Here is a 52,610-nt window from a genome sequence, read left to right as displayed (position 1 = left end):
GTAGGTTAGTATTGTGGTTGTAGTAGCTTTCCATAGGTAATTGTGGACTAGTATCGAGGCACGAGGCTAGCTAGCTAGCGGGTAGCTATTGGTAACGATTAGCAACGCTGGAGAGCTGGTTCCAACGTTTAATTATTATTATTATTATTATTATTATTTTTTTTTTGCTGCGTTGTGAAGGGAACTCGACACGGACTTGAATTGTCTGTTTGGTGTGCTGACACACTCTTGGCAGTTTGTTGTGGCCAGGTGTTGATGCTAAGTTGTGTGTTAATGGATGCTAGCTTGCAGGTTGGCTACGGCGTCATAGCTAGGCTTCGTGGGTTGTTGTGGGTAGTTACTGTGTCTTGGCAGTGTCCTCGGCCGTGCCAGCTGTAGCACGAAGCTAGCTAGCTAGCCGTTCTTCAAACAGAGTCGACACAGTGGCCATTGCTAGCTACCCAACATGACCATTTGGCTGTACTGTAGTAGCTAACCACAATTTACTTGTCCTAGCTAGCCAACGTCTAATCATTGCTGCGTCATATAAGGAACTTGACACAGACACGAATGATCTGTTTAGTGTGATATCACAATATTGGTGGTTTGTTGTGACCAAGTGTTGGCGCTAAACGGTGTGTTATTGTTATTGGATGCTAGTCTGCTAGTTGGCTATGGAGTCATAGTTGGCTAGCTGAACAAAGTGGGTTGAGTCTACTCCTTTAAACATTGAACCGCTGTGGTTCACAACAATTCTGATTTCCAAAGGCGGAAGTTGGGAGAGTTTTTGTTCGGGTGGTTCAGTGAAACAATTTTAGTTTCCGAGCTAGAAGATTTGGTGAGGGAGGCCCTGCTCTCTCCACTCCCAGATGCTTAGCCCATTTCATTCCGATCTCCTCTGCATTTTTGTAGCCATTTGCTACAGCCTGTCAACTATGCCTCTGCCTATCCCTGTTCTCTCCTCTCTGCACAGGCTACACAAACGCACCACACCGCGTGGCTGCTGCCTCTCCAATTTGGTGGTCCCTGCACGCACCACCCACGTGGAGTTCCAGGTCGCAGGCAGCCTCTGGAACTGCCGTTCTGCTGCCAACAAAGCTGACTTCATCCCAGCCTATGCCAACCTCCAGTCCCTCGACTTCCTGGCGCTGACGGAAACATGGATCACCACTGAAAACACCGCTACTCCTACTGCTCTCTCCTCGTCTGACCATGTGTTCTCGCATACCCCGAGAGCATCTGGTCAGAGGGGTGGTGGTACAGGAATCCTCATCTCTCCCAAGTGGACATTCTCAATTTTTCCCCTAACCCATCTGTCTATCTCCTCATTTGAATTCCATGCTGTCACAGTCACTAGCCCATTTAAGCTTAATATCCTTGTCATCTATCGCCCTCCAGGTTCCCTTGGAGAGTTCATCAATGAGCTTGACGCCTTGATAAGTTCCTTCCCTGAGGATGGCTCACCCCTCACAGTTTTGGGGGATTTCAACCTCCCTATGTCCACATTTGACTCATTTCTCTCTGCCTCCTTCTTTCCACTCCTCTCCTCTTTTGACCTCACCCTCTCACCGTCCCCCCCTACTCACAAGGCAGGCAATACGCTTGACCTCATCTTCACTAGATGCTGCTCCTCTACTAATCTCACTGCAACTCCCCTCCAAGTCTCCGACCACTACTTTGTTTCCTTTTCTCTCTCACTCTCCTCCCACACTACTCACTCTGCCCCTACACAGATGGTAATGCGCCGCCGCAACCTTCGCTCTCTCTCTCCCACTACTCTCTCCTCTTCCATCCTATCATCTCTTCCCTCTGCTCAATCCTTCTCCCTCCAATCTCCTGATTCTGCCTCCTCAACCCTCCTCTCCTCCCTTTCTGCATCCTTTGACTCTCTGTGTCCCCTATCCTCACGGCCGGCTCGGTCCTCCCCTCCAGCTCCGTGGCTTGATGACTCATTGCGAGCTCACAGAACAGAGCTCCGGGCAGCGGAGCGGAAATGGAAGAAAACTAAATTCCCTGCCGACCTGGCATCTTTTCACTCCCTCCTCTCTACATTTTCTTCATCTGTTTCTGCTGCTAAGGCCACCTTCTACCACTCTAAATTCCAAGCATCTGCCTCTAACCCTAGGAAGCTCTTTGCCACATTTTCCTCCCTCCTGAATCCTCCCCCCCCCCTCCCCCCCTCCTCTCTCTCTGTGGATGACTTCGTCAACCACTTTGAAAAGAAGGTTGACGACATCCGATCCTTGTTTGTTAAGCCTAATGACACTGCTGGTCCTGCTCACACTGCCCTACCCTATGCTTTGACTTCTTTCTCCCCTCTCTCTCCAGATAAGATCCTGCGACTTGTGACTGCAGGCCGCCCAACAACCTGCCCGCTTGACCCCATCCCCTCCTCCCTTCTCCAGACCATCTCCGGTGACCTTCTCCCCTACCTCACCTCGCTGATCAACTCATCCTTGACCGCTGGCCATGTCCCTTCCGTCTTCAAGAGAGCGAGAGTTACTCCCCTTCTCAAAAAACCAACACTCGACCCCACTGATGTCAACAACTACAGACCAGTATCCCTTCTTTCTTTTCTTTCCAAAACTATTGAGCGTGCCGTCTTTAGCCAACTCTCTTGCTATCTCTCTCAGAATGACCTTCTTGATCCAAACCAATCAGGTTTCAGGACTGGTCATTCAACTGAGACTGCTCTTCTCTGTGTCACAGAGACTCTCCGCACTGCTAAAGCTAACTCTCTCTCCTCTGCTCTTGTCCTTCTAGATCTGTCTGCTGCCTTTGATACTGTGAACCATCAGATCCTCCTCTCCACCCTCTCCGAAATGGGCATCTCCGGCGCGGCTCACTCCTGGATTGCGTCCTACCTGACCGGTCGCTCCTACCAAGTGGCGTGGCGGGAAGCTGTCTCCGCACCACGTGCTCTCACCACTGGTGTCCCCCAGGGATCGGTTTTGGGCCCTCTCCTTTTCTCCCTATACACCAAGTCACTTGGCTCTGTCATATCCTCACATGGCCTTTCCTATCATTGCTACGCTGACGATACACAACTAATCTTCTCCTTTCCCCCTTCTGATCACCAGGTGGCGAATCGCATCTCTGCATGTCTGGCAGACATATCAGTATGGATGACGGATCACCACCTCAAGCTGAACCCTGGCAAGACGGAGCTGCTCTTCCTCCCCGGGAAGGACTGCCCGTTCCATGATCTCGCCATCACGGTAGACAACTCCGCTGTGTCCTCCTCCCAGAGTGCGAAGAGCCTAGGCGTGACCCTGGACAACACCCTGTCGTTCTCCGCCAACATCAAGGCGGTGACCCGCTCCTGCAGGTTCATGCTCTACAACATTCGGAGAGTGCGACCCTGCCTTACACAGGAAGCGGCGCAGGTCCTGGTCCAGGCACTTGTCATCTCCCGTCTGGACTACTGCAACTCGCTGTTGGCTGGGCTCCCTGCCTGTGCCATTAAACCCCTACAACTCATCCAGAATGCCGCAGCCCGTCTGGTGTTCAACCTTCCCAAGTTCTCTCACGTCACCCCCCTCCTCCGCACACTCCACTGGCTTCCAATTGAAGCTCGCATCCGCTACAAGACCATGGTGCTTGCCTTTGGAGCAGTGAGGGGAACGGCACCCCTGTACCTTCAGGCTCTGATCAGTCCCTACACCCAAACGAGGACATTGCGTTCATCCACCTCTGGCCTGCTGGCTCCCCTTCCTCTGCGGAAGCACAGCTCCCCCTCAGCCCAGTCAAAACTGTTCGCTGCTCTGGCACCCCAATGGTGGAACAAGCTCCCTCACGACGCCAGGACAGCGGAGTCACTCACCACCTTCCGGAGACATTTGAAACCCCACCTCTTTAAGGAATACCTGGGATAGGCTAAAGTATTCCTTCTAACCCCCCCCCCCCCCCCCCCCCCCCCCAAATTGTAAAGTGGTTATCCCACTGGCTATAGGGTGAACGCACCAATTTGTGAGTCGCTCTGGCTAAGAGCGTCTGCTAAATGACGTTAATGTGCCCTTGAGCAAGGCACTTAACCCTAATTGCTCCTGTAAGTCGATCTGGTTAAGAGCGTCTGCTAAATGACTAAAATGTAAATGTAATGTTCAAGAACGGCCTTTTCCCCTTTATTCAGATTACAACCTCTCACTTTCAGTTATTTGAAAAGAAAAGAAATCTCCCAAATATCACTATTTCTAAAACAAGCCATAGAAAGTTGGTTGCAATTTCAATTTAATCCTCCAGAAATTACAGAACAAATAATGCAACAAATATTGTGGTTAAACTCAAATATACTAACTGATAAAAAACCTTTTTTTTAATGTTTAAAAAAGGTATAATCTTCGTAAATTATATCATAGGTAGAACTGGTGGAGTTATGTCGCACATGCAGCTAACAAAAACATATGGAAATGTCTGCTCTACCCAAAATTACAACCAAATAATTGCAGCATTACCGCAAAAATGGAAGAGGAAAGTGGAAGGGGGAAAAAGTAAGGAACTTGTCTGTCGGCCTTGCATTAAAGAACATAATTGGTTAAAGAAAATTGTGATAAATAAAAAATTATACCAGTTTCATTTAAGGACCAAAGGATTGACAGCCGTCCCATATAGATTGCAAAATAGTTGGGAAGAGATTTCTGACGTACCGATTCCATGGTATAGTGTTTATGAACTGATACGCAAAACGACACGGATTCAAAACTTAGAATTGTTCTATTTAAATTATTATACAAAATACTTGCTACCAATAGAATGTTATTTATGGGGGATACAGTCTTCCCAGCTCTGCAGATTTTGCTGCGAAGAGACAGAATTATTAGATAATTTGTTTTGGTACTGTCCATTTGTAGCTTGTTTTTTGTCACAGGTCCAGGAATGGCTGAAGGATTGCAATATTTACCTGGCGCTAACTCTGCAGATAGCACTACTGGGTGATCTGAAAAGTAATAGTCAGTCGATCAATAATACACTGCTCAAAAAAATAAAGGGAACACTAAAATAACACATCCTAGATCTGAATGAATGAAATAATCTTATTAAATACTTTTTTCTTTACATAGTTGAATGTGCTGACAACAAAATCACACAAAAATTATCAATGGAAATCAAAATTTTCAACCCATGGAGGTCTGGATTTGTAGTCACACTCAAAATTAAAGTGGAAAACCACACTACAGGCTGATCCAACTTTGATGTAAAAAATGAGGCTCAGTAGTGTGTGTGGCCTCCACGTGCCTGTATGACCTCCCTACAATGCCTGGGCATGCTCCTGATGAGGTGGCGGATGGTCTCCTGAGGGATCTCCTCCCAGACCTGGACTAAAGCATCCGCCAACTCCTGGACAGTCTGTGGTGCAACGTGGCGTTGGTGGATGGAGCGAGACATGATGTCCCAGATGTGCTCAATTGGATTCAGGTCTGGGGAACGGGCGGGCCAGTCCATAGCATCAATGCCTTCCTCTTGCAGGAACTGCTGACACACTCCAGCCACATGAGGTCTAGCATTGTCTTGCATTAGGAGGAACCCAGGGCTAACCGCACCAGCATATGGTCTCACAAGGGGTCTGAGGATCTGATCTCGGTACCTAATGGCAGTCAGGCTACCTCTGGCGAGCACATGGAGGGCTGTGCGCCCCCCCAAAGAAATGCCACCCCACACCATGACTGACCCACCGCCACACCGGTCATGCTGGAGGATGTTGCAGGCAGCAGAACGTTCTCCACGGCGTCTCCAGACATTGTCACGTTTGTCACATGTGCTCAGTGTGAACCTGCTTTCATCTGTGAAGAGCACAGGGCGCAAGTGGCGAATTTGCCAATCTTGGTGTTCTCTGGCAAATGTCAAACGTCCTGCACGGTGTTGGGCTGTAAGCACAACCCCCACCTGTGGACGTCGGGCCCTCATACCACCCTCATGGAGTCTGTTTCTGACCGTTTGAGCAGACACATGCACATTTGTGGCCTGCTGGAGGTCATTTTGCAGGGCTCTGTCAGTGCTCCTCCTGCTCCTCCTTGCACAAAGGCGGAGGTAGCGGTCCTGCTGCTGGGTTGTTGCCCTCCTATGGCCTCCTCCACGTCTCCTGATGTACTGGCCTGTCTCCTGGTAGCTCCTCCATGCTCTGGACACTAAGCTGACAGACACAGCAAACCTTCTTGCCACAGCTCGCATTGATGTGCCATCCTGGATGAGCTGCACTACCTGAGCCACTTGTGTGGGTTGTAGACTCCGTCTCATGCTACCACTAGAGTGAAAGCACCGCCAGCATTCAAAAGTGACCAAAACATCAGCCAGGAAGCATAGGAACTGAGAAGTGGTCTGTGGTCACCACCTGCAGAACCACTCCTTTATTGGGGGTGTCTTGCTAATTGCCTATAATTTCCACCTGTTGTCTATTCCATTTGCATTTATTGTCAATCAGTGTTGCTTCCTAAGTGGACAGTTTGATTTCACAGAAGTGTGATTGACTTGGAGTTACATTGTGTTGTTTAAGTGTTCGCAGTGTATAATAATACTTTCAGCAAACATGTTTATTTTCAATTTACAATCTGTAGAAACAATGATAATAGAAGGGTTCAGAACTTTTGTGAAACATCACAGTACAGTTGAAAAATATATGGCAAATAGAAATCCAATATGGATGGTGTTAAGAGATAGATGGGAGGTGTTGAATGGAGCTGAAGGATGGGACTAATAACAACTAATAACAACAAGATAACTAATGTAAAGCATACTGTGTCCATAATAAGTATATAGGTTATAGGTTGAGAGCTTTTGTGAAAGAGAACAGCTAGAAAGATATGGCATATAGAAGCAAACCGGATGGACATCATGAAAATGACCGGAGAGGTTGAGGGTAGAGGAAGTTCAGGAGTAAAAACAAACAAAATATAATTATTGTAAAATGTACTGTGTCCATAAAATGTATACAGTATGTATAAGCTGGAAGTAGAGGCCTAAGCGTTGTTGTTCACTAGTTTACTCCAATTAGGGAAGAGGTGGTTGGGTTGGAAAGTAATAAAGGGAAATATATATTTTTAAAGAATATGTATATATATGTATATGTATTTGTATGTATGTGTATATGTATGTGTATGTATATATATATATATATATATATATTTGTGAAATAAAAAACATATGGGGGATTGGAAGTGATGCAGACAATTACATTGATGAAGTTACAATCTATCTGCAATATTAAAGCTGATCTATCCCCCAAACGTAATATATATACACACAGTTGAAGTCGGAAGTTTACATACACCTTAGCCAAATACATTTAAACTCAGTTTTTCACAATTCCTGACATTTAATCCTAGTAAACATTCCCTGTTTTAGGTCAGTTAGGATCACCACTTTATTTTAAGAATGTGAAATGTCAGAATAATAGTAGAGAGAATGATTTATTTCTGCTTTTATTTCTTTCATCACATTCCCAGTGGGTCAGAAGTTTACATACACTCAATAAGTATTTGGTAGCATTGCCTTTAAATTGTTTAACTTGGGTCAAACGTTTCGGGTAGCCTTCCACAAACTTCCCACAATAAGTTGGGTGAATTTTGGCTCATTTCTCCTGACAGAGCTGGTGTAACTGAGTCACGTTTGTAGGCCTCCTTGCTCGCACACGCTTTTTCAGTTCTGCCCACAAATGTTCTATAGGATTGAGGTCAGGGCTTTGTGATGGCCACTCCAATACCTTGACTTTGTTGTCCTTAAGCCATTTTGCCACATCTTTGGAAGTATGCTTAGGGTCATTGTCCATTTGGAAGACCCATTTGCGACCAAGCTTTAACTTCCTGACTGATGTCTTGAGATGTTGCTTCAATATATCCACATAATTTTCCTTCCTCATGATGCCATGTATTTTGTGAAGTGCACCAGTCCCTCCTGCAGCAAAGCACCCCCACAGCATGCTGCTGCCACCCCCGTGCTTCTCGGTTGGGATGGTGTTCTTCAGCTTGCATGTTTCCCCCTTTTTCCTCCAAACATAATGATGGTCACTATGGTCAAACAATTCTATTTTTGTTTCATCAGACCAGAGGACATTTCTCCAAAAAGTACAATCTTTGTCCCCATGTGCAGTTGCAAACCATAGTCTGGCTTTTTTATGGCGGTTTTGGAGCAGTAGCTTCTTACTTGCTGAGCGGCCTTTCAGGTTATGTCGATATAGGACTCGTTTTACTGTGGATATAGGTACTTTTGTACCGGTTTCCTACAGCATCTTCACAAGGTCCTTTGCTGTTGTTCTGGGATTGATTTGCACTTTTCGCACCAAAGTACGTTCATCTCTAGGAGACAGAACACGTCTCCTTCCTTGGAAATTGCTCCCAAGGATGAACCAGACTTGTGGAGGTCTTGGCTGATTTATTTTGATTTTCCCATGATGTCAAGCAAAGAGGCACTGAGTTTGAAGGTAGGCCTTGAAATACATCCACAGGTACACCTCCAATTGACTCAAATTATGTCAATTAGCCTATCAGAAGCTTCTAAAGCCATGACATCATTTTCTGGAATTTTCCAAGCTGTTTAAAGGCACAGGCAACTTAGTGTATGTAAACTTCTGACCCACTGGAATTGTGATATAGTGAATTATAAGTGAAATAATCTGTCTGTAAACAATTGTTGGAAAAATTACTTGTGTCATGCACAAAGTAGATGTCCTAACCGACTTGCCAAAACTATAGTTTGTTAACAAGAAATTTGTGGAGTGGTTGAAAAACGAGTTTTAATGACTCCAACCTAAGTGTATGTAACCTTCCGACTTCCACTGTATATAATGTTTGTGTTACAGTGTGTCTGTGTGTTTGTGTGTCTGTCCCCTCACAGTCCCCGCTGTTCCATGAAATGTTGCTTGAGTAATTGGAGATGGAAGGGAGTTCCATGCGATCATGGCCCTGTATAATACTGTGGTTGCTGTGAATTCGTTTTGGACTTGGGGACTGTGAAGAGACCCCTGGTGGCATGTCTTGTGGGGTACGTCACGGTGTCTGAACTGAATGTTATTTGATTATGCAGACAACCTGGAATTTTCATTACAATCATTTCATAGAAACTAGAAGAGAAGCAGTTAATTTCTCATCAACCCTCAACCAGGAAAGAATGCCATGCATGTTATTTATGTTAGTTCTGTATGTGCAGTTAAGGGCAAGGCGTGCTGCTCTGTTTTGAGCCAGCCGCAGCTTTGCTAGGTCTTTCTTTGCAGTTGACCATATTACCGGTAGGATAATATTACCGTGCAGGATACAATGTGTGTTATGCACTGGGATTGGTTGAACTTCTTTTTATAATTGGAGCAATATCGTTGTACAATATTTACCACTTTCTCAAATTAGAAAACAATACAGAAATTCAACATATATGGGTTTGAGTGATCTTGACCCAGAGCAGTACAGTACATCCCAGAGACCCCCAGCTGGTCCTTACAAACAACTGATTTCATGATCAACCTTCCCAAGTTCTCCCATGTCACTCTGCTCCTCCGCACACTCCACTGGCTTCCAGTCGAAGAGCGCATCCACTAAAAGACCATGGTACTTGCCTACGGAGCAGCAAGGGGAACTGCCCCTCCCTACCTTCAGGCTATGCTCAAACCCAACAACCCAACCTGAGCACTCCGTTCTGCCACCTCTGGTCTCTTGGCCGTCCCACCCCTACGGGGGATCAGCTCCCACAAAGCTCTGCTCTGTCCTGGCACCCCAATAGTGGAGATAGCTTCCCCCTGAAGCTAGGACAGCAGAGTCCATGCCCATCTTCCAAAAACAACTGAAACCCTACCTCTTCAAAGAGTATCTTAAATAAGACATCTTAGTCTTATCCCCCCCCCCATAAAAGAATGATGCACTTGTCTTTTCCTAATAGCACTGACTTTGCTGATAACTTCTGTATTGAGGAAAAATGTACTTACTACGGTGGTTTTCTCACCTATCTTAAGATGAATACACTTACTGTAAGTTGCTTTGGATAAAAGCATCTGCTAAATTACACATTTTTTATGTAAATGAAAATGTTGAGTTCTGGGCCACAACACCTGACCCCCTGTTAAAACACTGAGGTTGAAGCCCCCAATGTCAGATAGTCCTAAATCACAACAGTGCAGCCCAGCTTGGTAAACTTATGTGGAAAATTAACGCTATGTAGGTCACCCTACATGCGTTGTCCTTTGCGTAAATCAAAGAGATTAAATGAAACCCTGGTTTTATGAGCAAAACAAGGGGCCGAAAATGGCGGAAAAAAGGGGCACTAGCCAGTAACCAATGTATATGGACGGATAAAATACAGTCATCATCTGCCAGGCTAACAACAGCAGGTTATAACCCACTAGGCCAAAACTCGTTAAACGTGTTAATTATGTCTCGTTAGCGGTTGGACAGTTTAATTAGGGTATTAAACATGAGAAGGAGAGGGGCTAGGTTGGAGGTGGTGAGAAGGATCGCTGCATAGCTCCAATACACTATTCCAAACGCGGCTCACTCCTGACATTTCACCTGATATGAGTCATTAATGGTGTGTGCTTGTAAAAGTATGCTGAATTATGTGTGTGTGAGAGTGAGAGAGGGGAGTGGGGGGTGCGAGAAAGATAAATGCATTTGAGGTATATTTAAAATGTATTTTCTCGTGGCCACAACATCAGATCCCATGCTATCTAAATTGAAACCGATCTGTCTTGTATTTTGGCTCAGAGTTTCATTAATAGATATGTATTAAATGTTGACATACAATTTTACAAGACACATAAGGTGCTAGTCTCTCATGGGCAAATTAATATTAGCATCCAGTAACTACAAGCCTGTTAATGGACCTTGCAAAAGACTAGTGCAGCCTGGCTCTTTGTGGCTGGTAAGACGCTTCATGAGGGTGGTCACGTGTGCTAGCAAGGCAGAAGTCCCAAGTTCGTGCCAGGTATGGGCCGAATAGGGAGGAAGTGGTACTCGCTAAGCAACGTGACATCCTTGACACTCTCAAATATCATTTTAAATAATAAAGGATGACATAACAAAGGTACTTTAAAAAAATGCTATGCAGTCACGTCCTCCTGAAAGATACTTTTATAATATGAGTTGGATTGAAGTGTTTCAAATATATTTTCAGAATTAATGGGGCTCTATGGTAATACTGAAAACACCTAAATCAAATACGTAAAGCGAAATACAGCACATTTATCCAAAAACTGTTTTGCAGAATCGACTACAACCTAGGTAAGTGGAATTGTGTTTTGAGAGCAACATCCTCTGCCACAACTAACCACTGCCACCGATCAATAATATTAACATTTTCTAATGTAGGTCAATGTATGTCCCCAGTTAGCATGCTTCAAATTTCATGTCCAAATAATCTCTGAAAGGAATTGTTTAGTTCAAATTAAGATACATTTGGATTATTTGTGCATGAAATGTAAAGCATGCTAACTGGGGGACATTGACTTACATTGGTTTTGGTTAGAAAATGCTAATATTAGCGGTTGGTGGCAGTGGCTAGTTGAACACAACCAAAGTGTGGATTGCAGTCTTTTCTTGTGCATACAGACAGCGGACTTAGTAAACAAATATGCTAATTTCCAATTTGGCTGAATTATCCCTTGGATGTGAAAAATGTAAGGATATTTGACACTGAGCTTGGTCCAGACCCTCTTGGTATTTTCAGAGTATGTCATCTTCAAAGTATTGACAGACTAATAGCATAGCAAGTCCCATTCCTCAGAACTATGAGTACATGTGCATGAGCCACGTGTTGCCAATTGATCAGTTGAACGATATCCAGGGACAGGTTGGGGAATGGAGAGAGATAGATGAGGCTCAGTGGACGACTGTACTTGTTCTCATTTTTCCATCTCTCTCATTACTCGTGTTATCCATCCATATCCCTCTATCGTTTTCTCTGTCAGCAATGCTAAAATCGACAAGCCATGGAGAGATTATGCGCACTACTCTCTCTCGTCTGCCTGGGTCATATCAAGGCAGCAGGTAGCCTAGCTGTTAAGAGCATTGGGCCAGTAACCAAAAGATCGCTGGTTTGACATATTTTTTCCCTGTCAAGGAATATAGAAATGTAAATGTACCACTTCAAATATTAATTTCCTAATTTTTGTAATGTCTTTTGTATTTTGGGAAGCCATGTTTTCTATCACCTTTGACATACACACCTTGAAGGCAAAACAATTTGTCTATATTTTAAATGAACAGCTGAAATAACAACAAAATACAAATCTAACTTTCAGACATCATATGTGCCCATGTTCCCCTGACCGTGTTGTGTCAACTTGGTATTTGTGACGAATGTGTCTGGTCTGTTAACTTCTCAACCTCTCGTGCTTCAGATAATGTCAGGTAGTTTTACGTGGGAATCGGCGTCTGCCTGTGTTTGCCTTCAAGTCACTGGTAGGGTATGTAGGTGTGAGTAGATGTATTGAGGCTGGAGTGGCAAGTCAAAAGCAGAGCATGTACAAAGCAGTTCAAAGTGGCTCCGTGCTGGTCAGCGTTGGGCTGTCCCCCTAGTGGTACATTTAATGTAAACGTTCATCTTCAAATATTAATATCCTCATTTTTGGAATGTCTTTTGTAACACCTTTGACATACATACATTGAAGTCAAAACACTGTCTACATTCTCATGAACATCTGAAATAATAACAAAATACAAAACGTCATATTTTGAGATTTAAAAAAAATGACAAACTAAAAACATAATTACTTTAGTTTTTTTTTTACCCTCTTAATTAAAGTCTAACCTTTTCTACCATGCATCATCCATAAGATGTACAAAGACACACGACTACCTTTTAAGGTTTTTATTGTCACTTTCACGTTATGATAAGTAATGACGACCAAGGCAATAAATCATAAGTATGCGTCTGGTGACATTACAGTAACTATGGAATGACAGAGCCATGTGAAACCATGTTCTGGGGAAGGTAAACAAACACTTTTGACATGAGGCAACTTAGTCATTCAATCCCAACAGCATTCATCAATATACAACAGTACATCCTCGACACCAATAGCTGCAGTTGTTACACATTCATATTATACTATGTTAGACAATCATCATTTCACAGCTTGGTTGCCAGATTGGTTTCTGCGTTGGCTATTGATAAAGGAGTAGGCAGACACAGATCTGGCATCCCAGGCTACATATTTAATACAAATGAAACATTGAAAAGCACTTTTGCACATATCATTAGTTTTACACCTATGTACTTTTAATTCCAAGTATAGATTTTTCACCCATTTTCATCCAATGTGCACTACATCAAAACTACCTACTTACAAATGGACTGTAGAGGGCTGTGTCAAGTCATCTGCAGCAAAGTGAACACAGATATATGCTCTTCACTCTTTAAAAAAGGCCAAGTGTGAGGCAGTCAGTACAATGGAAACCGATAAGTTCATCAATATGAGCCCTATTCCGGTTCTCCCCCTTCTCCCAAAATTAGCCTATTGTTTGCATGCAATCATAAGGAATATGGTAGATTCCCTCCAGCCAATGCATACACTAATCCAATGCTTTTAAATCATTGAGGGGGAGTGAACGATTGCCCACTGAGGAGAACAGAGGCGAAACAGAATTGAGCGAGTGTCTGAGCAATTCCTTTTCACTTAAGACGATTCATTACTACGAATGCTGTTCCCTATTATGATCAGAAGAAAACCCTACGGGAAAGGATGTCTTTCCCTATGGGTTCCCCTCTTTAAATCAAGCATGTCGTGATGTTTAGGTAAACATTAACAAGGGGCGCTGGGAAGAGATTTCTGACGTACCGATTCCATGGCATAGTGTTTATGAACTGATACGCAAAACGACGCCGGATTCAAAACTTAGAATTGTTCTATTTAAATTATTATACAAAATTAATGCTACCAATACAATGTTATTTATATGGGGGATACAATCTTCCCAGCTCTGCAGATTCTGCTGCGAAGAGAGACTCATTAGATCATTTGTTTTGGTACTGTCCATTTGTGGCTGGTTTTTGGTCACAGGTCCAGGAATGGCTGAAGGATTGCAATATTTACCTGGAGCTAACCCTGCAGATAACACTACTGGGTGGTCTGAAAAGTCATAGTAAATCGATCAATAATATAATAATACTTTTAGCAAACATGTTTATTTTCAATTTACAATCTGTAGAAACAATGAGAATAGAAGGGTTCAGAACTTTTGCGAAACATCACAGTACAGTTGAAAAATATATGGCAAATAGAAATCCAATATGGATGGTGTTAAGAGATAGATGGGAGGTGTTGAATGGAGCTGAAGGATGGGACTAATAACAACTAATAACAGCAAGATAACTAATGTAGGGCATGCTGTGTCCATAATAAGTATATAGGTTATAGGTTGAGAGCTTTTGTGAAGGAGCACAGTTGGAGAGATATGGCATATAGAAGCAAACCGGATGGACATCATGAAAATGATCAGAGAGGTTGAGGGTAGAGGAAGTTCAGGAGTAAAAACAAACAAAATAGAATTACTGTAAAATTGACTGTGTCCATTAAATGTATATAGTATGTATACGCTGGAAGTAGAAGCCTAAGCGTTGTTGTTCACTAGTTCACTCCAATTAGGGAAGGGGTGGTGGGGTTGGAAAGTAATAAAGGGAAATATATATTTTTAAAGGATATATATATATATATATATATATATATATATGTGTATATGTGTTTATAGGTATGTATGTAGATATATATATATATTTGCGAGAGAAAAAAACATGGGGGATTGGAAGTGATGCAGACAATTACATTGATGGAAGTTACAATCTATCTGCAATATTAAAGCTGATCTACCTTAAAATAAAACAAGAGGGCGCTGTTGCCGGGTAAAAAGCAGTACTGTAAAATTGCTGCTACTCTGGTGAGAACAGGAAATTGAAGATCCTATCATCATAGCCCTTAGGAGATATTGAAGACCTCCTACCATAATCCTCATATGACCAAATATTGAATATTTGCATTATTACCCCTAATATTACTTTTTGATTATTATTTTTTTACTTTGGGAGGAGACTATAGTGTACATCCATTCATAGATTTGATAAAGACTTTCTAGAAGTACATGGTGTTCTTTGTCTCTTGGAAAGTTTGCTTTGATTGTGTTGTAGCGACGGAGGGAGGCGGTGCGTTCAGTGATGGAGACAAATGAAAAAGGCGATGACGTGGACTCAAAACTGGCCCCAATTCGGCGTGTGCTCTTGTCGAGATGTTGGAGGGAGCGAACTGAAGATAAAGATACTATTTTACAGGCTGATTGACTCATAGCAATACTGGTGTTACAGTATATTAAGCATATATAATCAGTATGTCATAGCATAACAAGAAAAAGAGCTAAAATAAGCTCCGTCACAGACAGTTCTAACAAGTTACCTTGCAGGAGAGGAGAAGTCTCCCCAAAGATCACTGTTGGGGTTGGATGATTGGACCACAGTGTTGGAGTTACTATTGTCCAGATCTAGCAAACAGCCTAGAGAGAGAGAGAAACTTCTGAAACGTTTCTGTGTTTATGTTAACTGTTAATTTGTGATTGCCAAAGCAAGTGAAATAAACAATGTTAACATATGTTTCCCATTCCAATAAAGCCCCTTTGAATTGAATTGAATTGAATTGAATTGAGAGAGAGAGAGACGACAGAGAGAGAGAGTATGAACAATCAAAGCTACACTACATGGCCACTACATGCTCGTCGAACATCTTATTTCAAAATCATGGGCATTAATATGGAGTTGGTCTCCCCTTTGCTGCTATAACAGCCTCCACTCTTCTGGGATGGCTTTCCACTAGATGTTGGAACATTGCTGTGGGGACTTGCTCCCATTCAGCAACAAGAGCATTAATGAGGTCGGGCACTGATGTTGGGCGATTAGGCCTGGCTCGCAGTTGGCGTTCCAATTCATCCCAAAGGTGTTCAATGGAGTTGAGGTCAGGGCTCTATGCAGGCCAGTCAAGTTCTTCCACACCGATCTCGACAAACCATTTCTGTATGGATCTCGCTTTGTGCACGGGGGCATTGTCATGCTGAAACAGGAAAGGGCCTTCCCCAAAAACATTTGCCACAAAGTTGGAAGCACAGAATCGTCTAGAATGTCACTGTATATTGTAGCGTTAAGATTTTGCGTCACTGGAACTAAGGGGCCTAGCCCGAACCATGTAAAACAGCCCCAGACCATTCATCCTCCACCAAACTTTACAGTTGTCACTATGCATTGGGGCAGGTAGCGTTCTCCTGGCATCCGCCAAACCCAGATTAGTCCGTCGGACTGCCAGATGGTGAAGCGTAATTCATCACTCCAGAGAACGCGTTTCCATTGCTCCAGAGTCCAATGGCGGCAAGCTTTACACCACTCCAGCAGACACTTGGCATTGCGCATGGTGATCGTAGTCTTGTGTGCGGCTGCTCGGCCATGGAAACCCATTTCATGAAGCACCTGACGAACAGTTTTTGTGCTGACATTGCTTCCAGAGGCAGTTTGGAACTCGGTAGTGAGTGTTGCAACCGAGGACAGATGATTTTTATGCGCTATACCCTTCAGCACTCGGCGGTCCCGTTCTGTGAGCTTGTGTGGGCCTACCACTTCGCGGCTGAGCCGTTGTTGCTCCTCGATGTTTCCGCTTCACAATAACAGCACTTACAGTTGACCGGGGCAGCTATAGCAGGTCAGAAATTTGACAAACTGCCTTGTTGGTAAGGTGGCATCCTTTGAGAGTGCCACATTGAAAGTGACTGAGCTCTTCAGTACGGGCCATTCTACTGCCAATGTTTGTCTATGGAGATTTCATGGCTGTGTGCTCGATTTTATACACATGTCAGCAACGGGTGTGGCTTAAATAGCCGAATCCACTATTTTGAAGGAGTGTCCACATACTTTTGGCCATGTAGTTTACCAATCACAGCTTTATTTAACTATAGAGAAGTTTATCAAGGCTTTTTGTTTTAACTGCTGTACCGTTATCTGAGCCTCCTGTTTGAGGCACTGTGTTTTGATTGGAGAAAGCAGAGGAAGGAGGAGGAGCTATCTTTCCTTTCCGTGGTGGCGGTAGGAGACCGAGCCCACCTGACCCCTGTGGGCGTGGCTTATCCCTCTTTTTGCCTTGCTTGAAGAGAGAAAGGAAGAGAGAGAAAAAAATAAAGATTGAAATTGGGTGTTGAGTAAAAGTCAAATGGCCAATCCCAAACAGACCCCAGGAGCAAGGGCTAGTTATACAATTTCTATAAGAATGATCTAGTTCAATTGTGCCAGGTCTTTACCCCAATATTAAGGGTGATGGTTTGTCCGTCTTTAAATCCCAAGTCCAGCTTTGGTCCCAAAGCAGCCCCCTGAGGGTTTTTGCTGATCTCATTCTCTTGTTTCACCCACCTGTAACACACACACAATATCGACTTAATATGCACTGACACTGGAAAAAGTAATGTTACATCAGCTGTTTTGAAAACTGCAGCATCTGGAACAAGCAAACTCAATGACACGTTGTTTTGGCTGGCAACTTATGCTGCAAACAGACCACAGTAGGTGTGTTTGTTATTAGTGGGAGATGATGAAGCACCAGTGTTTGAGTGCCTTGACAGTCACACTGTCCCTGGAGTGACCCCTTCCATTACTTACTTAAAGTGGTCCTGCAAAGACACGTTGAAGTCAAAAGAGTCCCCTCTGTCCCCGAATCCAACACCAATAAACGCACTGCGGCCTGAGAGAGTAGGTTGACATAGCTGTATGAGTTCATTGACATTGAGCTGACATAAGTGAAGAGTGAATTGACATTTGAGGAGAGCTGACAAACTCTATGAATGCACTGTGATCCGAGAGAGGATGTTGACATAGCCTGCTAAAGGAGGCTGACATAACACTATATGACTTGTGTAAAAGGCTGACATAGCTATGAATGCACAGTGAGGGGCTTTCACTCAAATACACACCATTGTCATCCTGTATTCGCAGGACAAAGTAGCGACTGGAGTCGCTTACGGTTTCAACTGCGATGCCGGGATACTCTGTGACAGGGGCCTGGGCGAACAGCTCCCCTGCAGGATGGGATGAGAAAAACACAATCGTAATTATAAACCACACAGATATGCTGTATGAAGTTCATTTTACTGGCTACATTGAAAGGGTCCCTGACAAGCAATGTTGGGACAAAGGGGCACCTGTGCAACACACACACACACAATTTCATGACTCTCTCACCTGAGACTTTGTCTTCCAGTTTGATGTAGGCCACTTTCCCCTTGGCCGTGATCCGCATGCGCCCTGACCAATCGGGCACATCCAGCTTCCAGTCTGCTGCCCTACAGGAAAGACCCAGGTCAGAGGTAACCAATAACAGGGCAAAACAGGGAGTACGTCAGAAGGTCAGTAAACAGTGCCTATTCAAACTGTTCTCTGACCAGCTTTTGTAACAAATAGTACGGTACAATATGGAAAGAATTCTGAATTGACCCAATTATCTTGTTCTTATAATGCCTGAAGGCTGAAGCAAGACTATTATTAAGATCACAAACCCCAATTAATAGCATAAGATAATTTATGGTTTTAGAGAATGTCAATTAAAACCATTTAGCCTACAGTTAACTGGTCCACACACATATAGGCCAATAGGTCAGACTGAAAACAGTAGTCTGATGAAACTACTTTTATTTTTCCCTGGCAGCTAGCACTGTTGGTTTCAGATGCCTTTAATAGACAATGGTTTCATTATTTGAGCAATTCTGTAATCAATTTTACTATCACAATAGGACTGTTGTAGAATGATCGGGAACCTTGTATTATAGGCCCAAGTATATAGGGCTATTTATCACCTAATATACATTCATATAACATTTGCTGTCAATGCATTCTGCCAATACATTCTCTGGTTAAACTATGCTGATAAACAGCACACGCAAATACACATATCATGCCATTCACTGTCAATTCATCCGCACTGATAGTGCCAGCTTTGCGAGAGTAACATCAATATTGCCAATGGGGCAGAATAATTAGTGAGTCGTAGGCCTACGCAAAACAAATTAGACACACATCGACAGCTGTAAACATCCAGATAGATAGGCACACACACACAATGCACCCAGATAGAACCACCAGCACCGCGGTTTTTGTCCAACACCCCAAATATGGCCAACCCTTTGCATTTACCTGTATCCACGATTTGTAGCCCTCGGTGGTATGCGATAAACGTTGACGTCGGGTTTAACGCAAAGGATCGACTCATATTCGCCCTCGGTCGCCATCTTGATGTAAATTAAATTGACGTGTGGCTTATTTATCGGTCCTTTCGGTTTTTGCGAGTGTGCTATACACTCACAAGCCACGAGACGGCGATGACGTGAAGGGGATTCCAGAGCAGAGTTTGTGCTCCATCAATGGATGAATTGACCCTGCGCACATCCCCCAATGCTTTAAGGCAGCATTCCCCTTCCAATAATATGTATGATATGCATAGATGTTTACGCACCCATATATGGCATTGGTAATTATGACAAACAGCTGTTTATATATACTTTTGAGACCCAGAAAATGCTCTATAAACACATAAACAGGCAAGACTGCTCCCAATAATAATCAGTTAATTTGTGGAAAAACAAACAAGTATTTTGTTTCAGTCTCAATAGAGACAATGTTACATTGTTGCCACATTGTTTAATTTTATTGACAACAATGTAACATCCTCGTGATTATTATGTAGGGGAGTGGTCTTTTAGACAGGTCAGGTTCAGAGTGCAGATGAAAGCGGAAATTGTAGTTCTTTGCAGATCCCTGATAGTATCCCGAAGGTTCGTATTCCTTTTAAATAAATGCAAAATCATATGAAAAATGGATGCTCAATGGAAGCATGTTATCATAAAGTTGTCTGTTGTCCTTAGAAGTAGACCAAAGCTATATTTTCAAAGCTGTCGTTGTCATTAGACGGCTGTCATTGTTAGCTAACTGGTTAGCTTGCTTGCTACGCTGAAGCTTGGTTGAAAAGAACATTCGACAGCCATGAAGACGCACTGACGTTGGCTAGCTACGGTAGCTGTCCATGGTTCTGAATCGTTATGCAGACAGTAGCTCACATTTACATTTTAGTCATTTAGCAGACGCTCTTATCCACAGCGATTACAGTTAGTGTGTGCATACATTTTCATACTGGCCCCCCGTGGGAAACGAACCCACAACCCTGGCGTTGCAAGCGCCATGCTCTACCAACTGAGCTACATCGGACTACAGCTTGATTGATATATCGCAATTACTGTTCTTGACAAGAAGAATATTGCCAAATAGCATGCTAATTCGACAGTAGCCTACTCGGGTGCATAGCTAATCTGTAGCACTGTAGATCATGGATTTGTCGGCATAGCGTTGGCATTGCAGTATGCTTACTGGCCACTAAACTAGCTTAGCTTTTTGCTAACATGGAATGGCGTTGATTTAGTCACAATCATGAGGATTTGGCATTTTCTGTTTGGCATTTACATTTAAAAACACAAAGCTAGCCATTGCATAACTGGGTGATACAATGTGTTGCCCAATGGCATGCCAATGTGAAGTAGCTTCTTCAATAGCCTATAGCTATGTCATTGCTTTGGTCCATTTTAGGATTTTTTTTCCCAGATCTGTGCTGTGTGCTGTGACAATGTCGTCGTGGAGAGAGAGACTAACAGAATGAGCATCCAGTGAGACCAGATCGAAAGAGAGACTCACTTCTTTGACATCATCCACAATCAGTTTTATTTCAATAGGGAAGCTGAGGTATAAGCAGCATGATTTGGGCTAAGTGCCAAGCAACTTCTCCTGTGTTACAGACACCTACATGTCTGGTGTTGATACCTGCCATTATGCGAGGCAAGACAGAAGCGTCATGGTTGATATATGAGTGAAAGCTCTGTCTTCTTCCGTTGACTGTGTGTGTGTGTGTACATGCTCTTACTAGTCTTTATACTGACTAGGTCCTTGTGGTTTGAGACACCCAATCAGGCGCCATGACGTCCTCTATGCTACGCCGACAATTGAAGAACCTTGTTCAGAACTTCTCTGAGGCTGAGGTCAAGGTAAAGGAGATTATTTACTTTCCCCCTTTCCTTTCCCCTTCGCTCTCTCTTTTCTTGCTCTCTGTCCTTTGTTCTGAGACTTTTGTCTCATCTTCCTCTCACTCTCTGCAACTTTACATTGCTTTTTTACCTTCACTGGTCATCCCCAAAGCCAACACCTCCTTTGGCCGCAATTCCTTCCAGTTCTCTGCTGCCAATGACTGGAACAAATTGCAAAAATCTCTGAAGCTGGAGACACTTATCTCCCTCACTAACTTTAAGCATCAGTTGTCAGAGCACCTTACCGATCACTGCACCTGTACACAGCCCATCTGAAATTAGCCCGCCCAACTACCTCATCCCTATATTGTTATTTATTTTGCTCATTTGTACCCCAGTATCTCTATTTGCACATCATCTCTTGCACATCTATCATTCCAGTGTTAATACTAATTGTAATTATTTTGCACTATAGCCTATTTTATTGCCTTACCTCCATAACTTGCTAAATTTGCACACTGTATATTATATGTATTTCTGTTGTATTTTTGACTTTGTTTTGTTTTACCCCATATGTAACTCTGTGTTGTTGTTTTATCGCACTGCTTTGCTTTATCTTGGCCAGGTCGCAGTTGTAAATGAGAACTTGTTCTCAACTGGTTTACCTGGTTAAATAAAGGTGAAATAAAAAAAATAAAAAATAAAACATACTTCCCTTCATCTTCACTCTATCCCTCTCTTTCTCTCCTCTTAATGCTGTACCAACGGTGGGTAATTTTACCCTGCAAGGGCCGGTGTGGGTTCAGACTTTTGTGCCAGCCAATTAGTAGCATACCTGATTCAACTGATCACAGTCTTGGATCAAGGCTTTAATTTAATACAATCAAGCTAGTACGGCTTGGGTGGGGCAAAAGCCTGCATCCACACTGGCCCTTGCAGGGTAAGAATGGCCACCCCTGCTGTTCAGTTGACACTGTCAGCATTCTAAAGTACCTTTGCAGCATCGTTCTAAAATAAGACACACCCTCTGTAGCAGAGCATGGGTCAGTACTCCATCTGTTACCCCTATCTGTAACACCAGTGACTCTATCGCCAGTATTTTCCTAAAATGATATAGTACAAGTTTGGTGCCAGAAAGCCTGGATGCTTTGGGAGCCTTTGTTCTCCGTCTGGAAAATAATCTGTGTTAACACTGCTGTATTTCTGTCAGGTGAGGGAGGCGACCTCCAATGACCCCTGGGGCCCCTCCAGCTCGCAGATGGCCGACATCTCGGACCTCACCTACAATGTGGTGGCCTGCAATGAGATCATGACCATGCTGTGGAAACGCCTCAAAGACGACAAGAACTGGAGGCACATCTACAAGGTGAGGCCAAAAGGGGAATAATCACACATATATTTATAGTTCGAAAGATTTAGATTGTGTATACAATAATCTAATCTACAGATGTACATCTTCTCATCATAACATCAAAGTTGTTCATACTGTATGGCTCACTGGCTGTATGCATACTTTATTCTTTATTATGAAACTTTATTATGAATAATTGATGAGCGAGCACAAGTTGCTTGAAAAGCCTGCTGAACAGCTCAGTTCATCAAACAGTGCTGGATAGAACCACGCCTCTCTCTTTTTCCGTCACATCAAATTATTTATTAATCTTTGGTGGGGTGGATTGCTATAATGCATTGGGATTGAGTTACTGGTATCAATCACTTGAGTGTGGGTACCTTTCAGAGACGTCAATGTCGATATCAAGCCTTTGTGCTTTTTGGTGCTTTTTTATTTCTGTTCAGTCCATGCTTCCTGTAATATTATCTTCTCTTAATTGGGTTGGTTGGAGTTTTTTTTAGAGAGCTTTGTAAAACTGTAGCCAATATATTTAAAAAAAACATTATTCCTCATACTGTGAAAATATTGTCTTTATATTATTTTACACTTTCTTCTTCATTTTGTTTATTTTTCCACAAACCAGATGCAAATACATATACAGTGAGGGAAAAAAGTATTTGATCCCCTGCTGATTTTGTATGTTTGCCCACTGACAAAGACATGATGTCACGAATTCCGCCGAGGCTGCTCCTCCTCCTTGTTCGGGCAGGCTTCGGCGTTCGTCGTCCCCGGAGTACTAGCTGCCACCGTTTGATGTTATCTATGTTTGTTTGGTTTTGTCTGATTAGTGCACCTGTTCCATATCACGTCTTGATTATGTCACCTATAAGTTTCCTTTGGTTTTGTTTGTAGTTGTGTGTCGTTGTACGCCTGTCTGTTGGTGTAGGTTATTTTGTTTGCTTATAGTTAGTGCTGTTCGCACTTTACGCACTGTTTTGCTTATTCGCTCGCCTCCTGTTTATGAGGCCCGTTTGGATTGTATTTTGCTCCTGTGACTATTAAAGTCGGATCGACTAAGCTTCTGTGTCCTGCGCCTGACTCCAACACCACATCCACATCAGCCCTTGACACATGATCAGTCTATAATTTTAATGGTAGGTTTATTTGAACAGTGAGAGACAGAATAACAACAACAAAATCCAGAAAAAACGCATGTCAAAAATGTTATAAATTGATTTGCATTTTAATGAGGGAAATAAGTATTTGACCCCTCTGCAAAACATGACTTAGTACTTGGTGGCAAAACCCTTGTTGGCAATCACAGAGGTCAGACGTTTCTTGTAGTTGGCCACCAGGTTTGCACACATCTCAGGAGGGATTTTGTCCCACTCCTCTTTGCAGATCTTCTCCAAGTCATTAAGGTTTCGAGGCTGACGTTTGGCAAGTCGAACCTTCAGCTCCCTCCACAGATTTTCTATGGGATTAAGGTCTGGAGACTGGCTAGGCCACTCCAGGACCTTAATGTGCTTCTTCTTGAGCCACTCCTTTGTTGCCTTGGCCGTGTGTTTTGGGTCATTGTCATTCTGGAATACCCTTCCACGACCCATTTTCAATGCCCTGGCTGAGAGAAGGAGGTTCTCACCCAAGATTTGACGGTACATGGCCCCGTCCATCGTCCCTTTGATGCGGTGAAGTTGTCCTGTCCCCTTAGCAGAAAAACACCCCCAAAGCATAATGTTTCCACCTCCATGTTTGACGGTGGGGATGGTGTTATTGGGGTCATAGGCAGCATTCCTCCTCCTCCAAACACGGCGAGTTGAGTTGATGCCAAAGAGCTCGATTTTGGTCTCATCTGACCACAACACTTTCACCCAGTTCTCCTCTGAATCATTCAGATGTTCATTGGCAAACTTCAGACGGGCCTGTATTTGTGCTTTCTTGAGCAGGGGGACCTTGCGGGCGCTGCAGGATTTCAGTCCTTCACGGCGTAGTGTGTTACCAATTGTTTTCTTGGTGACTATAGTCCCAGCTGCCTTGAGATCATTGACAAGATCCTCCCGTGTAGTTCTGGGCTGATTCCTCACCGTTCTCATGATCATTGCAACTCCACGAGGTGAGATCTTGCATGGAGCCCCAGTCCGAGGGAGATTGACAGTTATTTTGTGTTTCTTCCATTTGCGAGTAATCGCACCAACTGTTGTCACCTTCTCACCAAGCTGCTTGGCGATGGTCTTGTAGCCCATTCCAGCCTTGTGTAGGTCTACAATCTTGTCCCTGACATCCTTGGAGAGCTCCTTGGTCTTGGCCATGGTGGAGAGTTTGGAATCTGATTGATTGCTTCTGTGGACAGGTGTCTTTTATACAGGTAACAAGCTGAGATTAGGAGCACTCCCTTTAAGAGTGTGCTCCTAATCTCAGCTCGTTACCTGTATAAAAGACACCTGGGAGCCAGAAATCTTTCTGATTGAGAGAGGGTAAAATACTTATTTCCCTCATTAAAATGCAAATCAATTTATAACATTTTTGACATGCATTTTTCTGGATTTTTTTGTTGTTATTCTGTCTCTCACTGTTCAAATAAACTGACCATAAAAATTATAGACTGATCATTTCTTTGTCAGTGGGCAAACGTACAAAATCAGCAGGGGATCAAATACTTTTTTCCCTCACTGTATGTATTGAAATCTTTCTCAACTTTTACAATCCGCTTGTAATTTCATAAAAACGCTCCTATCTTTGCCATATTTGTCTGGCATACCTTGGATTTCACTATGTTGTCATCTTAACTTTTTATAAATGATATTTTTTTTTTTCTGCTGATGATTGCTCCATGCAGTGATCAAGTTGCAGAGCATGTCTTTAAGGAGCAGGGGATACTCGTCTTGATTCCCTATTTTGTTTTTCACTCCCATCACCCAACTGCAGTCGTTGACCCTGTTGGAGAACCTATTAAAGACAGGCTCAGACCGCGTTCTGAATACAATGAAGGACAACATCTACATTGTGAAAGCACTAACAGAGTTCCGTTTCCAGGACAAGGATGGGAAAGATCAGGTACTAAAGCTTGCTAAATGCAAACCAACTCCTCTGATATGCAAGTTCCATTTCCAAGGTATTCTTTTTGAAGCCTCCCCACTTGAGAAATGAACTGTGAGCGAATTTACGTATTCATAATAATTAGCATAACTTTATGATTAGTATGTTCAGAAAATCTCCAGTGAAAGTGCTTTGTAGAACAGGAATAGGCTTAAACTGATCTGGGAAACCAGTCCAAAAGTGAGTGAGGCTTGAAGTATCTGCCTCTACTAACATCTAAGCTAACACAGTGCTTTGCCATGCATACACTGACTGATATTGAGCTTTCCTATACTAATTCTGCACAGTTACGCTTAGGGAGCCCCATGCTCCAGAAAGAGAGCTACCTAGTGGTACATACTAATGATGTCTGCTCATGCTATCCTTCACAGGGGGTGAACGTGAGGGAGAAGGCCAAGGTAGTACTGGTTCTTATGGAGGACGACGAGAAACTAAAGGAAGAGCGAGAGTTTGCGCTCAAGACCAGAGACAAGATCTCAAAGAACGCCACTGGTGCACATTAGAGAGCACACACTCTACATTTAAGAGACTTCATTTGACCATTTCCCTTAAAACATTCTTGGAAAACAATAAACAATTTCCTGAATTGAAAACTGAATTGACCCCCAACCCTGCTTGCCATAATGATGTATCTCATCATGCTATACTATATCTTATCGTGCTCTTCCCTCAGCCTCCTCAGACGACCCCAACGACCCCAAGGACCCCAACTACAAGCCAGTGTATGTCCCAGGAGCCACCGGGCTCCCCTCCCTGGCCAATATCCCGTCTGTGGCTGACCTCGCCGCCAGCTTTGAGGCCAAGAAGCAAGAAAAACTGAGACTAGAGGCCCAGAAAAAAGAGGAGGAAAGAAGGGTAAGTATTACATTTCAATAGTCTGATTTCTCCCTTTATTTGGACTTTCAAAGACACCTTCAGTAAAGGATTGTACACTTAGGACATTTTGGATCATCTACCAAATAAATGTGTGTTTGGCATCATGATTGTCCAATCACTTATGTAATTGCAGTCAAAGATGACCAAGGAAGAGCTTGAATGGGAGGATGCCGCCAAAGCAGGAAAGGTTGCTGACGCCTTTGGCGGGGCAGATGAACCATCAGAGGAGGATGCATGGGGTGCAGCAGCCAAAGCACCCGCTCCTGATCCTTGGGGGGGTGCGTCCAAAGCTCCATCCGAGGATGCATGGGGTGCAGCATCTAATGCTACAACAGAAGAAGCAGATCCTTTTGCGGTGCCAGCCAGTGCCCCAACAGATGGTTCAGATCCTTTTGCGGCTCCAAAAGATGGTTCCGATCCATTTTCTGCACCATCCAATGCACCATGTAAAGTTGAAGCTGATCCGTTTGGGGCACCAAAAGATGATCCCTTTTCAGCACCATCAAATACACCAAAAGGTGTTTCCGATCCGTTTGGGGCACCAAACGATGATCCCTTTTCAGCACCATCAAATACACCAAAAGGTGGTTCCGATCCGTTTGGGGCACCAAAAGATGATCGCTTTTCAGCACCATCCAATACACCAAAAGGTGGTTCCGATCCATTTGGGGCACCAAAAGATGATCCCTTTTCAGCACCATCCAGTACACCAAAAGATGGAGACGATCCATTTGGGGCACCAAAAGAGGATCCATTTTCGGCACCATCCAATATGCCAAAAGACGATTCCGATCCTTTTGGGGCCCAATTGAATACCCCAACAAAAGGTGCTGATCTTTTTAGGGCACCATCTAGTCCACCAACCGAGGCTTCAGATGCGTGGGGTGCTCCATCCAATCCACCGTCCGAAAAGAAGGCTGATCCCTGGGGAGATGAGAGGACCACAGCTGCCTCTCCCCCCACAGATCCATTTGGCGATGGCTCGAAGGCTGATGATGACGCATGGGGACCACCAGGTAAGGAGTAATGGTTATAACCTTGTGACATCATCACAAGTGCTCTTAATTAATATACAGTCATTTTTAAGATGTAGACCACAATTACCATATATACATTTTTGGTTGGAGTTCCCCTTTAGATCTGTTTAACCTCACCCCCTTTCCTCCAGCATCGACCCCGCCCACCGCCAGTGACCCTTGGGGTGCACCTGCAGCACCCACAGACACAGCATCGACAGGCGACCCCTGGGGAGATGGAGGGGCTTTCACCACTACAGACACCATGAACTCTGACCCATGGGGAGCTCCAAGTAATGGCACAGGTAATGTAGTAATGTATGCTTCCTCAAGGCTGTTGCCTCCAAGCTCTGAGTAAGGCGTCTGACACACCGAAATGTAAGCCTCTCTGTAGGTCCTGGCAATAAACCTTAAACATCCTTGCATGCAGATATCTGAGTACTCCTTTTTCTTTCAGTCAAGCATGTTTGGGTACGCTCACAGATTCCATTAATGTTTTTCTTTGTGTGTTAGCACTCCATCTGTCTTCCCTCTGTCTGTGTCTCCAACACTATACTGAACACATCCTTGTCTGGTGAAACCCATCCTTTCTCATGTTTATACTTCCCATAGGCAATTATTCCTCTAGGGTTTGGTGAAATCTTCAAGATGTATTATCGTATATCACGATATACGATAATATTGTAATATCGCAATGTACGATAATATCGTAATATTGCGCAGGCCTTATTTCCTCTTTCTCTACAGACAATGGAGCCGCCGCAGACGAAAACAACAAATCGCCAGCTGCGTTCCTTGGTGCCGGAGCATCGCTCGTGAACATTGACTCACTCCTCTCTTCCAAACCCAAACACCCCCCCCTCGACGTCCATGCCAAGCAACAAAGTAAGGACGGGTAAACGAAAGAGAGACCGGGGGAGAGAGAGAGGGAGAGAAACAGAGAGTGAATATATATTTATCCGTTCATTTAAAGCAGTGCTTGTGATTCAGTGTTTTGACTAGACCTTCCTCCCCCTTTAGTGGATAACTGTTGTGTTGGTCAGCATCAGTAGTTGTAGTCACGTACAGTACCAGTCAAAAGTTTGGACACACCTACTTATTCAAGGGTTTTTCTTTATTTTTACTATTTTCTACATTGTAGAATAATAGTGAAGACATCAAAAATGAATGTAGAATAATAGTGAAGACATCAAAAATTAAATAACACATATGGAATCATGTAGTAACCAAAAAAGTGTTAAACAAATCAAAATATATTTTAGATTTTAGATTCTTCAAAGTAGCCACCCTTTGCCTTGATGACAGCTTTGCCAACGCTTGGCATTCTCTCAACCAGCTTCATGAGGAATGCTTTACCAATAGTCTTGAAGGAGTTCCCACATTATGCTGAGCACTTGTTGGCTGCTTTTCCTTCACTCTGCCGTCCGACTCATCCCAAACCATCTCAATTCGGTTGAGGTCGGGTGATTGTGGAGTCCAGGTCATCTGATGCAGCACTCCATCACTCTCCTTCTTGGTCAAATAGCCCTTACACAGCCTGGAGGTGTGTTTTGGGTCATTGTCCTGTTGATGGTAGTCCCACTAAGAGCAAACCAGTTGGGATGGCGTATCGCTGCAGAATGCTGTGGTAGCCATGATGGTTAAGTGTGCCTTGAATTCTAAATAAATCACAGACAGTGTCACCAGCAAAGCACCCCCACACCATCACACCACCACCTCCTCCATGCTTCACGGTGGGAACCATACATGCGGAGATCATCCGTTCACCTACTCTGCGTCTCACAAAGACACGGCGGTTGGAACCAAAAATCTCAAATTTGGACTCCAGACCAAAGGACACATTACCACCAGTCTAATGTCCATTGCTCGTGTTTCTTGGCCCAAGCAAGTCTCTTCTTATTATTGGTGTCCTTTAGTAGTGGTTTCTTTGCAGCAATTCGACCATGAAAGCCTGTCACGCAGTCTCCTCTGAACAGTTGATGTTGAGATGTGTCTGTTACTTGAACTCTGTGAAGCATTTATTTGGGCTGCAATCTGAGGTGCAGTTAACTCTAATGAACTTATCCTCTGCAGCAGAGGTAACTCTGGGTCTTCCTTTCCTGTGGTGGTCCTCATGAGAGCCAGTTTCATCATAGCACCTGATGGTTTTTGCGACTGCACTTGAAGAAACGTTCAAAGTTTTTAAGAAGGCACACCTGTTAATTGAAATGCATTCCAGGTGAATACCTCATGAAGCTGGTTGAGAGAATGCCAAGAGTGTGCAAAGCTGTCATCGAGGCAAAGGGTGGCTACTTTGAAGAATCTCAAATATTAAATATATTTTGATTTGTTTAACACTTTTTTGGTTACTACATAATTCCATATGTGTTATTTCATAGTTTTGATGTCTTCACTATTATTCTACAATGTAGAAAATAGTAAAAAATAAAGAAAAACCCTAGAATGAGTAGGTGTCCAAACTTTTGACTGGTACTGTATATATTTTAGATATGTAACCTTTTCACTCCTCTCTCTGTTCTACACTCTCTCTTGGAATGTTCTGGACTGTGTATCCCTCCTCCTCCCTCTCTTGCCCCATTTCTTTAGCTTTTCCTAATTTCCCAGGCGTTTTACAAGGCCCAGGCCCTATGGGCAGACTCACGTCCATTGCTGGGGTTTCTCGTACTACAATCCCCCCAGACTCCAGCCTTTTTGGTTCCACCCCTATGTCCTACGGTGTTACCCGCCCCAGCTTTGGGTCCCCCAACCCCATGCTGGGGACTCCTTTATCCCAGCTATCATCCCATTCCCTGGGAATGCCTCATCCTGGCCTAGCTATTCCTGCAATGGGACCTCAGATGGCACCCCCCTGTTTTGGAGCTGTGATGATACAGCCCAATTGTCTGGGGGTTATTCCTCAGGCAGGACACTCTGCAATGGCCCACTTGGGAGCTTCCACTCCTCCAATGGGGGGGGGGGGGGTCCCTTTGCAGCCACACATGGTTTTGGACACCGGGATGGGACAGCCTCTTCAACGGAACAACAATCCTTTCCTTTTCTGAAAAGCTACAACCTGTCCAGCTCCCCTTCCTCAACCCCAATATCTACAATGGTTAATATAATGTACATGTCTAATTTAAGTGTATGCAACAATATGTAAGAAATGAAACAAGGGAAAATATAAGTATTTCAAAAAACATTTGATTTTTATTTAGGTTCTTTCAAGAGTGGGAAACTGAGAGGGGACCATAGGAGTTAGTTCCATTTAGTCCTTGTGTGATTTTGTTCTTGTGTTGTTCTTTTTTAGTTACACTGACCAGGTTATTATCAATGCTCTCCTTCTTTATGCTCGACTCATAAGGCTCTGAGAAAGGTGAATGGAGGGTTAAGAAGACGTGATAGCAATATGTGTACAATCATTACAAAAGCCTATAGTGGGACACGTACCTGTAAAGAACAGGATGGAAGTAGAGCCGCTTTCAGGAGGTGTGTGTGTGTGTGTGTGTGTGTGAGCATGTTTTGTGTGAAGATGAGGTGAGATCCTTCAGCAAAAGTAACCATAACAACAGTAACTTTTTAAAGTAATTTTTAAAAATGTCTATTTTATTTATTTATTCATTTATTATCCTATTTACTGTATTTATTAATTAAATGATTTGTTTGTTTCTTGAACACTTGGCCTCCAACAGATACTTTCGAAACAAACTAGAGCCATATTCAAATTAATTAATATCACATTACTGACAGCAAGCATCAAAGTTGTCATTGTACTGAGGGTTTCTTGAGTTGAACAGTGACTTTGGTTGGAAACGGTCATATCCAATTGGATAGAACCCTAATCATCCACATGATCATCCAATAACCAATAGTGGCTTTATTTCCATTTTATTATTTTATACACATTTATATGTCTACTTATTTACTTATGTTTGAGAACAAACATGTTGTATACAAATGAAAGCTGAATTTGTCATATCATTTTTTTCTGTCCTGCGCATGTTGTTGAAAACTGTATCTCAAATCAGTTGAAAGTCATTTTTGTCAAATATTTGTATTGAAAGACAACATTCCATGCAGACAGTACTGTTATGTTTATCTATTCAGTGAGTTTTCATCGTAAGGCCTATGAATCCTATTGGATGCTTGTCATTCTGTATTTTGCATTCCCTCTTTAGCCTCAAACAAAACAGTTGAAGTACAACAAGACAGTGCACAAAATGTGAAGCGAAATGAAAGTGGGACTGGAATTATCTGAATCGTAGTGCAAGTCTATTAGTATCGTTATGGTAAATGTTATCATAGCTAATATTATCATTACATTTTGTATGATAAATAAATATTTATTTATTTGGGTTGTCAAGGCTGTGCTGTAAACTGTGACAGTACACATTTGAGTGAAATAAAATGATTCAATACCAGAGAGCTCAGCTCTGACTACAAATTCTCTCTTTGTTGGCATTTCTTACGTTTTAAGGTATCTTCATCAATTTCTGTTATCTCTTTGAATGAGGGGTATGGTCTATGCTCAATCAACATTTGTCTCAATCAACATCATAGTGATGGTAGCTATTACAAATGGCCACAAGAAGGCTGGTGACACATCTGTCACTCCAGCCACTCCAGTTCAGTGAGCCTGTTTTATACACTGTATACATATTTTTAGTATGCACATACATGCATGTGCATCCCTGGACTAAAACCCAATTTCAATTATGTTTCATTCAGTCGCTCACTTCACTCTTTCAGCCCCTCTCTGAAATCAGGATGATTCAAACTAATTTGTGGACATAATTTGAGGAACAGCTGTTTGATGGCAGTTAGCTAAGCGGAGTGGAGATTGCTGGGTTGAAGGGAAATTGGGTGGATCACTTGAACTGACGGGATGAAAGCGAGGGACTGAGTGGTGAGCGGCTACTGTAAATTCTCTAATTCCACTCCTCATTCAGAGTATGGGCATGACCCTTGGAAATCTGGGCTGTTGACTCATCATCCAGGCCACGATGGGGATTCCCCGTAGGGGAACAGATTGTGTTAAATCGTATGTAATCAGAGGGGTCAGAGCAGTACAGCACATCGGTACAGTACAACAAATGACATAGTGAGTTCCCGTCCAATGCCATAACCTTAATCATTATGTAGTGAACTACAAAGTAGGATCATGGATTTGCCTCAAGTGGAGCGTAAGAAAGGGTAGGAGAGAGAGGGAGGGAGAGAGAATGTGAGGGATGGATGGATAGATATAGGGAGCAAAGAGAGAGAAAGTAACAGATGGGCTTGTGAGGATTAAGTGAAATCTGGGTGGGTTTGTGCTAGAAACTCACCCAAGAAAGACGAGCGTAAGGGAGAGGGAAAGTGAGGGAGGGAGAAAAGGTGAAGAAAGTGAATCTCGTAGAGAGGACGAAGGAGTGTAGAGGGTCGATGTCTCTGAAGGCCTTATATGGTACGTTTTTTTTTCTTCTTTAATTTTAATGTCATTTTTTAGCTTGATTCATTCACAAACATCTGTTCGGTAACTTTCATGCATGTATAGTACAACCGTAATGGGTGGACAAGGACTCAATGGAAAGCCCATCGATATGCAGCACATAGAGAAAATACAATGGGTATGGCAATTGAAAATCATATCTAGGCACAGGTATTACAGGAAATGAAACCTACCTACCCATGATAGCCTACAAGTAGCCCACAGGAAGTGTGGAAAGTAGCTTTTGTCTTGGGGAGCTAGTTTTCAACAGCTTCATATGTACTGTAGCAACATCTGAATTACATGGGAAGGAAAAGTGATACTGCGTGTGTGATTGTGTGGCTGTGTCATATTTAATCATATTGTTGGACAATGGGGATAGGAGATTTTCTTTGGTTTACCCGTTAAATTGATGCGGCCCCTAGACTGCCCCAAATCTTTTCCGGTTTCGAGTGAGGCAAAAAAAAAAGAGTGCCAGAGTATCTGGAGTTTATATGTGAGACTCTTAGGAAGGAGAGATTGATTGACAGTTTGAAACATTGTTCTGTTGAAATACTTACAGATTTAAATAATTGGAAAATTGAAGGGCTTGTAATTTGATCATTTGGGGGGAAATTTACTAAGTTTGAAGGATATTCCAAATGTTGGAATATTTTGGTATCATGATGGGATAAATGAAATACCTTACTTTTCTGGATGGGTGTCACTAGGGAGGGGAGTCTGACTAACTCCTGGTCTTACTGTCATGAGGAATCCTCTCTGTCATTATTTTGTGCTGCAATTGACAAACCAATCTGGCAACAACACAGCATTACACTCTTAGAAAAAAGGATTCCAAAAAGGTTATTCGGCTGTCCTCATAGGAGAACCCTTTTTGGTTACAATTTTGTAATTTAGCATACACTCTTATCCAGAGCAACTTACAGTAGTGAGTGCATACCTTTTCATACTTTTTTGTACTGGTCCCCTGTGGGAATCGAACCCACGACCCTGGCATTGCATGTGCCATGCTTTACCAACTGAGTCACCCAGGGAGAACCTTTTTGGTAACATGTAAAACCCTCTGTGGAAAGGGTCCTACATGGAACCAAAAAGGGTTATTCAAAGGGTTCTCCTATGGGGACAGCTGAATAACCATTCTAGGTTCTAGATAGCACCTTTTTTCTAAGAGTGTATAGTGGTAATGTATGCAGATGGACTGATGCAGATGTTGCCAGATTAAATTAAAATACAGAAACATCACATCTGTGATTCTGCTATCTTTGTCAGATTGCTATTCTACATAAAGACCATATCAACACAGATGGATTGATATGTCAATGACCATTCTCTAAGGTGACCAATAATGATTAATGGAAATGAGACAGACATCAGACCAGTACACTAAACCATCCGTATAGTATGATGATGATGATGATGATTGTGACAATGATAAAGATTGTGACGATGACATGATATGATGATGACAACAATGACGACGATAGGATGATGATTGTGTGGATGATTGTGATTGTGATGATGCAAAAGATTGTGATGATGAAGATGATGATAAAGAATGTTGTGATGATGATATGATGTTGACGATGATGATCGTCATCGATGATGATCATGGTCTGTTGACATAGTCCACATAGTCCAAAGTATGTATGTAATCTCAAACTTTGCTGACTATATGGATTACATCGTTGTCTAAGCCTATTGCCATGTAATATGAAATGTTTCTACATATGGGAGATTACAGTGAACAGTGATTTCTGACGGATTTTGCTGTATTTTGTTGCCCCTTAATTACTCCTCCCGATACTAATCCAAATTATTTGTCTTGCTCTATAGATGGTTGGACAGACGTTACGATCGTCAGATCAAGTGGGATTAACCAGATTCACCTAGTACAGGGAGATTAACACAGATTCATGAGGATTACGGGCCAACAGAGAGGTAGATTGAGAGATTGGACTAATCATTACATCAAATCACAATCTTCCTAAGAAAGCCGAGATGTGCGGGAAGAACAGAATATGTCCTGAGAAAAAGGAGACAGGAGAGAAGGATTAGGGGTTGTATAAAACGTGGTGAAATTGAAGTGTTTCTCTTCCAGGACACAACTGTATAACAGCGAACACATGCCAAATCCATGTCATGAAACTGGAAACATGGGATGTAGCATACAGACGAAAAATAAAAAATTTAAGAAAAATTCATTCATTCAATTTTTCTTCCCAAATCTAAAGCTGAAAAGCTCTTTGCCTGATTGCCCCAGTTCAATGACTGCTTTGATTTGCTAATTAATCATCACAAGTCGTTATTGAGGGACCACAGCTGGATCAGCGTGTAAAGGAGGAATATCGAGAGGACTAGTTGGAGTAGAGAATGACAGAGGCTAGAGGCTAGCTAGTCCTCATCTGCATCCAATCCATCTGTCTCACTCAACAGCGAGAAAATCCTCTAAATTCATTTTACTCCGCTCCATTGACCCCTGACCCCGTGTTTTATCTATTCCCTTCTTCTTCTTCTTCACTCCCTCCCTTTATCCCGCCCCTGCCTAATCTCCTCGTCTCATCTCATCCCTCCATCCCATAATTTTCTCACAGTTTCCTAATCCCACTCCCCATAACCATCCCTCTGTCAAACCCCCTCCCCACTCCCATTTCTCTACTCTATATCTCTCCATTCCATTCCCCTCATTCTGCCTTGTCATTGAGTTCCCCCACAGTTCTCTCCTCATCATTGTCAATGCCCTCACTCTAGCTGATCTCTCATCAGTCCTCTGTCATCCCTGTGTCCATCCTCTAACCAGCACCCTCACCGTGTTTCACCATCCTTCGTCTCAAGCTCCCCTTGAGACACCCCGTCTCTCCCTATCTCTCGCTTCTCTTCCCTGCCTGTCTCCCACCTCTGTCTCTCTATTGGAGGACCACTATTTATTCTAGCAGTAGCCCTCGCCCCACACCCATAAGCCACCATGCTGGAGAACATGTCACGATGCAACCGCTCCCTGCTCTCCTTGTCCCTGACTTCGCTGGCCCTGGCACTGTCCATTCTGGCCTTTTGCACCTCGTACTGGTGCGAGGGGACCCACAAGGTTGTCAAGCCCCTCTGCCTCTCCCCGGTCAAGTTGAAGAACTGCGGGCAGAACAACAGCCAGCCCTACACCACAGGTAGGGAACAAATTCACCTATCCACATGTGCAAGAACGAATGTGGAGCCCAGTACCTAAACAATTATTTGTTTCCCTCACTATGTACTTGTGGACTCACCCCTGTTGAACCAACCCCTGAACATGAATCCTTACACTGTGAATTCTTGCTTTTTAGATGTCAGGGGAACCCTTGGCAAAAAGTCAATCTTTCCCTTTTTCGCAATCCTCTGAGAAATCTACTGTATATCAACAGAAAGCACACAGAGGTCTGTTTACATAGTCCACATAGTCCAATGTATGTATGTAATCTCAAACTTTGTTGACTATCTGGATTACATCGTTGTCTAAGCCTATTGCTATGTAATATGCAATTCTTCTACATAAGGGAGATTACGTCAAGAACAGTGATTTCTGACCGATTTTGCTGTAGATTGTTGCCCCTTCATTCCATTGACACTAGGGAGCACTTTTGACCTCTGTCCCTGAAGAATATTAAATGATGGTCTTGTTATGCCTTTGACGAACATGGCTGGAAGATGTGTGTTTATGGAGTTTATTGTAGAAAAACATTACAGTAATACGGTATGTAGACTAGACACATATATCTCGCCTAAAACTGTCCAACCGTTCCTGTCCCAATTACCCCTTTACCCTCTCTTTTCCTCAGAGAGTCCCACTCTGGACCCTAAGACGCCGGCAAACAACGTCACCTTGTCGCCCATGGAAAAGGAAGAGCAGGCGAGGCTTCGGAAAAAGGCCCTCGCCAACGCAGTGCACTACATCTGGGAGACAGGCGAGGACAAGTACATGCTGCGCTACTTCCATACAGGTTTCTGGTTGTCCTGCGAGGCACACAACGAGGGTGAGTATTTATCCAGACCATTGTTTGAATATGCTTTACCCTTATAGAAAGAGGGGTTAAGTAGCCTTCATCCCAAGAACCTAATGATGCCTGGTCCTTGTACTGTAAGATCCAATCTCCTCAATGAATGTACTTGCTACGACTGTGATACAGTATGTGATATGTGGTTGTCTCACCTAGCTATAAGGAATTAATGTACTAATTGTAAGTCTCTCTGGATAAGAGCATCTGCTAAATGACTAAAATGTAAAATGTAAATGTAAATGAATCCCTAGCCTTAGCCAGTAATTGCTTGACACAGAGAACTTCATTGGAACAATGAATAAAGCAGGAGACAGCTCTTGTTATAGGCTGTTGATCTACAGAACCTTAATCGAGTCCAGTCTTACAATAAGGTCGGACCTAGGACTGAGCCTTGTGGAACCCCAATAATTACTGGACACTAATGATTAGAATGCACTATAACGTCGATATATCTATCAGCATTTGCCATCGTGTCTTTGAATATGGCTGTTTTGCTGTTCTACTGTCAATCTCTACTTATCCACTGATCTGGGATAGTCCCTAATCAGCTGAGGCTATGTAGAAGTAAATTATCACAAGCGGGTGCTCTGTTAATAATTTAATCATCTTTAATGTTGGTGATGTAAAGTCAAGAGTCAGTGAAGGCTAACTCAAAGGAATGTCTTCCCATATCATTTCAGTAGTAATTTGCAAAATCACTGTAGAGAGAAGAGTGTTAGAGCTTTTGTCTTGACCCTAGATAGAGAACATCTGGTGGATTTTTCTTTCTCCTCAATGTGGCTTATTTTACTTCAGAAAGTGTCCCCTTCCGATTGCCCATGCCAATTGGAACACTATTCTAAGATCTCACAATAGCCACTCAAGGGATCTCTTATTAAATCAGTATGTCAATCTTCTTGACAAGGCCCTAAAAGATACATGTGAATGTATTGACTTAAATTGTATTTGTTACTAATCACATTCTATTTGTCTTACAGAGGAGAAGTGCCGGAGCTTCATTGAATTGACTCCAGGGGAGACACAAGGTTTGTGCTCATTGAAAGTACATACAGGTGCTGCTAATAAGCCACCATTAAAGTCAAATAAGGACTTTATGCAAGCCTTTTCTCTCTCTACCTCTCTCCAATCTTAATTGTCCCTCTTTCTCTCTACTCTGTCTTTCTCTCTCTCTCTCTTCCTCACTCTTTTGCTCTCTCTCTCTTCCTCACTCTTTTGCTCTCTCTCTCTCTCTCTCTTCCTCACTATTTTGCTCTCTCTCACTCTTCCTCACTCTTTCGCTCTCTCTCTCTTCCTCACTCTTTTGCTCTCTCTCTCTTCTTCACTCTTTTGCTCTCTCTCTCTTCCTCACTCTTTCGCTCTCTCTCTCTTCCTCACTCTTTTGCTCTCTCTCTCTCTTCCTCACTCTTTTGCTCTCTCTCTCTTCCTCACTCTTTCACTCTCTCTCTCTCTTCCTCACTCTTTTGCTCTCTCTCTCTTCCTCACTCTTTTGCTCTCTCTCTCTCTTCCTCACTCTTTCGCTCTCTCTCTCTCTTCCTCACTCTTTCTCTCTCTCTCTCTTCCTCACTCTTTCGCTCTCTCTCTCTTCCTCACTCTTTTGCTCTCTCTCTCTCTCTTCAGCACTCTTTTGCTCTCTCTCTCTCTCTTCCTCACTCTTTTGCTCTCGCTCTCTTCCTCACTCTTTTCCTCTCTCTCTCTCTTCCTCACTCTTTCGCTCTCTCTCTCTCTTCCTCACTCTTTCGCTCTCTCTCTCTCTTCCTTTACTCTTTTGCTCTCTCTCTCTCTCTTCCTCACTCTTTCGCTCTCTCTCTCTCTTCCTCACTCTTTTGCTCTCTCTCTCTTCCTCACTCTTTCGCTCTCTCTCTCTTCCTCACTCTTTCGCTCTCTCTCTCTCTGACAGGGGTGCTATGGCTGTCAGTAGTATCAGAGTTTGCGTACATAGGCCTGTTGGCCATGGGCTTTCTCCTCATGTGGGTGGAGGTGCTGTGTCTCTGTGCCCGTAAGGAGATGTACGCTCTCAAGATCAACGCCTTTGCCGCTATATGCACTGTCCTTTCAGGTGAGACAGCCACCACTGGCAGAACTTTCTCTTATTACAAAAATTATATATACCAAGGCTTTTTAGTATTCTGTAAAAATATTCAAAAGGTAAAGCATTGATTATTCGATGTTGGTCAAATCAAATAGGAGATTGTCAGCAAATAAATCACCCTCTCTCTCTCAGGTCTGATGGGGATGGTGGCTCATATGATGTACACCACAGTGTTCCAGTTGACTGTGAGCATTGGGCCAAAAGATTGGAGACCACAAACCTGGGACTATGGCTGGTCATTTGCGTAAGTATCCCCTTAGGCATAGTTCACCCAAATTACAAAATTGCTTATTTGTTCCCTTACCCAGTCTTTGGACATGGAGCAAATCCATGGTTTGGTTTGTTTGTATAGGCACTGTCTCCAATCATTTTCTAACCACAAACCAATGGAAAACAGTGGGGTCCAGAATTATTGGATCCCTTGATAAAGATGAGCCAAAAAGCCTTTATAAAATAAATAATACTAATACTGAGCTATATTGTATGCAAAATGTTTTAAATATATAATTATATTGTTTTATACTACCACAATTTTGTTTAACAACTAGTAGAAATCTCAAAAAGATAGGGGTCAAAAGGATCCCCTTGCGAGGATAAGGACACTGAGCCTTTTTCTAAAATATTTTATGAGTTGGAGAATACATTGGGAGGGATTTTAGACCATTCCTCCATAAATAATCTTTCCAGATCCTTGATATCCTTTGTCTGCGCTTATGGACTTCCCTCTTCAATTCGAACCACAGGTTTTCAATGAGGTTCAAATCAGGAGACTGAGATGGCCATTGCTAAATGATGATTTTGTGGTCAATTAACCATTTATTTGTGGATTTTGATGTGTGCTGGTGTGCGTGGCCAAATACCTTTATTTTAGGGTAATTTGACCATAGCAATGGTTCCAATCCAAGTGCCAATGCCATTTAGCAAACTCCAGTAGGTGCTATGGTCAGATGACAAGAAAATAGAGCTCTTTGGCCATGTACTCCTGAGTGGCGCAGTGGTCTAAGGCACTGCATCGCAGTGCTAACTGTGCCACTAGAGATCCTAGTTCGAATCCAGGCTCTGTCGCAGCCGGCCGCGACCGGGAGACTCATGGGCGGTGCACAACAATCCCTCCCAATGTGTTCTCCAATCTCATAAAATATTTTAGAAAAAGGCTCAGTGTCATTATCCTCGCAAGGGGATGGTGCTGGAGTATTGAAAACAATATATATTTTGTAATACTTGTTAAACAAAATATGTTTCTCTGTTCAATTGTCTTAGTATAGAATGATTAAGAAAAAAAAAATACATTATTTATTTTATAGTCTTTTTTGCTCATCTTTATCAAGGGATCCATTAATTCCGGACCCCACTGTATGTACCCGATATTAACATCTTTTAAACTTCTAGGCCATATTTACAGCCTATCCATAACCAATGACCACCACGGTTCACCATCCTTTCTCTCTCTTACCCCCAGTCTGGCCTGGATCTCCTTCAGCTGCTGCATGGCGGCGGCTGTCTTCACCCTCAACTCCTACACCAAGACGCTGATAGAGATGAAGCACCGCGCCCGCGTTAGTCTGGAGGAGGCCCGGGCAGCCATACAGGCACCCTCCTACGACGAGGTGTTGCAGGCGGCCGGGGGCGTCTACTCAGTTAGCAGCCTGCTCCAGCATTACCAGCAGGGGGCGTTGATTGACCCCATGTGTGAGGGGAGGGGGCCGCTGGTGGGCCCGGGGGTTCCAGACCCCAGAGGGCTGGTGATGATGGCTGGTGGCTGTGGGACAGAGGGGTGCGAGGACTGCGAGAGAGAGATGGACGAGATTGAGGATGCCTTGGACAGGGAAGAGAGGGAGGAGATGGAGAGAGAGGACTGTGAGAGGTGCTGAGGGAAGGGAGGAGGAGGGGTTAAAAATAGGTTCTGGCCTATTTATTTTTCTTACATGTTTTGGATTTAACTGTGAAATGGACTGTGCTTGAGTTCAGTCATTGCACTGATAATTATTTCATTACCTCAGTCCATGAATTAAATCTGAGTAGATAAAGCTCTGTAAAATCAAACACAGAGAGTGATATGTATTGTCCGGGTAGAGATTGATATAGACAATCACTAAGAAATGCCTGGCATTGGCCACATTTAACATGTATAGTATATCTCATTTTTATTCGATTGTATTTATGGTAACCCTGTTATTACTATCCTGATATTGATAGTAACTGTGGTGACATTGTGAATAAAACTTAGAATTTGTATTTTCTCTCCGTCTCTGTTTCATGTCATGTCAGTTCTTCTAAATAAACTGGACACATCCTGGGAACTGTCTGTTGGAACAACTGTCTCATTATCTCCAGTTGATGTCCAAAAATAGATGATGACATTATCTTGAATGTTAAACGGAGAGTGATGCAAAGATTACATCAAAAAACAGGGAGCTTTGGAGGTTAAGACAGATGCTTTCAAATGCTTGACAGAAGATTATGTCAACAATCTCCCCAGTCACAGGTACAAGGGCAAAGGGCGAGAGAGAGAGAGAGGGGGAGGGAGAGAGAGAGGAGAGAGAAAGAAAGAAAGAGCGGGTGACAGCCACCTCTACAAGTCTGTAGGATTATTCAGATGTATGTGGTAAATGATAGAGAATGTAAATAAAAACAGAAGGGTAGCCTATAAGATCAGCAATATACAGTGGGGAGAACAAGTATTTGATACACTGCCAATTTTGCAGGTTTTCCTACTTACAAAGCATGTAGAGGTCTGTAATTTTTATCATAGGTACACTTCAACTGTGAGAGACGGAATCTAAAACAAAAATCCAGAAAATCACATTGTATGATTTTTAAGTAATTAATTTGCATTTTATTGCATTACATAAGTATTTGATCACCTACCAACCAGTAAGAATTCCGGCTCTCACAGACCTGTTAGATTTTCTTTAAGAAGCCCTCCTGTTCTCCACTCATTACCTGTATTAACTGCACCTGTTTGAACTCATTACCTGTATAAAAGACACCTGTCCACACAATGGCCAAGACCAGAGAGCTGTGTAAGGACATCAGGGATAAAATTGTAGACCTGCACAAGGCTGGGATGGGCTACAGGACAATAGGCAAGCAGCTTGGTGAGAAGGCAACAACTGTTGGCGGAATTATTAGAAAATGGAAGAAGTTCAAGATGACGGTCAATCACCCTCGGTCTGGGGCTCCATGCAAGATCTCACCTCGTGGGGCATCAATGATCATGAGGAAGGTAGGGATCAGCCCAGAACTACACGGCAGGACCTGGTCAATGACCTGAAGAGAGCTGGGACCACAGTCTCAAAGAAAACCATTCGTAACACACTACGCCGTCATGGATTACAATCCTGCAGCGCACGCAAGGTCCCCCTGCTCAAGCCAGCGCATGTCCAGGCCCGTCTGAAGTTTGCCAATGACCATCTGGATGATCCAGAGGAGGAATGGGAGAAGGTCATGTGGTCTGATGAGACAAAAAATAAAGCTTTTTGGTCTAAACTCCACTCGCCGTGTTTGGAGGAAGAAGAAGGATGAGTACAACCCCAAGAACACCATCCCAACCGTGAAGCATGGAGGTGGAAACATAATTCTTTCGGGATGCTTTTCTGCAAAGGGGACAGGACGACTGCACCGTATTGAGGGGAGGATGGATGGGGCCATGTATCGCGAGATCTTGGCCAACAACCTCCTTCCCTCAGTAAGAGCATTGAAGATGGGTCGTGGCTGGGTCCTCCAGCATGACAACGACCCGAAACACACAGCCAGGGCAACTAAGGAGTGGCTCCGTAAGAAGCATCTCAAGGTCCTGGAGTGGCCTAACCAGTCTCCAGACCTGAACCCAATATAAAATATTTGGAGGGAGCTGAAAGTCCGTATTGCCCAGCGACAGCCCCGAAACCTGAAGGATCTGGAGAAGGTCTGTATGGAGGAGTGGGCCAAAATCCCTGCTGCAGTGTGTGCAAACCTGGTCAAGACCTACAGGAAATGTATGATCTCTATAATTGCAAACAAAGGTTTCTGTACCAAATATTAAGTTCTGCTTTTCTGATGTATCAAATACTTATGTCATGCAATAAAATGCAAATTAATTACTTAAAAATCATACAATGTGATTTTCTGGATTACAGACCTCTACATGCTTTGTAAGTAGGAAAACCTGCAAAATTGGCAGTGTATCAAATACTTGTTCTCTCCACTGTAAGTAGCATGACAATACTGTATAGAATGTAGACATTTCCAACCAGAAAATAGTGACAAGTGAAAACACAACATTTTGGAATGCTTTATTTCACAATAATACTTTTGAATCAAAACAGCAAAACAAATTGTTTACAAAAACAGAGGGGGGAAACAGAAATAACAGAAATAATTAAAAACAAACACAAATAATCTGATAGACAGATTTGATTTTGCCTTGCCACACACCTCAGCTCTCTAAGAACTATTAAAGGGCCATTTTTATCTAATGAGGCTTGAAGCTAATGTAATCTAAAGTTTATGACAACTCTTTCATAAAGTCAGTATCTTATCAAAATAGAAGGTGTGTGTATTAAATGAGTGAGACTTCAAATGCTGCTAGAACTGTGCTCAACAGACAGAGAAAACACTAGTTCAGCAATAATTTCAGTCCAAGCGTTTGCACTTCTATAAAGTTTGTGTCTATCATTTTCAGAGGATAATATTAAGACAAAGAAACTAATTGAAACGCACAATCCTTATCTTTCAATAACAGGGACAAACTCTGAGTGAAGTAGTTTCAAAAAAATTAACCAAGTTTCTTTCTACTTCGAAAAGAGGAGAGGTAAATGTCATAAAGACTTGTATCGTAGTTGGCATTCTGTGAGTCTACAGTATTTAGCCCTTGACCTTTATTTTAGATTTTGTCTGTCGGTATCAACATCCATGTCTTTACAACACAGGTTCAATTTTAAACACAATCTCTAAAAGGTCCTAAAACATTATCCTAAGATTGCACTACCTTTGTTATTATTGCTGCTTTATTGGTACACATTTCAAAATATTTTACGAATGATTAGCTAATGAGTATGAAGTATTATCAACAGATTACTCAATACTTGCTTTCATTTTCTAAACCCCTCCTACCAGCTCTCAATACTCTTTAGCCTTTCTCAAAACATTCTGAAGCTAAATATCAAGTCCCAAAAATATATAGAATTTGTGCAATACCAGTATATAGTATAAAGTAATGTCCGGTGTAGCTCAATTGGTAGAGCATGGCGCTTGCAACGCCAGGGTTGTGGGTTCAATTCCCACGGGGGAGCAGTATGAAAATGTATACAGTCACTACTGTAAGACGCTCTGGATAAGAGCGTCTGCTAAATGACGAAAATGTAAGTACAATAGGACCTTATTAGCAGGGGTTACTTGTTGGCAGGTTCATATTGAATGAGGCGAAGCGCATCCTCATTGTCCATCACACCCTTGATGAACTCTCCTTCTGCAACTCGCTCTAAGGTGGGGAGAGAGAGCAAGAGCAAGAGAAAGAAACAGATAGGAATCATCATCATTAGGTTTATATTACAGTTAAAATGTGAATTCACATTAAACAAGACTTTCTTTTTCTCACCATTGTCTTTTTTCTCAAAGAATGTCCAGAGTTTGTTGGCCCTCTTCTCCGGTGTGTTCTCGTCATCGGGCAGCTCAGCCTGTTCATCCTTGGGAATTAGCTTGAAAATAGCCTGTTGGGTACACAAGGGGCACAGTTTAGGATCATTAAAATATCATTGAATACAAACAGCGTTTATTAGAGACAGGCTTCTATTTGAGCAAGGTGTTTATTTCCTTAATGCACACAGCTTTTGCTCAATAAAATGTTGAAAAGACTACCACACTGTTTATTGTGACAAGTATGACCAGTATAAACATTATAACCAGTAATAACAAAGCCCTCGCAGATCAGACTTGCAACGACTTGACTGCCTATCACACGGCTCCCATTTCGCACTTCAACACCATGGAGAGCGGTACCAGTGATGTCGTGTGTTCTTTTTGGTGGCGCGATGGCTAGCAACAATGACACATTTTTTTATGCACATGACCATGGGAATATCAGAGCTGTGTCCACGGTAATCTCGTAAACAATTCATTTAGACCTGGTGTTTATTTGAAACAGGTGTTTATTTGCTGAAATGTGTGCCGATGCCCAGCTTCTAAAAGGGACAGACGGCTATTTGAGACTCAGCGTTTAATTGAAGTTTTATGGTACGTCACTTTCATCAGTTATTCTGTAACATGGGAGATTTACTGACAAATATGTCAAGCAAATCCTGCCGACTACACCAAAATGTCACGTTCATTAATGCTGTCCAACACAAATAACTTATTATGGAACCATTTTATCCACATTCATGGCTTGTTATTGTAAAGTGTTTGTGAAAGGATGTCATTGAAATTTTCTCACCCTATATAAACTATACACACCAGATCACTGCAGTGAGAATATATCCTTAGAACACCCCAATCCTGTTCTTTTTAATCTTCTCACAAAACCATATACCAGGGCTGATCATTTTGAAAGAGAGATTACTGTGGAACATTTAGTTTGTACTATGAAATGATCAAATGATAATCTTTAAAAGGTACTGTAAGGATAAAGAAAACGTATCGCTCCGAAGGATTGTCAAAAACACATACTGTATTCTTTCTTGAACAATGTAAATGTATGAAACAATCAGGTACCATTCACATGGAAAGAAAATAATATTTGCGTTCAGTGCCTTCGGAAAGTATTCAGACCCCTTGACTTTTTCCACATTTTGTTACATTACAGCCTTGTTCTAAAATGGATTAAATGAAACCATTTCCTCAACAATCTACAAAAAATACCCCATAATGACAAAGCGAAAACAGGTTTTTATAAGTTTTTGCAAATGTATAAAAATAAAAAAAGTATTCAGACCCTTTGCTATGAGACTCGAAATTGAGCTCAGATGCATCCTGTTTCCATTCATCATCCTTGAGATGTTTCTACAACTTGATTGGAGTCCACCTGTGGTAAATTCAATTGATTGGACATGATTTGGAAAGGCACACACCTGTCTATTTAAGGTCCCCACAGTTCACAGTGCATGTCAGAGCAAAAACCAAGGAATTGTCAAAGGAATTGTCCGTAGAGCTCAGAGACAGGATTGTGTCGAGGCACAGATCTGGGGAAGGGTACCAAAAAATTTCTGCAGCATTGAAGGTCCCCAAGAACACAGTGGGAGTATAGGGGGTTTAAAGGGTGTGTGTGTGTGTGTGTGTGTGTGTGTGTCAGTCACCCGGTGCCTCCATCATTCTTAAATGGAAAAAGTTTGGAACCACTAACACTCTTCCTAGAGCTGGCCGCCCAGCCAAACTGAGCAGTCGGGGGAGGAGGGTCTTGGTCAAGGAGGTGACCAAGAACCCGATGATCACTCTGACAGAGCTCTAGAGTTGTGTGGAGATGGGAGAATCCTCTCTGCAGCACTCCACCAATCAGGCCTTTATGGTCGAGTGGCCAGACGGAAGCCACTCCTCATTATAAGTCGCATGACAGACCGCTTGGAGTTTGCCAAAAGGCACCTAAAGACTCTCAGACCATGAGAAACAAGATTCTCTGGTCTGATGAAACCAAGATTGAACTCTTTGGCCTGAATGCCAAGCGTCATGTCAGGAGGAAACCTGGCACCATCCCTACGGTGAAGCATGGTGGTGGCAGCATCATGCTGTGGGGATGTTTTTCAGCGGCAGGGACTGGGAGACTAGTCAGTATCGAGGCAAAGATGAACGGAGCAAAGTACAGAGAGATCCTTGATGAAAACCTGCTCCAGAGCACTCAGGACCTCAGACTGGGGTGAAGGTTCACCTTGAACAGGACATCGACCCTAAGCACACAGCCAAGACAACGTAGGAGTGGCTTCGGGACAAGTCTCTGAATATCCTTGAGTGTCCCAGCCAGAGCCCGGACTTGAACCTGATCTAACATCTCTGGAGAGACCTGAAAATAGCTGTGCAGCGACGCTCCCCATCCAACCTGACAGAGCTTGAGAGGATCTGCAGAGAAGAATGGGAGAAACTCCACAAATACAGGTGTGCCAAGCTTGTAGCATCATACCCAAGAAGACTCAATGCTGTAATCACTGCCAAAGGTGCTTCAACAAAGTACTGAGTAAAGGGTATGAATACATATGTAAATGTGATATGCTTTTCATTTTTAATAAATTAGCAAACATTTCTAAAAACCAGTTTTTGCTTCATCATTATGGGGTATTGTGTGTAGATTGATGAGGGGCAAAACAATTTAACCCATTTTAGAAGAAGGCTAAGGTAACAAAATGTGGAAAAAGCCAAGGGGTCTGAATACTTTCTGAAGGCACTGTGGTTTCGAGGGATTTCAAATGATAGTATCTACCATTAATAAATATGCTTCCCATCTGAACATTAGTTTTGATTAAATCGTATTGTGTTCCCATGGATTGTCAGAAATCAAAATAACATTTTGGAGAGAAGAACAGTGGTACAAAAACCACTAAATCACATTTCAGTGTTTCAACTGTAAACAGGGAGCTTAAAGAAGATTAGAGCCTAAGGACTGGTGCGAACTGACAAATCAGCAGCAGCTTGTTCTCATTTCAGCTCACATATACTCAGTTTGTTAGAAGGATTTTTCCTTTTTATATATATATCTATATATATATACACTGAACAAAATATAAAGTGTTGGTCTAATGTTTCATGAGCTAAAATAAAAGATCCCAGAAATGTTCCATACATACAAAAAGCTTATTTCTCTCAAATTTTGTGCACAAATTTGTTTACTTCCCTGTTAGTGATAATTTCTCCTTTGCCAAGATAATCCATCCACCTGACAGGTGTGGCATATCAAGTAGCTGATTAAACAGCATGATCATTACACAGGTGCACCTTGTGCTGGGGACAAGAAAAGGCCACTCTAAAACGTGCAGTTTTGTCACACAACACAATACCCCAGATGTCCCAAGTTTTGAGGGAGCGTGCAATTGGCATGCTGACTGCAGTAATGTCCACCAGAGCTGTTGCCAGAGAACTGAATGTTAATTTCTCTACCATAAGCCACCTCCAATGTCGTTTAAAATAATTTGGCAGTACGTCCAACCAGCCTCCCAACCGCAGACCACGTGTATGGCGTCGTGTGGGCGGGTGGTTTGCTGATGTCAATGTTGTGAACAGTGTGCCCCATGGTGGCGGTGGAGTTATGGTATGGACAGGCATAACGAACACAATTGCATTTATCTATATAAATTTGAATGCACAAAAATACCGTGACGAGATCCTGAGGCCCATTGTGAGGCCCATTTTTTAAAGGTATCTGTGACCAACATATTAATATCTGTATTCCCAGTCATGTGAAATCCAGAGATAAGGGCCTAATTTATTTATTTAAATTGACTGATTTCCTCATATGAACTGTAACTCAGTAAAATCAATGAAATTGTTGCATGTTGCGTTTATATTTTTGTTCAGTATATATATATATATATATATATATATATATATATATATATATATATATATATATAAACCACTACTAACCCCAGCAAAATACAGTATGCGGTGTTTGCCATTGGTCACATTTACATGGCAAAGCACTGACTGTTCAGATATTGGTTGGCAATATTGTATACTTCACCATGATCACTATAGGGTGGGATACTCACTGTCATTCTTTAGCTCGAAGGACCATATTAGAAATGGTAGTTTTAAAAAACGTTATAATTTGGGCTAAAACGTTATTCACGATTTTAGTATTCAACCTCTTTTGCATGTTTGAACAAATTACACATTTACTTTCAGACAGCCATGGGAGATAATCGCACAGTGTGTGTCACGTACATCTTGACCTGCAGCCCAGTGTAACCAGTGTGAAATGGGTAGCTAGTTAGCGATGCGTGCTAGTGGCGTTTCATTCGGTGACGTCACTCGCTCTGAGACCTTGAAGTAGTTGTTTCCCTTGCTCAGCAAGGACCGCAGCTTTCGTGAAACGATAGGTAAAGATGTTTCGAAGGTGATTGTTGTCTATGTGTGCAGAGGGTCACTGGTTCAAGCCCAGGTTGGGGCGAGGAGAGTGACGGAAGCAATCTTGTTACACCAGGACACACCGAGATGTCTTCAAATCTTAAGCACTGTTTAATCTATATCCCCATTCGCTCCTACCCTATATGTATCCCTCCCTCCTACACCCTTTCAGTTTAACCTAAGATTAATATCTGTATTCCCAGTCATGTGAAATCCAGAGACAAGGGCCTAATGAATTTATTTAAATTGACTGATTTCCTCATATGAACTGTAACTCAGTAAAATCAATGAAATTGTTGCATGTTGCGTTTATATTGAATTCAGTGAATTCGGTCAGACGCCGTAGTAGAGTGGTATCAGTGCCAGAATGAATCTGCACCACAGGGACATTGACACTATCGCTGAGGTGAAACGATTTATCCCCGCCTCCAGGTCACTATAGTGCACCCTGAGACTCCACAGCAGAAGTGAGGCACCAAAGCAATGAATTGCGAGATATTGGGGTTACCACTTTCTTTGTCAAATGTAAAGTCAAGATTTTTTGGATTGAACATTCTATTTTATGGCTTAGTTTGCTCATGTTTAATTATCTTATGGTTGAGAGCCCTTGATATAAGCGTCGCCATTTCTGGGTAAAAGGTTTGTGTGTAGAAATATCAGGGGGTCAATTATTACATCTTAGAAGATAAAACAGAGCTTGAGGCTTATCCCTCCTCCATATTGCCTGAGACCCTAACCACAGCTCCTCCCCCATCTCTGTCAATCACCAAGTAGTACAACCATTTGACACTTGAACAGAATCAATGTCACACAGTTTTAAACCTTAAACCCCTCAATGGCAATTCAGAGGCCTAGATTAAGTCTAGTTTGGATTTAGATGACAAGCATCAGTCAACAGGATTAGTTTCGAACATGCATGTCATCTCTATTTATCTATCCACCCAGCTATCTATCCATCCATCCACTCCCCCTCCCACTACTTACGCTGCAGATATCGGTCACTTCCGACTTGGTGATGTATCCGTTCTTGTCCACGTCGAACAGCGAGAAGGCCCACTCCAGCTTCCGGTTGGTCTTCCCCGTGGACGTCAGGTGCAGCGCAATTATGTACTCCTTGAAGTCCAGCGTGCCGTCATCGTTGGTGTCGAAGGAGCGGAAGACGTGCTGCGCGTACGTCTGGGTGTTGCTCTCGGGGAAGAAACGGCTGTAGATGACCTCGAACTCCATGGGCGTGATACGTCCAGAGGGACACGACTTCTGGAAGCTCTCGTACCACTGGGTGATCTCCGTCTCAGTGAACTTGGTGCTGAGCTTCAGGTCTTCCAGGATCTCCTTGGAGACGGCGCTGCTCTTGGCGTTCCCCATGTTATGTTTTCAGGTGAAATAAATAGTTCTCTGTTGTGTCTTTTAAAGGGCAAATGTATATCAACACGGACTGTGATGTGTTTTTTTTTGTACGTCCCGACAATGTACGATATCCCTCGAAAAGCAACTCTAAATGAAAATAGGAATGAAGTAATTTAAGTAATCCAGTTAAGAAATCACGGAGTGGAGTTCAATGTTTTAATTATCGTAATCTTTAATCAAGAGACGTATCTGGGCACACCGGGCCATCCATAACTAATTGCAGTAATGTATCCAGCATGTGACGGGATGACAGTTATTGTAGACATGACAGCCGTAATCTGTGCTCTGTGATCTCCGTCTAGTAGTCATAAAATACCCATTCCTAATCATCGGGGTCTATGATACAGGTTACGGTCAGCTAATGAATTTACACATGCACTCACGCATGCACGCAACAAACACACATGCGCACACAAACACATGAACAACATCCTGGCTTTCTCTGTGCTGTTTGTCACTTCATAAAGCCCCACAGTTGTGATATACCCAGGCTTTAAGTTGTTTACAAGTCTATGTGTCTACTTTTCGGACTCACCAGTGATTAATATCCCAGCTCAATACACGTATGGCATTAGCAGTTGAGAGCCCATTACTCATATACTTTTCTAAAATTCACCAAAACATACAATGACCCAATAGTTATTTAGGCATGTATCACAATCAGAGGACGCTGGTGGTAGGAGCTATAGGAGGACGGCTCATTGTAATGTCTGGACTGGAATTAATGGAACGGAGTCAAACGTGGTTTCCATATGCCATTACAATGAGCCCGTCCTCCTATAGCTCCTCCCACCAGCCTCCACTAATCACAATGCATACATATGCAACTAAAAACATAATACTGAAAACCTGTGGTTATTCCTTTGATCTATGACTCAACTATGGACTAGCATACATTCACAATAATACAACTTTAAAATGGCTGTAATGTGTAATAAAGCACAAGTGTACATGAGACCATTAGAAGCTTCAAAGGTACTAGAACAGACATTACAACTATGGGTGAAATGAGTACAGTATGTTGAGTAGATACTAAAAATGAGAAAGTCCATATTAACCTAATGCTGTTAGAAAGGAGTTCCAATCAGTCAATTTAGGAAGCAAACTGAAATTCCAATATCAATTCCAATCTTCCACATACATTTGAATGGAATTCAACCCATCCCTGGCTCCAAAAAAACATTTCCTTGGAGTACAGCTAGAACTATAGACAGAAACAAACAAGGAAACAAGACATAAATAGATGAATTCAAACGCTTACCCGTGTGAGTGACTCAGAGAAGACGAGTCAAGATAAAAGTGATATTCATATGGTCAGCGGACTGAGAAAAGTGGGGTCCTGCTACACCTGCTGGCTCGGCTAAGTGAATTATACAGGATTGTTAAGGCGCTGAGCCCCAAACGAACTTCTAATCTGCTTATTTTTCTTTCTCCACCATTCCATGTCTACATTTACATTTACGTGATTTAGCAGACGCTCTTATCCAGAGCGACTTACAGTTAGTGAGTGCATACATTATTTTTCATACTGGCCCCCCGTGGGAAACGAACCCACAACGCTGGCGTTGCAAACACCATGCTCTACGAACTGAGCTACATCCCTGCCAGCCATTCCCTCCCCTACCCTGGACGATGCTGGGCCAATTGTGCGCCGCCCCATGGGTCTCCCGGTCACGGCCGACTACGACAGAGCCTGGATTCGAACCAGCATCTCTAGTGGCACAGCTAGCACTGCGATGCAGTGCCTTAGACCACTGCACCACTCGGGAGGTCAACACGTTAACACACACAAAATATATTTTATGTAATGTCCATGTAATGTCTTAATATGTCCTTATTTTTCTATTGCCCTTTCTTAACAAGCAAAGTACAAACAACTTTTTTTGCCATGAGCATTTTATCCACATAGGCTGCTGTGTAGTTTTTGACTGTAGCTTTATCTTCTTCACTAAGACTTGTTGTCAGTTAACACTTGAGTTGAATAAGAAAAAAACAACAATGGTCTTACAGATATCAGCTGTTTTTACAAATATCAGCTGTTTTTACAGATATCAGCTGTTTTACAGATATCAGCTGAGGTTAGTGTATAGGGGCCATGCAACCATTTCTCGACACATTGTTGGTAGTTCCTAGATAGCCAACTGTAGGTCCGTTTTTAAGGTTTAGGTGCTTTAGTCAGTTAGGATCCCACTTAAGTAGAGGGTTTGGTCGAACATGTTCAACTATGTACACTAACATAGAAACAAATGAATGTCTGCTCACTGTTTCTTTGTTTCCAGATGAGGTGATTTAATAAAGCTTTAGGCTTTATTCAAATCCCCTTCAAG

The 52,610-nt window shown here is 42.7% G+C and overlaps 3 protein-coding genes and 1 pseudogene across 4 annotated transcripts; 2 read left to right on the top strand and 2 right to left on the bottom strand.

The window, feature by feature from the left end:
• Nucleotides 1–15,114: 15,114 nt before the first annotated feature.
• Nucleotides 15,115–19,350, bottom strand: LOC311109467 (adaptin ear-binding coat-associated protein 1-like; annotated as a pseudogene). The gene is made up of 8 exons (XR_014615258.1): nt 19,099–19,350; nt 18,151–18,251; nt 17,883–17,987; nt 17,572–17,653; nt 17,217–17,325; nt 16,915–17,062; nt 15,338–15,434; nt 15,115–15,190 (listed from the first exon to the last, which is right to left on the bottom strand). The product of XR_014615258.1 is annotated as an adaptin ear-binding coat-associated protein 1-like (transcript).
• Nucleotides 19,351–20,924: 1,574 nt separating this feature from the next.
• On the top strand, nt 20,925–30,334 carry LOC311109429 (uncharacterized protein; the record flags this gene model as incomplete). Its single annotated transcript, XM_084152317.1, has 9 exons — nt 20,925–20,993; nt 22,183–22,338; nt 25,231–25,359; nt 25,773–25,893; nt 26,075–26,256; nt 26,411–27,293; nt 27,446–27,598; nt 28,041–28,178; nt 29,898–30,334. 9 exons carry the CDS (start codon nt 20,925–20,927, stop codon nt 30,332–30,334), a joined length of 2,268 nt encoding a protein of 755 aa, XP_084008443.1.
• A 5,364-nt stretch (nt 30,335–35,698) lies between these two features.
• LOC311109460 (germ cell-specific gene 1-like protein) lies at nt 35,699–40,721 on the top strand (the record flags this gene model as incomplete). Its single annotated transcript, XM_084152373.1, has 6 exons — nt 35,699–35,894; nt 36,543–36,737; nt 37,739–37,786; nt 38,659–38,817; nt 38,983–39,094; nt 40,310–40,721. 6 exons carry the CDS (start codon nt 35,699–35,701, stop codon nt 40,719–40,721), a joined length of 1,122 nt encoding a protein of 373 aa, XP_084008499.1.
• Nucleotides 40,722–44,222: 3,501 nt separating this feature from the next.
• Nucleotides 44,223–50,241, bottom strand: LOC311109478 (visinin-like; the record flags this gene model as incomplete). Its single annotated transcript, XM_084152394.1, has 3 exons — nt 44,223–44,311; nt 44,429–44,540; nt 49,861–50,241. 3 exons carry the CDS (start codon nt 50,239–50,241, stop codon nt 44,223–44,225), a joined length of 582 nt encoding a protein of 193 aa, XP_084008520.1.
• Nucleotides 50,242–52,610: the final 2,369 nt, after the last annotated feature.

Source organism: Coregonus lavaretus, assembly GCF_964263955.1.
Source record: "Coregonus lavaretus genome assembly, chromosome: 3".
NCBI lineage: Eukaryota > Metazoa > Chordata > Actinopteri > Salmoniformes > Salmonidae > Coregonus > Coregonus lavaretus.
Note: the sequence above shows the minus strand (reverse complement) of the source record. Positions and strands in the feature narration are given on the sequence as shown.